This window comes from Melozone crissalis, unplaced genomic scaffold (assembly GCF_028551555.1).
Source record: "Melozone crissalis strain CALT ecotype California unplaced genomic scaffold, PUWL_Pcris_2 ptg000007l_1, whole genome shotgun sequence".
Taxonomy (NCBI): domain Eukaryota; kingdom Metazoa; phylum Chordata; class Aves; order Passeriformes; family Passerellidae; genus Melozone; species Melozone crissalis.
Genome location: NW_026535785.1, coordinates 3,123,594 through 3,194,803, shown reverse-complemented (window position 1 = coordinate 3,194,803; position 71,210 = coordinate 3,123,594). Strand labels below are relative to the sequence as shown.

Here is a 71,210-nt window from a genome sequence, read left to right as displayed (position 1 = left end):
TGCTCAGGGTAACTACCTGAGCCACCTCACCAAGCCAAAGAGCCCTAGGAGGCTTCCAGAAAAGCCAATATTAAATCCAGAGACATCAACATTAGTGAAGTAGGACTAAATTATCTCCAGCTGGTGCTGGCTCTTGCCTGAGGCTCTGAAATAAGTAGCTCCCTGGAAAAGGAGGAGAGATGAAGTCTGAGCTAACAAGGAGCAGAACCAGGCTTGGAGCTCGGGTCACGTTCTGTTTCCAGCCCTATCAAGTCCAGTCAGTGGCAATTTTTCACCTCCCATCACTTGTGCACCATCCACTCCATCAAAGTAAAATTCCTCTGGCAGTGAGAAGGATCCAGCTCCACTCTTGGAGCACTGGAGATTGGGCTGCCCCTGCTTCCAAGGTGAGAAGCAGAGATCCCTTGAAACTTCTGTTTTTCTTCATTCAATAACTTTTTGTAACTGTTAATTGCATGTTAAACATGATCAGAACTCATTACCAAGGGCTTCTCTCCTTACTGAGCACCACCTTTGAGTGCAAGCCTTGAAATATTTGAGGAAAATGATGGGTGAACATCAACCATTGCTCTGTGCTGAACATGACTCAGAATAACAATGTGAGCAACTTAAAAATCAGCACAAACATCACCTGGATATTCAGGAGCCTTCACTGTGTGTTCCTGATCATTTCCTATGATAAAAGGGGTCTTAGAGGAAACAGGGATTTCAGACATGAATTATTTACTGCTGTGATTGGTTGGGAAGCTCTGCTCTCACATGTACCATACTGTTATTTTTAATTAACATCTCCTGATTATCTGGAAAACCCTGCTTGCCATGTGATTCTCTATATCTAAGCAAAACCGAAAATACTAATTTAAAGTACTCTAGCTCTGTACCTAGACCTGCAGAATCATGGAATGGTTTGGGCTGGAAGGGACCTTGAGAATGCTCTTATTCCAATCCACCCTCCACTATCCCAGGGTGCTTTAAGCCCCAATGTCCAACCTGGCCTTGGGCACTTCCAGGGATCCAGGGGCAGCCCCAGCTGCTCTGGGCAAGAAGGAGAGGGGTATTTGTGTGAGTGTGGCACTTGTGCAGCACTTTGGGCCATGTTGTTGGGCAGAGATGGATATAATGAGGCATGGAAAACATAAATTCAGCCGGCTGGGAGCACGGGGGTGGGTAATTATCCCTGTGGGAGCACAGCAGGTGGATTAGTTACTGGGCTGCCTCTGCAATAAGCAATTAAGGGAAAACATCTGTTTCACATCTCCCATTCCTCCTTTTCCAGGATACTCCTCCAGTTTGTCTCTCCCTGATGCTGCAGCCTGGAGACAAGTGATTTCTGCAAGGAGGCTGTGCAAACACCCTGTGTGGAAAGCAGGGCAGGAGGTGGCCAGGAGCAACAGGAACATCCAGAACCCACTCCTGACTCCCTCGTTTGTGCTTTCTGTTGGGTTCTGCCCTGTTCCATTCCAGGGGGAAGCTGTTCCCAGGCTCTGGAGGTGCAGAAAATAAATGCAGGAGCAGCTCTGCTGGGTGAGTCAGCATCTCTGCTGCCATCTGCAGTAAGAGGAAAGCCTGAGCATCTCCCTCACTGCTTGACCAAGGTGTTTTTAAAGTGGGTTTGGTTCAATCAACCAAGCCAAGCTGATATCTGGTGCTCAAAGTTTTGGGAAAGCTCTGTTTGCACCAGGAAAGATTTCCATGCTCACCAGGGTGTCCATGGCTGATGTTTATTGCTTATTGTGCTGCTGAAAATTGGGAACAAGTGAAGCAAAAAGGTTTTTGTGTCACCAGCAGGATTTCTTGATGCTCTGGGTGGGTTTAATTGGGAGAGGTTCTGTTCAGAATGATGGTAAATCCAGAATAACCCTGCTTTAGGTCAGCTGGTTTCAATGCTGCTGCTGTAGCATAGAAGAAAGAGAAGGGATTTCTCCATAAATTGTGGGTATTTCTTACTGGGACAAGTTATCCAGTAATTAAATCTAGTTATCTACAGATTATCACAATGTCTATGGATCTGCTCATGAAGGTAACACAGAAGAATAATTTTTGAAGAATTTTTGTGGATTTCATTATTTATCCATAATAATTTCTTAATAATAATAATATTTATTTAATAATAACAATTCAATAATAATTTATTAATAATAAATGATCCATAATTTATCCATCTTGCCTAAACAAGCAGTGCTTTCTCTGAAAGCCCCATATCCTTATTGCTCTTGTCTGGGATTTATTTTTCAGGCCAGGATTAGATTAGATTTCTGCAAAAATATTTAATGCACTTGATCAGCAGTGTGGGGTTTAGCAGTGCATTGGTGTGTCACCTGCTGTGCACACAGCAAATGTTGGTTGTTTTCTTAATATCTGGGTCTAAACTCATGAATATGCGACTGGAATATACATTTGGGGAAGAAATGTATGAATTTAGAATGACGTGAAAACACATGTTTAATTTAAAGTACAATGGAATTGTTTCTCGGCTTGAAGTGCTTAAGCAATATTAGGAACTTTTGCCTAATCTCTGTTTTACACATTAGAATGCAAATATTTCCAGTGCAACCAGAATTTATTGAAGCGGGCTATTGCCTAGGGAAATGTGCCTTTGGATGTGTTTCTATCAACTCTCCTGGAAAAAAAAAAAAATGTAATTAGTATTGCATAATCTTCTAGAGAGAAAAATGGGCCAAAACCTAAGTGCATAAAGAGAATATTGCAACTGTGGAGTGTAAATTGCTTGTGGCTGCCAGGCTGGTTGTGATTCCTGGGGGCCAATGCCAGTTAGAAAGTCCTGACTGGAAGAAAGCAGCAAGGCTGGAGATGGCCAGGAGAAAGATGAGATGAGCAGTTGTAAAAAATTGAGAAAACAGAGTTCCAGGGTGACAGGCAATTTGTTTTATGTATGCCTTGTATACCCATCAATGAAATTCAGGCCAAAAAGGAATTGTTCCAGTCCTTGGTGTTTCTGAGTTCATGGAGGCTCCATTGGCTCATGAGATGTTGCTGAATAATTTTCAATGGTTGTTCCATTCTTTCTTGTTTTCATGCTGAAATCAGTTCTGTGATCAGTTCAGCTCCTTGTTAATTAAAACAATTAGCTGGTTAAACTCAATTAATGAGTGAGGCCAGATTTGGGTGATTCTCACAATGCAGTGACTTTATTTGGTGAGGAAGATGAGATGTGCACGTGGGACTGAGCTGATCTGGTTTCCCTCTTCCTTCTCCTCCTCACCTCTTGTCTGCTGCAGTTGTTATCAGAAATGATGTTTCTTTTTTCTGGGCAGCACCTGGGCTGGGAGCTCCCATCCCCTAAGTGCTGCTGATGTATAAATAAGCTCAATGAAAAAGAATTCCATGGTGAAATTGTTCTAGTCCTTGGTGAGTTCATAAAGGCTCCATTGGCTCATGAGATGTTGCTGAATAATTTTCAGTGGTTGTTCCATTCATTCTCATTATCATGGTGAAATCAGTTCTGTGGATCAGCTCCTTTTTAATTAAAACATTTAGCTGGTTAAACTCCATGCAGTGAGGTCAGATCTGGGTGATTCTCACGATGCAGTGACTTTATTTGGTGGGGAAGACGTGCACGTGGGACTGAGCTGATCCGGTCTCCCTTCTCCTCCTCACCTCTTGTCACTGCAGTTGTTATCAGCAGGGATGTTTCTTTATTCTGAGCAGCTCCTGGGCTGGGAGCTCCCATCCCCTAAGTGCTGCTGAAGTATAAATAAGAGCAATAAAGAGCCTTTTCTCTCTGCTAGTAATTCATTGGTGTTTTTATGCAGAATTTTGGCCTGGAGCAAAATGTAATTGGCAGGCAGGGGAGGCCACAGTGACCTGTTCCACCAAGGGACCATGGAATAACAACCCCATGTAATGCTCTAAACATCACTGAAATCAGAAATGAAGCTTGGCTTGGAGAGCTCCCCCACAATTTAAGACTCTTTTTCCTGAAATATCTAGGGGAGAAAACCCCAATCCAGACAGAGATTAGGTTATTCCATGTGGAATAATAGCTGTTGTAAATAGGTTTATAGTGTAAAAATGCAGGTCTGACCTGTCCCCCCTGTGCCTGTGATGTTTACCATACATTTGGGCTCACCAGATTTGCTAAAAACTCTGCCCTGAGGGAATCTTGACACTGGCAATTCATGAATGAAAAAAAACCACAGAGGAGTGTATAATTTGTTGGTTAACTCCAATTTCTAAATGATTCATTTGATGGCACATATTCCTGAAGATATGAAATGGTCCTAATATGAAATTAAAGGCAGATGTGCAAAATATAGCCTATAGGATGGATATAGGGAAAGCATACTTTTCCATGTGAGTGGCAAAGCCCACAAAGCCACAAATACCTCTCCCCTATGGCAGCCTCAAAAATGCATCCACAAATATTATTCATCTCAGTGGTCTGCAAAGATTTATCGGGGGTTACAGCTTCCTGAAAATATCTGTGAGGCTCAGGGGTTTGGAGATGTGTGTTTGGCACTTGGCAAACAGTCACTTGCTTTTGCTGCACCCACTAAGAGGGCAGCAATTATGAGTAAGACAGTCTGGGAGAGACTGAAGTGTTCAAAAATGGATGTTATGGGGAAAATATAGCTGGGTGTTTACAGTAATTTTCTTCAATTTGAAGTCATGAAAAGCATCTTTCCACACGTCAGTATGTCTGTGCACTGCCTTTTTTGCAGAGGAGAATCTTTTAGAAAGGAAAATCTGTCTGAATTTGCCCCAGATACTTTAAAAATAACTTGTCATTTTGGATTATGAAGGATGGTTTGGGTTGGAAGGGATTTTATGGATGATCCCATTCCCTTCCCAGCCATGGCAGGGACACTTTCCATTGTCCCAGGGTGCTCCAAGCCCTGTCCAGCCTGGCCTTGGACACTGCCAGGGATCCAGGGGCAGCCTCAGCTGCTCTGGGCACCCACTCTGGGCTTCTCCACCTTCACAAGGAAGAATTTTTTCCTAAGATCCCATCTAAACCTAAATTATTGCAGTTTAAAGCCATCACTCCCTTGTTCTATCACCAAATTCCCTCTCCAACAGATGAACACGTAATCCTGAAACTCCAGAGATAAAATGAGGATTGGTCCTGTGCCTCAGTTCTTCAGAACAAGCTACTGGACTTGATGGAGTTGAATTCAATGATCCTTGTCCCTTCCAACTCAGGATATTCTATAATTCCGTGATCTTTTCTGGCAGATTTTCTCATTTTTCTTCTTGACTTTTCCCCCTTTGATGCTATTATAACTCAGAGATATTTACTCCAAAGCCCCCTCAATTTAAACACAATAAACATTTCAGGTAATCCATAATTTAAAAAATAAAATCAATATTTATTTCGGTTTGTGCCTGTTTCAGCTTTCCAGTTCCCTGCAGAAATGGAAAGTTTTTCTCCAGAACACTTGAAATGTTGGTTGAGGACTCCTCCTTTTTACCCTGGTGCTGAGCTCCAACAAAATGTTTGTGTGTGTGAATGAGCTGCAAAGTCAGATGTGCAAATATAAAATGGATTGTTGCAGATAAAATGGACTTAACCTTTGGGTTTTGTTTTGGCTTTTTTAGAGTGGTCTATCTTCTCTCTGAAATTTTTATATTTGCACTTAGTTCACTTAGCAGGCAACACTGAAAGGAGTATTTTGGAGGAATTCCATCTTTGTCCTGAATTATTACCTTGTCTGAAGAATGGCAAAAATAGGAAATCTGGGGGACAGAAACAGAAATCAAAACTACACCCAGAAATCAAAACCACCCAAGAAATGCTGCCTCATTTCCCTGGAAGGAACATTGTTCAGTTTACTGTAAATCTGCTGATGATTCTGTGATCACAGACAAAGGTCAACCCACTCTTGGTGATTCTCTGAAATACAATCTCTTGGTTCATCTCATAAAACAAAAACACAGCGTGAAGACACTGAGGGAATGGTTTACAAAAAAAAAAAAACCAAACAACCTTACAACCGGAAAAGGTGAATTTTGGTGACATTTGCATCTTCACTGTGAGCAAACTGGATCCAGATTCCAGCACAGAAATCTTAAAATGCAAAAGAAAAACAAGGGACAAGGTAAATGCTTTTAAACCCAAAACTAGGAATTTGTAAGATACAAGTCAAAACCCAAGTTAATTTTTGGGAATGTGGGATATTACAGATCAGAATAAATGAATATAGCTGTGGGAGAAGAACCCCTTAAAAAAGGTGCTTTATGTGCTAGGAAAGGGCTTGTAACCTAACAAAGGCATTCCCTAAAACAGAAAGCACAGCACCAACATAAAACACTCATCATGTTTTCAGTGCAAGGCAAGAATTTGCCTCCTAACCTCCCACGTTGGGGCTTGAATGGCATTTCTGTTCTCTCCTCAGCTGAGCTAATGACAGAGCTGAAGAAGTGTCAACACCGAAATCGCTCGGGGTGGCAGCAATGGTGTTCACAGGGACATGGGAGTCACAGCAAATATTCTCCTCAAGGCTGCTCACTCCTGACTAAACTGTGTTTGCAGCAGGAAAAGCCAAAACCTTGCCCAGAGGCAGTGCAGCGCTCCAGAGTAGTCCCATGCCTACTCCAGCTACACCGGTGAGGTAATGCTCTCCCTGGCTCCTCTGTCCTCTCCTGCTGCCAGCCCTGTCTCAGGCTGGCATATTTGCTATTTATTTGTTATTTTTTATTTATTTTATTTATTAGCTGTTTGCCATTTCCTCCTTATTTATTTATTTGCAGTTTGCTATTTTCTTAAATCAAGGGCCGACCTCACCTGTGGTGGAGGAATCCAACCCAGTTCCTGATGGCTCCATGTGTCATTTTCATTCTTGGCAGGGGGAGTTTATCTTCTGTGACTTCACCTTCCATAAAGTTTGAGTGGAGTTCACCTAAAATGCCCGTGAGCTCCGTGGAGGGAGGTTGGCAGTGCTGAGCAGTTCCTCTGAGGTCCCTTGGACACCTGAGTTTGGGATGAATCACCCTCTGGAGAGGAAACGGCCTCGAGCTGAGCCAGGGGAGGCTGAGATTGGATAGTAGGAAAAATTTCTTCATGGAAAGGGTTATCAAGTGTTGGGACTGGCTGCCCAGAGAATGGTGAAGTCACCATCCCTGCAGAGATTTAAAAAGTGTATGGATGTGGCACGTGGGGATGTGGGGTAGGGGTGGGCTTGGCACTGCTGGGGAATGGGTGGTCTTGGAGGTCCTTTCCAATCTTAATAATTCTATGGCATGCCAATTTTTCTTCAGGGCTTGCAGAGATACTGATTTTTTCCAGTCCATGTGTGAAATGTTAGTTTGGGATGGTGAAAATCAGGGAGACTGAGTGATGGGCTCTCTGATGCAACCTCGTGGTTCTCTGACTGATAAAATCCCAATGAACACATGGAAACCACTCATCCCGAGGGCAGTGAGGGGGAAAAAATGGAAGTTTGATTATTTTATGATTTCTTCCCCATGTTTTGGTTCTCTGGACAGCATATTCCAAAGCTATATTTTCCAGTTTCTGTTCAGTGTTGGATATATCAACAATTTGGAGGAATTTGGGATGGATTGTTCCAAGATGGAGCAGCGCTCAGCCCAAACACTTGCAGTTATTTGAGTTTGGATTTTCCCATGTAAACCCAGCCTAGGAAAAACTTGCTTCCTTTGTAGGAAATAATTGGAAAAAGACTGTTTCCCTGCCTTAGAGTGAAACACTGCAAAAATCTCACCTGTGGAACGTGATATAAATTCATTAAATTAAGTCCTGTCTTAATTTTGGTGAGTGAAGTGGAGCTTCACAAACAAGTTGATGTTTTCATGAGTTGATTGGGGCAGATATGATCTCTATTGAAACTCTTAAATTTTCAGACAGAGGGTGATGATCCCACAAATTTGCCAGTTTTTTTACCTGGGACATAACTTTAATTTTAGTTTTAAAATGTTGCCAAGGGTCCCAAACTTGAGTCAGAAACTGGTACCGTGTTTAACATTTGCAAACAAATATAGGAACCAAAATATTTTGTTTCTGCCCTTTTTGTACTTTTAATTTTGTTCATTATTAAATATTTTAATTGCCTTCCCTTTGGTGAACTTCAAAGTTCAATTACAAATGAAACCAACAATTTTTTTTCCACAAAAAAAAAGCATTAAATGAAACTTGTTCCTATTTTTCCATAATTTCAAGTGTTGATCAGCCGATCTCTTTCCAGAAAGGAAAAGAGACAAGAAGTCCTCTGAAATATCCACAAGGAATACCCACTGACAGAAGTATTTGTTAATGTGAGGAAAAATATTATTATTTTTTTTTTCAAAATTATTGCAGGCATTTCTTATTTCTGAGAATTTACCTCTGCCTATGGAAAACAAAGAAGAGAAATTCCAACTGGTGCATGAAGGCATCAGGTGTTGGCTATGAAGCTTTTGCCAGGCAGGGACGGGTTTTTAAAACATCTTGGATCCCATGTAAGAGAAATGAGATTTTAATCAGATTTCACTCAGGTGTCCAAAAAATGGGATTTATTTCTAAATCACCAGTGACCTGTGGCTACTTCTTTGCAAATCCAGTTGTAATTCCCAGTGGGAGCTCCTGTTTCTCAACACAGCTGAAATTCAGGCTCTTCCCATTTGGAAATCAAAGGGAGCCCTTTGTGCTTCTGAAATTCCGGCCCTGGCCAAGCGCTCTGCAGCCAAGAACAAAAGTTAAGTGAACTCAGAAAGAACAAGTCATCAGCCTGACCTTTGGTCATCAGAAAAATGTAAAACATCTTGGAGTTATTCCCCAAATCCAAGTCAGGTTTCATCTGTGCTGAACATTCGGTGCAATAAGTGGGAATTTCACCAATTTCACCAATCAGCCAGCCTGAAGTCACTGCTGGCAAGGGGGTCTCTGGGTGATTTGTACTTGACAGTGTGTAAAGACCAGAATCCATCACTCCAACCTGGTGGGAAGAGATTTTAAGGGTTTTTTAACTTGGTTTGGGTTTGTTCTTTTGTTGTTGTGGGGTTTTTTGGAAGGGTGTCATGGTTTGGAGTTTTTATTTTTTCTTGGTTTGATTTGTTCTTTTTCTTGTTTGTTTAAATTGTTGTAAAGGATTTTTTCCAGCATAGTGACTGGAGCTTGCAAAAGTTTCTATTTACTCCAAAGGGTTGTTATGTAAGAGCTAACCTCATTGTTCTAAAGCAAAATGAGTAAATGATAAATGAACGTCTTTGGCAGCAGTAAAGCCAAATAAGTTTGTCTGGAGAGAAAGGAGGTGAAGGCCCTGATATTTTTTTGGGTTTTTTTCCTCTCCATCCTCCTGCATGATGGGTGATGCTCTCCAATGTCCATCAGGTCATTGTCCATCATTGGACTTCAGAAATTTCTTGAATTATTTATATTTATGAATAATCGTTACACAGACAGAATCTTTTTGGGAGGTAACAGCTGGAAGAACAAGGAGACCCTCCCAGTGGAGGTCACAACTTGTAGAAATGTAATGTTCATTGTAAAAAGAAATACCTGAAAATTGAAAGAAGCTTTTTGCTGTTTAGTGCATCACAAATATCAATCTGCACCCAGGAAAGGAGGGGACTGATTTAATAACATCTGCTCTAGATAACTTTGAAATGTCTGCCATGGTAATTGCTTGTTAAGGATATGATTTCACACTGCTTATAATGTCAGAAGCACGCTGTTTCTAATTATACATTACCCAGAAAAGGGCCTTGCTGCCTTCTGTCTTTAAATTATTGTTTTTATCCTGACACCACCTGTCCAGGTAGGTAATATGATGTCGAATGTTGCTTCTGAGAACCACCTGATCAGTGATGGATTTGTGCTCACTGCATAAAAACCCTTTTCCTGAACCCTGCAAGTTCACAGAAATATAATTATTGCTGCATTTCAGACAGAGGAAATTTCACAACAGTGGTAGGGGATTTTCAGTGGCTTTCTATGAATAAAAGAAGAAAACTTCTGTTCCAAAAATCCATTTAGTGACTTCTGCCTCACCATTTTGCATACCTACAAGTCTTTCATTAAGTTTCAGTCTCTCAGACACCTCTCCCCATATGCAGCACTGAGTTCCTTTCCATTAAAATCAGCCTCCAGAGATGGATGTGCAGCTTCCATGGCCTGCAAACATCTTCCCCCATCACTTACCTCGCCAAAGAAATGTTATTTCTGACACCCTGCCCACAGTACTTTGTGTTCTCTCTTAATCAATCAAAGTGTCCTTATCTTTGCTGCACTTCATCTTGTCTAACAAGCGTTCCCAAGAGCACCTGAGTTTTATTTCTAGGAATAAATGTGTCTTATTGGTTCCATGTGTTCTTCAGAGCCTGCCCTGTGCCCTCACATGGGAGAATCCACATTGATTCATTCCCAGAGCTTGAACTTTGAACGCTCATATTATTTTTATTAAACTTAACTCTGGTTCTTTCTCCCTTCTCCCCTTTCCCCTGCACCCTCCAGCTATATCCAGCCTCAAAGCAGGAATCAATGGAAAACACATTGAAAAGAGGATTATGTCCATGTGGAGGAGGATTGGCATCCATTTCCAAACTGGGAAGATTGAGTTATACCAGTTTTGCCCTTGGTTATCCACCTAAGATGCCTGTGCAGGTGAGTCAAGGAAGGCACCCTGGGAGGTGTCTCAGCACAAAGTGCTGGCCAGCCTCACAAATCCCTACTCAAATCCATCTTTCTGGGAAAGATCTGAGTTCTCTTCCCATCTCCCTGGCTGCTCTCTCAGCTTGGATCATGGTAAGGCAATAAGGAACCAGCTGGAGATTCCTGGCTATTGGCTGGGCCACTGTCACTTCATTGTCACTTCACAATGACCTGAAGAGATGTGAGGCCACCTCTGGGTGAGTTTGGTTTCTCCTGATTTTGATAAAACTCAGCCCCAGCCTTGACCGTGTCCCGGCTGGATTGCAGCTGTGGCTCAGAAAGTGATGTAAGAAAGCAGGGAGAGGAAAAAGAAGAAACTGCCCAAACCTCAGCAAGGGTTTGTCCATCTTCAGGGCTGCTTTTGTGCTGGAGTGGTTTGGAGCAGGGTGCTGACATCTGTTTGGAACAAATGCCATGTTCTGTCCCTCCAGCTCCCCCCTGCACAAGTCAGTCCTGATTATCAGCCTGGATGTGGTGCTGAAATCTGGTCCTGAGCTATGAAATTTGCTCTGTAACCTTTTGTCATTCCCAAAATGAAAATTGTCCAAGCACATCCTCATCCCACAACTTTCCTTGGAAATTATCCTTGACCCTCACATCATTCTGAGGGATGGAAAACTGAGAGATCTCTAAAGCCAACAAGATCAGGGCAGGAGCCCAGATTTCTCCTCTCTGAGCCACTGCTGCCCAAAATCTTGATAAATACCAAAATGGTTATTTTAATGGTGAGAAATACATTTAAAAAAATCCAAAAACATCCCCCAAAAAACAAAACCAAAACCCTAGAATTGTAGAAATGTGAAAAACCTTGCTGTAATAGTAGCAGAGTGCTGAGAATCAGGCAAGATGGTGCCCACAGCTCAGTTTAAAAAAATAACCAACCGGATTAATGGGCATAATCAAGCCTGACATTGAGTAAGAGGCAAGAACAAGTAATCAGATCCCAACTTAGCTGATGCTGGCATTACTGGGTGCCTGGGGCACAGTCCAAGGATAAAAACATAATGTCTTATCTAAGCAAGGAGTCATTTGTGCACCACTGGTTACAACACGTCCTTAAAAAGGGAAAGAAGGAAAAGGAAAATATGGCACATGAAATTATTTTATTTCCCAGAAACGATAAGAAAGTAAAGCTGAAAGTTTCTACACCCAATCTTTATAGAGGAAAAGCCTATCTGGAGTTAACCCCTTGCAATGTCCACTGTAAAGCCCTAGGATATGGAAAAAGATATTAAAAAAGTGAAATGGGGGCTAAATCAAATTAGTATAATGAAAACAGTTAAAAACCTCAGATTTTTGAGTATTTCTTGCTGTTTGGAGATTGCTGGGATCCTTGGGGCCAGCCTGCTCTTCGGTTCAGTGAGAGTTCAGGCAGTCTGGCAATCCCATCCTTTTGGCCAAGACTCCTTTTCTGGCAACACGTCTCCCTGTTTCTCAAGAACGCTTCTTTTCCTCCCAGTTCAACAGGATGTTGACCTGGATCTCTCAGAACAGCTCATGGAGAGGAAAGACCCTCTGACACAAAAACCACGTCACTGGAGAGGGAACTGTAATGTCAGGGAGGGCATCTGGAAGATCAAAGTGGGAATAAACCAATCACTCCAAGCTGTATGGCTATGCATGGCTGAGTTTTGTTTCCAGCCTTTTGAAGCACAGCTCATGTTCTTTCCTTAACAAGGAAAGAACTTTCGTGTAAAATTCAGGAAATCAAAAAAGCTGGTTCGTGTAAAATTCAGTAAATTACAAAAAAATCCAGACCAAACATCATGGGCCTGTGGGGGAAAAACTGGAATTTAATTTCTGTAATACAGGCCTTTCCCAGAAAAGCCAGGCATGGGCCAGCATGGAATGCGACTCCACACATCTGTGGGGTACTCTGCCCAGTCCTCCCAGCCTTTTCCATTTCCACCATTTGCCATGTTTGGAACCTTCCATGAAGACAACTCATCAGCAGAGCCCAGCTCTGCCCCAGAGGGAGCTCTGGGACACTGGAGCTGCCTGGAGTGGGGAGGAAGACACAGGTGAGAGGGATGGAGGGTGGTGGGTGGAAGTCACCTCCTCCAACTCGCCTCTGCCTATGGAGCAGGGTGAGACCATGTGTAGGGTGTGAATGAAGCATCATTTCCCCCTTCCAGCAGCAACTCAAGGTGTGAGCACTGTGTGTCTCATGGAAATAACTCAGGTTCTCCATGCTGACCTGCCTTGATGGTCCTCTTTCGGTGGGACATTGATTTATTGTCCTCACCACCCTCAAGTGACACCGTTTGCTCTTCCCCCAAGGGCTGGTAGGCCAGCAAGGTGACAATTGGTGATTGGATGTGACCACTCTGCCCTGGGAGAGTGACACATGTGTGTGTCGGCCTCTCCCCAGCCCTTCTCAAAATGTTTGTGCAGGAGCAGCCATAAATGCTGCTGTATTGACCCGAAGATGCAATCCAAGGCGTTTGAGCCTGGGCCTTATCTGCATCACCTTATCAGGAGCCAGAGAGCGAGATGCACCCCGGGAAGGGAGGGGACTGTGCCAGAGGGTTTGGCCTCGTCCCTTCTCTTCTGGCACGGGGAGGGACTGCGGGCAGAGCTGGGTAATGATTTGTCACCGCCAGGAGCGGGGTGTCTCTCTCTGCAGAGGAAACCTTGGCCGTGATTGACAGCGGGGCTGTTTCTGCCACTTCCCTCGCTGTTGTCAAGTAATAATGAAGCTTTGTCAGTCCATCATGGACATGGATATGCCAGATTATGTTGACTCCTTGGACTCCTCTTATACCATGCTGGAATTCGACAACCTCCGCGTGCTCCCCAACAACACCGGTGAGATTTTTATTCGTTTTCTCTTGAATAAGCTCCGCTACTTTTGCTGTAAAGCTGGACACAGAGGAAAGGCTGGTGGGAGGTATGGGGCAAAGGGTGGAAGGGGTAATATTTAAGCAGCTGACCTGTCAACCTCTGTTGCATCCATGGTGATGTTTGGGCTGAAACGCGACCCCTTTGCTTGCCGGTCCCATTTTGGCTTATTCTTTTGGGTTATTCTTTTCATTGGCGGGCTGATTGTCATGCCCTGAAGAGCCCACCAAGTTTTGCCGGTGTTGATAGAGGTCTTCATGGCATTCCCTGGGTTTGTCCTGCTGTATAGCTTAGGAAAGGAGTTATTACCAATATTTCTCGTTCAAATGTGTGGTTCATTCCCGTATACGGCCTCCGTTGTTGTTTAATCCTCGGGAAAACATGTCGTCCCAAACAGCATTTGTCCATGACCGTGTGCCTTGTTTAAGTTGGTCCTGGGAACTTGAATTGAGAAACAATATCCAAACCATTGCTAGATTTGTATTCCTTTTCTGGCTACCAAGATGGTCCAAGAGTTTTTAGGGCACAAAGGACTTGGCTGGGAGGCGGGAGTGTTTATACGCCGACACTTCCGCTCAGTTCGCAGGAATAAAGCACTTTGTTTGGGTTTTAATTTTTCTGCAGTCAAAATTACTCTGGCATAAAGGGAACTCCATCCTCTGAAATCAACTGCTCGCTGTGTAAAAATAAAGGGCATTTTGGTCGTCTTGTATGAAACCAATCGTGCAGCTGAATGAGATTCTGGCGTTAGCGATCCCTTTGGAGAGTTTTGGCAGGCTTTTAATTTGCTAAGAAGCTTAGTGAAATTAAGATGGGATTTTCACATTTGCTCATTAACTGGCTCATCAAAAGAAATCAGAGTTTCAGTAGGGATATCATCTACAATATAAAATGATTAGACTTATTAATGTAGGGCCTGGAGGGAGGTCAGGAGACAAGTAAAGTTAAAAGGCCCAAAGGAACCTGAATTTTAAATTGCCTGCTGTAAAGCTCTGGCTGTCTCCAAATCAAGGTTTCTCAATATATATAATTTTTGTAAGCTCCAGCTAAACTGGATCATATTTTTGCAGAAAGCTTTCCACCTCCCATCCTACTCCAAAAATGGAATTTAACACAGATGTTTTTCTTCGTCACTTCCCGTTGAACAAGAAGATATTTTCCACTTTTTGAAGCAGCACAAATTTCCCTGAAATTCAATATAATTTTGTAAACGAACGACCAGTGTCTGTTTGGGCTCTCTGTTGATTCATGCAGTAGAACTGACAGGTTGAGTTTTTTTCTGAACTTTATCAAACTCGGTATTGTGTTATTTGTTTAGCTGTTAATGACTAACCAGCTCTCTCGGGAAGTAGCTGCTTTGAAATTAGCTTGTTTGTCTTGGGTAAGTGTCCTTCTCTACCATTTGTAAAAATAACTTCAAAAAATACATTAAATGGCCATGCATGGAAATCTATTGCTGTCCAGCTGAGTTCAGTCCCCTAAGGTAATTCCAAATTACAGTTTCCTTGTGGCTTCAGAAATATTTTAAAAATTCTTAGAATCAAAAAACAAGCTCGTTTTAGGTACTTTTTATAACTATATTGGATTTTTTAAAGATTGCTTATATCTCTCCTAAGGTTCATCTGTATTTTCCTTACTAGATGATGACAGCTTTGCCCTCTATAAACATGAACAGGAAAGGATGAAATATTTATTTTGGTGAACTCAGTGCAGTTCCTTATTGTCGGGACAATTCCAAAAGTGAAAATTGGAATATTTTCAAATAAGGTCATGCTTTCTTGAAACCAACTCTTTCCTTCTTCAGTACATTATTTCATCAAAATTTTGGGTAGAAAAATTTTGTGGAGCACTTCCTGTGCTCAGATGTTTCTTCTTCATGAAGCTACTATCATTCTGAGATTTGCCCAGATATGTATTTTGGATTTTCCACCTTCAAATAGCTCATAATTTGGCAAATGTTTTAAGATTAATTCAAAATAAAGAATAGAACACTTTATGGGAGTGATATAAGAAATATGCAAGGTTTAAATAGAATGACAAAAGGAAAGGAGCAAAAAATCACTGCTAATTCTGTCATTCCTATGTGAAATATGTGTTGTAGCAGCAGAAATTTTCCCATTCTGTACAAATTTGTTTCCTTCACCTTGACTGGCACTAAACCCATATTCTCAGTTTTTATGTGTGGTTAATGGCCATTCCCTCACACTCCTGTCAGAGCTGTCTCATTTCGGTGATGATGTGAATCACTGCTGCAATGCAGCCCCAATTCTTCATTGGAAATTTGCGGAGCGCTTTCTGCCAGGGTGGTGCTCATTGTCCTCAGCCCCACACCCCACACTGATCCTTGGGGCCCTGGCACAAGGTTGGTGACATCTTTCCCAGTCTGACCCAGTTCAGAGCATGCAAAAGCCACCAGAGATGTTTTGGCAGTGATTTCCCATCCCTTGAGCCTGGAACAGCACCTTCATCATTGCTCCTCTAGGATGTGGGGTCACTAAATCACAGCTAAGTTTTATATCTCAAAAACTCCTCTGTTTGCTAAAAGCTGATGTGGAAAGAGGCTGCCCTGCACGTGGCCAGGATTTAAACCCCCTCCTGCCCTACATTTGTGTGTACAGGTTTCACAATGCTGGCTTTGGCACCGAGTTTCCTTGTGTGTGTTCAAGCCCTAAACCCACATTTGTGATCTCTTCACATTCTAGCTCAGTGCATGTAATCAGGGGATTTGTTAACTGCAAATTATGTGCACCAAAACTTGGATTTCCTGGTAGATAAAGGCCACCCTGGAAAGTATTGCAAGACAATTCTCTTTTACAATGTGCATCTAGAAGACCTGCAGCCAGTAAAGGAACTGAAAGGAAAAGCAGTGCAGGAGTCAGGTATGATGAGAACATCCTCAGTGTCATTTCTTATCACTGTAAAACTGGCATTATCATAGACAATGATTAACATACAGAGGCAGTAGGTACCAAAAAATTTGTGCATTTCAGTTGTGAACTTGGCTGATCCCAAATCTGGGGAAGACACTGGGTGATTTTCTAAGCCTAAGGGAGCTCCCAGTCTGCACACTGATTATATATAACTCAAAAAATATATATAATATAATATAATATAATATAATATAATATAATATAATAATTTATTCTATTAATAATATATATTGATATATTATATTATATTATATTATATTATATTATATTATATTATATTAATTTCACATACATTTTAATTATATATAACTCCAAAAATTATAACACTATTTATTTTTATATATTTTATTATATATTAGATTTTAATGTATTTTTAAATTATATATAACTCAAAAAAATATATATAACTCAAAAACCAGCTTCAGATATTTCTGCGAGTGAAATCAAGCGCAGCCCCAGTGAGGGGTCTGGCCACAAGCAGAGCCTCAGCTCAGCCTGGGAGCCACACAAAGTCAGGATGAGCTGTGGTCTCTTCTTGGAGAACAGAACCAAGTGCATCTCTGCAGTGGGGATTTCAAAGGCACCGTAGCACAGCACAGGAGCTGTTCAGGTTATCTCCCTGTGGCAGGCAGGGATGGAGCACAAAAAGCAGATTTTACAGGCAGGCAGGGGAATCTGCTGCCAGGGATCCTGGTCTTTCCTCACAGAAAAACCCAAATATTGGGGAGGTTTGAAAGCTGTGTTAAAGAGTCTCCTGGTGCCTGTGATTTCAGCTGTGCTTTGCTCTTCTCTGAGCTAATTCTCATTTGGAGCCCATCATTAGCTGGTGGCCGGATTTTGTAATTAAAAATTGTGATCCTAATTAACGTACGTTCTGGATTAGGGCTTTCCTTTTATTTGTAAAAATTTGTGTCCACATTCAGCCAATTCAGCTGGAAAGCACACGTGGCTCCCTCCCAGGGTTTGAGTTTTTAGCTGTGGAGCTGCCCTAACCCAGAGCCACCCAGCTCACTGGTGATTTGTTTGTGCTTCCATGGATACAAGTGAGGGCACAATTTGGTTTGCTAATTTCCAAGGGCCCTCACACACACAGTGCTGATGGTTCCCCTCCAGTAACACCTGGTTTAAGGCCAGATAATTAATTTATTCCTTATAACAGCAAGCAGATTCTCACATCCTATATAAAAGGAAATCAAGTCTTTTCTGGTGAGTAAATACTTCCCAGCATCAGGAATATTTTGCAATCTGGTCCTGGATGAAGAGTCTGTTGGAGATCTAAACTATTTGATCTTGGCTTGATTCCTCTGAAGTCTAGAGAAAGCATGAGGGGAGTGAAGAGGAAATTGGCTGCCTTATCTTTATTTCGGTTGTGCGAATTTTTAAAATGGAATCCAACACAGTGTCTTTGTTTATGTCATGTGCTCCTCCAAAAAATGGATGGAACAACAGATGCCCAAATGTTCTGCAGTTATCCTCAAAGGAATATTCTATACTGTTCATTTAATACTAAGTTATTAAGTAATATAAAGTAAAAAATAATTGAAAAAACCCCTTAAAAATCAACCTAAATTGCCATTAAACATCTCTGACATAGGCAATGTTCCCAAAGGACCCAAGTGTCACTTCCTGACAAATGTCAGGGCTGGGAGAATCTTACACAGAATTTGGGAAGAAGCAAATCTCAATTCCTGTCATTGTGACCTAGGAATGATTTTGGTGCTGTCATTCTTTCTTGTCATGTTGCTCCCATCTTGCTATAACCCACTTATTTACTCATCCACACACCAGAAGGTGAATATGCACCAAAAGGGTTATTTTAGGAGGTGACAGGATGTCTGAAGTTTGCATTAGTGAAATCTTGGCTAAGAATGTCTTAGTCTCAGCCTTAGTTAAGAAACTATCCAGTTTTCAAAAAACTAAAGCTTTGTTGGCTTTGCTATTTATTTTTTTATGGGGGGTTTGATTACAATTTTATTGCACAGCAGATACTTTCACTATTTTAGGTTTGCACCTTTATTTTTTATTATATATATATATATATATAAATAATATATATATAATAAATATAAAATATATATTTATTATAAAACAGAAAAAAATCTGTTTGCACCAAGGGCGGGGAGAGCAAAGGGACAACACTTTATTTTAGGTCCCTAATTTAGAAATCTGATCTTCCTGCACACCTCTGTTGCTTTCTAGTGGAAAGCAGTGAGTCTCTTCAGAGAGAATTTCAGAGGAGGGACCAGACTTAGAGCTGAAGTGATCCCTGTGGGAGCTGCTGTCTCTGCCTTCCAGCTGCAGAGGAGCTATCAAGAGCAGTCTTTGATCTTCAGCACCTCTGTCATGGACATGAAGCAGTTCATCCTTTCTGCCTCTCCTGTTTCTTCTCTGCATTCTATTTATTCAAGTTAATGAGCTTTTTTTTCCCATTTTCTTCTGTGGAGACCAGCTTTGAACCATGTTCTCCAGGTATCTCATTGAAGAGGTGGCTCCATATCCCTCAAAAGCAAAAAACTCACATGCAAATGGTGTTTCTTTATATCTCTCCAGGAAAGCAGTGATAATTGATAAATTCTCAAGAGCAGTTTGGGCTATGCAGCTTGAAATCTCTCTGATCAATTAAGTGCAGAAAAACACCAATACCAGAAAGGAGCTGATCTTGGGAAGAACATGACCATAAATTCAGAGATTTCTGTGGTGGTGTTTGAGGGTCCTCAGGATGACAATCTTGACTTTATGTTTCAGAAGGCTGATATATGATATCATATGATATGATATGATATTATGCTTTATATTATGCTTTATATTACATTACATTACATTACATTACTTATTATATATGCTATACTAAAACTATACTAAAAGAATAGAAGAAGGAGACACGAGAAAATTAGAAAGGAATGAATAATATAATCTCGTGGCACACTCAGCGAGTCTGACACAGCTGGCTGTGATTGGTATTAATTAAAAACAATTCACATGCTGGGTAAACAACTCTTTAAATCACATTTCAAAGCAGAAAACCATGGAGAAAAGATTTTGGCAAAGAGATTTTTCCTAAAATATCCCAGTGGCAGGTTTCCATGGCAGGGAGCTCTGACTGTCCCCATTCTGTGCCCGCAGAGGCCATCGCGGCCGAGTCAGCAAACCCCAACCTGCTCTCCAATGGTGTCAGCTCCCTGTGCTCCATCTGTGGGGACAGAGCCACTGGCAAGCACTACGGGGCCTCCAGCTGTGATGGCTGCAAAGGCTTCTTCAGGAGGAGCGTCCGCAAGAACCACGTCTACTCCTGCAGGTACCAAATCTCAGCAATTAACAAAAAATGCGATTAACGTGGGAAATCATTTGGGGTTGGAATCAAGGGATTGTATGTCAAATGTCAAGTTGCCATGCTGTGAAGGCCACCAGTAGCACTGCAGTTTGGTTTATAAGGAGTAAACTCAGTCCTATCTCTAAATTCAGTCCTATCTCTAAACGCCGCCCTATCTCATTTGGACCCTGGGACCATCTGTGGTGCATTGAGCGAATGCGCCATCACTGCTTTCCCTACGGGGTAAAATGAGGGAAAATCATAGACCTGAGAATGGAGGGAAACTCATAGTCCACAGAATGGATAAGGTTGGAAAAGATCTTTGAGACCCTCCGGTCCAACCTAAAACCTGAGGTTTGACTGATGTGTAAAATGCCTAAATACAGACACTGGGTGTGGAGTGGCACCATGACCCCGTCACAGCACAGCAAGGGGAGGCCAAGGTGGCAAAGGACCAAAGCTCCAGAGATTTCATCTTTCTTGTTTTTCCTGGTGAAAAACAACAGGCATCCAGGAATCTGTCACCTCCAAAGCCCTCTCACAGCTTCTTCATTCTTGTTTTGAAATACAATAAATTATGTACACTCACTTATCAGTGATGATTTTATGAATATTCTGAGAAATATGTGTGGACCAGAGATGATTCACATCCACTTTGGCACACAGGTATACATTTGAAAGGGGTTTTTTGCCAGGAGGAGGCTATAAATTATAAAGCTGCTATCTTGATTTGACCTTAGGAAAAATTATATTTATTTTAGCACAGGAGAAAGTGGAAAGAAATCCCAACCTCAATACACTTAAGCCCTTCATCTCTAGTTAAAACCTGGAAGTTTTCTTTCTGTTCCAAAGCTTTTCCTCCTCTAAGGGCATTCCAAATTTTTCCAATGCGAGTCACCCTACTTGTTTAAAATATTCCTGGTGCCCTTATCACTCCAGGACATGGAAGACATCTGCGGTGACAGCAGTGTCCATCTGCACAATGCCCATCCCATGAGCTGTGGGAATTCTGCAGGAGGAGATGAGCTCTGTAAGGGTTTATTTGAAATTTCAGCTGTCGGTCTCCTGGGAGCAGAGTAGTTGCCTCTCCCCAGGAATCCATGAATCTCTGTGATATTTGGCAGCTCAGGGAAGATCCACAGCATTGAAGCCAAGCTTGTGTGCAAGCCCTTATTTGGTGAGCTCAGCCCAGCTCAGAGCTCTGCTTATGGCAGACGTGAATTCCTCTGAAAGTCTTTGGGCTTTTGTACCTTTGGCTTTTTCCCAGTCTGGGAAAGTGCCTCAGCTTTTACAGCCTGATGGTCCCACATCATCTCCTCTCTGCATGAAAGATTCCCCCTCCATTGTTTCACCCTCCATGGGGAGAGCTGGCAAGGCTGTGTGGGCCACCCCTGGAACAGCGCAAGGGTTCCTAAATCCCCATGGAAAGGGGGAGGGATTGGGAGGCCATGGGCCCCAGAACAAGGCCGCAGGCCCAAAGGCCTTGTGACCCTTAACGCGTTTTTTTCTACGCAGATCGTAGCATAGTTAACAAGTGAAACCAGACAAACCCCAACGCCAAACACCCAAAAACTGTCTGGACGTGGGAGATGGAGCTCCTACAAAAGCACAACTGGAGTCACAGTCGTGTTTTCATGGCCAAACCCATCCCAATCCCTGCAGGGTGGGTGGTCTGAAGCTCCCAGCTGGAAGGAGCTGCGGTGGGGAAAAGGGGAGGTGGGCCAAGCCAACACTGATTCAATCCATCTCTGGCAAACCTTTGACTCTTCTCTAGGATCATGCAGAGAGGAGCTCAGGGAGCTCTGGGGCTGTATTTGGGGCTGCTCAGGGTGAGGAGGTTGCTCCAAGTTGTATTTCCCATCTCCTCCCAGGTTCAACCGACAGTGTGTGATAGACAAAGACAAGAGGAACCAGTGCAGGTACTGCAGGCTGAAGAAATGCTTCAGAGCTGGCATGAAGAAAGAAGGTGGGTGCAAAGAGACATTTCCAGCCTTCCTGCTGCTGTCTTAGGCCCTGTTCCACTGCAGAGCATGGTGGGGAGCAGCAGCAGCACTGGTTGGAGGGATGATCATTGTGGGTCACAGGGAGATATTTTTTGTTGCAGCTGTTTGCCCTTTTATTTCAATTTCAATGAGAGCCCAGTGAAGTTATTCACCCATCCTGTGAGGCTGGCTTTTTAGTCCTGGGAAAGGGATGGGCCTTATTAGGTCTCTAAGTGCTTTACAATGGCAATTTCCTCTCTCCATACCCACTGGTGTGACCCCTAATCCCACCTGTGCCAATCTCAGCAAGGATCTGCCACCTCCAATCTCATAAATGCCATCAGTTTGCTGCTTCAGGTGGTGTGGTTGGCTCAGCTGATGCTCACGTAGCTGCATGCAAGGGCAAGGTACAGCCTGAAGGAGTGGGAGCCTCTCCTGCATGGCACAGGGCATGGGCAGAGCTCCAGGAGCAGGGTGACCCATGTGTCCCCCTCAGCTGACTCATGTACCCCAGCAGGGAACATGACTCAGAACAGAACACTTTGGTCGTGCTGCTGGTGACAGGGTGACTGTGGAGCCACCACCAGCACCAGCACTGAAGGACCAATCCCATACTGGCCAAGACTCTGTGTTTCATTTCCCATCATTTGTACTGAGGCAGAGCAGAGTTGTAGGTTTGGGTGCCAGTGACCAGCAGGATGTGCCTTTTCTAAATGAAATATTGTCATAGTGCCTAATGCTCTGCAAGAAAAAAAACATTTCTGTCAACCTGGGCCTACATGTAGCTTCCCTGGGGAAGTCTGGGATCTACCTCAGCTCTTGTCCAGTTCTGCATACTGGGAGAGCATGGATGATCCTGTTTTATTGTGATTGTCCTTGTCCACTGAGTGCTTGACAAACTGAGGGCCCAACTTACTCAAGGTGCAGGTTCTTGGGTGATGGTTTCACACTCTTTATTCACACTCTTTACCCTTTGTGCTATTTCACACTCCTCACCCTTCATTTGTGCTGTTTCCCAGCCCACTGGCAGCTAAAAGATGAGGGAGGTAGAAAAGAGCTTGGAAGTTTCTTTCCATGCCACCAATTTCACCCAAGGGGTGGAATTGTGGCCCCACTGAACCCAAGGGGAAATGTGCTGTCGATTTCTGGTAATTCATAAGATTTTACTGGTGATTAAATGATCTTTCCCATGTTCTGACCATATGTTTTCCTGGAGAAAAAGGGTGTTTTGAAACCTGACATAAATCATGGATGAAGCAAAAATGCCGACTGGTTTAATTTAGGAGAAATGGAGTAAATACAGCAGATGGAAAAACAAATAGTACTCAAATTAATAAAGACAAAATTGAAGCTCATTTGGTCAGTTCTAGATGGGATCAAGCCAACTGCCAATGCAGCAAACTGCACTGCTTGGAAAGGCTGAAATCTCCTTATCAGATCTATTCTTTGAGCTGAAGCATGATTTTTATTGGTTTTTATGGTAAAAGTTATAAAACCTTGGCTCATGCCTCCGTCACTGAGTGCAGCTTGATGGGAGATGACTCATTTCAAGTTCCACATCGTCACATTCCTTGAAACTTTTTTATGAGTGCAGTCAGGTTGTGCGCTTGGAAAACGCTCCTGTGTTTGGCAAGGAAGATTTTTAGAGCACCTTGAGCAACTGCTGTGCAGAAATTCGCTTAGCTGACCAGAGCTCTGTCCCGAGCACATGTGCAGGACTGGGAAAGAAGAGTTCTTGCACAATTGTGTGCACAAAAAGAACACAGCTATTTGCTTTTGGGTGGTTCTAGATTAATATTAAACAGCATTGCGAAGCCTTAGGGAGAAGGAGAAGCCGTGTCTTGGATGGGGCGCTATTGGAGTGGCCAAATATTTGTACAAAATCTTTTGGAGCGTGCAGGGGTTGGTCTGGGGAGGTGGCAGTGATGATATCAATGCTGTGTCCCAGCACTGGCACAACCCTCTTTCCCTGGCACATTCCTTTGGGGCCAGCCCCAATAACGGCAGTCAGAGTTTCCAGGGTGTGGCAGTGGCATTGTTTATCCAGGCAGAGGGGAAGGAGCAGGAAAGGATCCTTTTCCCAGGCTGGCTGTGACAATACACCCAGGGTGGGGTCACCCTCGCCGTGCCCCACTGACCCACTGCTCTGTGCTGTGTGCTCAGCCTGGAGAACTTGCTGTTCCCTGGCAGAACTAACTGATAAATGGGAATTTTGGATCCAGAAGGATTGTTTTTATTTTTTCTTTCCCCAATCTTCATGTGTTGTAAGATGTGATGTGACACGTTTGGATATTTCTTTTTCTCTCTCTTTTTTTTCCCCTTTTGGAAACTTTTCTAGTGGATAAGGAATTACAAGGAACTGTGTTGCCTGGTAGAAGGCAAATTTCTCCCCTAATATATAATACAAATACCTGAGCTACATGGTGACCAGATCTGCCTGGGGCACAGGATTTAAACTGTACTGGGGAAGTTTAGGTTAAATATTAGGAAAAGGTTCTTCCCCTAGAGGGTGATAGGGCACTGAACAGGCTCCCCAGGGAATGGTTGAGAAAATTACCTGTAGGATCTTTATATTGTCTTGTCTGTACAGCCTGAATTTGATCCTATTTTCAGGAAGGACCAAGATGCCCTCCACAAGAGGCTTGTGAATTGACATGGGATCCAGGTTCCATCAGCACTAATGAGAGCAGGGAAGGGACAAAATTTGAGTCTTATGGAAAGTCCAGTTCCCAGATTTCCTAGAAAACAGCTCACTCAGAATCACTCCTCTCCCAGTTGCATTTCTGGTATCAATAATTCACTTTAATAACAACCATTTAATTTAGGATGAGGAGGGAGGGAAAGCCTTGCCTGAACAAAAACCTCTCTTATGTCCTAACAGCTCTGTGATCAGAATCTAAGATTTTTACAGGAGATTCACTCCTTTATTCTTGTGTTGGGGCTGTGCCAGGGGGTGGTCTGGATGTTTTGGGGAGTTACTGGCTGTTCCCCCTGAGTTCTTCTGTTGGCTCAGAAGCTTTGATTTCTATTGTCTTGCACAATGCCACCAGACAGGGTTTTGGGTCACTGCAGCATCAGTGGCTGAGCAGAACACCAGGTACTCAAACACCCAAAGAAAACAGCAGGATTCTATTTTTAGCATCTCCCTGAGATCATGTTTAACCTGGACTAAATCAGCAGGGTGTGATTCCTCAAGTGAGCCAGGTCACCTCCTCACATGGAGCTGAGTGCCTGAAAACCTGGAAACCTTTTAAAAGGGCAGCATTGCACTGTCAGGATTCAGCTTGCTGGTGGGGGGGAAAAAAATGAGGGGTTAATATTTAACCTCTCATCCCCTTCAAAGTAATTTATGAATGTGAATGAACTTCTTTAGTTTTATACAGAAGAGAAAAAAAGTTATATCACTTATTGCTGCAACAGTAAGAAGGAGAGAGTGTTTGAGGGAGGGTTTGAGGCTGTTCTTTATTATTGTGAAATTGGACAGGTTTATAGGACAGTTTTATTTGTGCTTCACAAGGCCTCTATCTTGTTTCATACCTTTTGTTTGCACATTTCTTTTGCCAGCTTTCAGAATGCTGGGACTGCAGTTTATTGCAAAGAAGGATGGAAAAGATAAAGGATCTTCTCTACCTTCAGTAGTCATAAATCAGCCCACAAGCCCATGAAAGGATTAAATGTACATGTACCATTGGGATTTGTTTGCAAATAAAACACACCACACCTACAAAATCCGAGGTAGCTCAGGAAAAAAAAAAAAAGATTATTTGTGGATATAAATTAATCAGGCAGCAGGAGGAGTAAATCTGTTGGTGAAGACAGGAACACTGGTGAGTGCAGTACGCAGGCACTGCCCTCCTCCTGCTCCCTCTGTGCTATTTATCACTGCATTTCCAACCCCAGCAGCATTAACTGAGGCTGGTTTTAGTGGAATAATGATGGAAACAGTAATTCCTGTGTAGGCAAAGCTGGAACCCCTGTATTTGCTGTGGAAAGTTACTGGTTTGCTGCTCTCCCAGCCAGTGCCTGTGACCGTGTCCACAGGGGTTTTTGGTTGAGGGAAGAGACGAGGATCTGAGTCCATATTTCAGAAGGCTAGATTTATTATTTTATGATATATATTACATTAAAACTACACTAAAAGAATAGAAGAAAAGGTTTCATCAGAAGGCTAGCTAAGCTAAGAATAGAAAGGAATTATAACAAAGGCAGCTGTCCCAGACTCTCTGTCTGAGCCAGCTGGGCTGTGATTGGCCATTAATTAGAAACAACCACATGAGACCAATCCCAGATGCACCTGTTGCATTCCACAGCAGCAGATAATCAATTTTTACATTTGTTCCTGAGGCCTCTCAGCTTCTCAGGAGGAAAAATCCTAAGGAAAGGATTTTTCATAAAAGATGTCTGCAACAAGTGCCATTTACTGCACTCCCTGGAGGTTCCTCATGCCAGGCAAGGCAGTGAGCACAAGCAGTTTGGGAAGCAGGGGCTTGCTGCAATCCCACAGCCCCTGTGTGCTTGCCCAGAGCTGCAGGCAGAGTGTCCAGCCTTGCTCAGAGTGACAGAAAACCCTTCCGAGGGCTCTCCTGCGTCACAGGGAGCATTTGTTTGTGTTCCCATCCCCTTCCCACTGCCAGGACATGCTGCAGCCAGGGACAAGTCCCTGGAGGGGGACACCAGCATCATTCTGCCCTCTCTCCTCTCTCCCTGAGGGAAAGCCCAGCTTGGGGACAGGCTGTCCCTGCCCAGCACCATCCTGGGGATCTGGGGATCAGGGCTGGGTGGATCTTTGTGATGATTTTTGGCTTTGGGAATGTGCAGAGAAGGGAAAAAACCCAAAAAACAGGGAGCGAAGATTTTGTCAAGCACTTCTGGAAATAGCAGCCCCTGGGAAGCAGAAGGATCCAGCACTGGGTTTTTAGTAATTCCTGCAGGTTTGTTGGGTTTTATTGACAGCAAAGGCAAAATCACAGCTGAGCCCAGCACACCCAGGGCTCTCCCATCTCCCTGAGGGAAAGCCCAGCTAAGGGACACACCTTCCCTGCCCAGCACCATCCTAGGGACTCTTTGTAGGGATGGGTGGATCTTTGTGGTGTTTTCTGCCTTTGGGAATGTGCAGAGAAGAGAAAAAACCCAAAAAACAGAGAGCAAAGATTTTGCCAGGCACTTCAGGAAATAGCAGCCCCTAGGAGACAGAGGGATCCAGCACTGGGTTTTTAGTAATTCCTGCAGGTTTGTTGGGTTTTATTGACAGCAAAGGCAAAATCCCAGCTGAGCTCAGCACCCCCAGGTCCCTGGAGCACTCCCACTGCCTCACCAGGAGTGACCTGTCCCTTCCCTTTCACAAACACAATAAATACAGCAATATAATCACTGCACAGTAATAGATTAATTTTTGTGGCAGGTGAAACATTAACTCCCCTTTGTATCTAATTCCATCACATCTTGGGTGCTTTCAGAGATAACACCCCAATCACCTTGAGAAAGTCACTCTGTACCATCCACTTGCACTGGAAGATTGAGCTTATCAGAGCATGAGGGAAGCACTGAAATATGTACCGTAAAAAGACTGGGGGGAAAAACAGGCTGAGGCTTCTTAAAGGAGTCTGTCATGGGGATCAGGTCTGCCTGGCACTGTAGGATTTACAGAAAATCAGATGTGTAGCTTGATTGGAATGGCAAAATTTGTCCTTTTTCTTGGCAGAGGGGCTCACCCTGAGAGCATGTGGGGGAGCATCTGATATAAATCCAGGTGTTTGGGGATTTTACAAAACAGTGATGACACAGATGGGGTCAAGCTTATTTCTCCTGAGATGCTGCCCCTGACCTTTCTGGTGGTCCAGTAAAACCCATGAAGTGCCAAGATTGTGGTTCCTATAACCACCTTCACCTTCAGGCTGAGCCCTCAAGCACAGAGCAACTTGTGCTGCTGTCTGAGCAGGGTTAGCAGAGCCTCCCAAAAGCTGTTTGTTCTCTAAATTGGTGACAAATTGCCTCTCTGTAGTGCCCACAGGCTGAAAATGCTCCAGGGATGTGTTTGTGCGTGGCATCTTTCAGAAATGGATGCAGGTACAAAGTCAGGCTGATCCTGACTGACAGCAAGGCTGAGCCCCAGATCTTGGAAAATAAACCCTGTTGATAAGGGGAAGCATTGATTTTTGTCACTGCTGCTTGTTTTGTGCCCTTTTGCTTTGTTGGCCCCTCATCAGAGGCTGGTTAGGAAAACAGAGCAGTGGTTGGACATGAGCTGGCAGAAAGAAACACCTTCCCTCAAACTGTGCAAAGCAGTGCCCACCTTTTTTCCTTTGTATGGATTCCCAGGGATGAGTCCTGATGCTCTAAAACAAGACCCAGCAGTGAGGCAAAGACTCAGAAGAATGGTGGCAAAATGACTCTGCTGATTCTGCCAAAAGGGAAAAAAATTGCTGGAAAAATCTTCTCAAAAGTGGCCAGTTTTGTAGCAGTGTTTCTGTACCCAAGGGGTTAAAGCACAGAGTGAGTCGTGCTTTGGCAGCTCCGTTTGAGTCATTTTACCCCAAACAAAGTGAAATCTGTCTGGGATTGCTGCATGGAGGAGGAGGAGGGATGTGCTGCCCTATCACCACATGCTGGATCCTGCTCCCTCTGCTTCAGGGATGTGACAAATGCCTCTCTGAGCTGTTGTAGCCAAGATCTGGGAGCTGCCAGGAGAACACTGAGTGTGTTCAGGCTCCTTCCCCAGCCCTGAGCTGCTGGACAGAGGCAGGAGGGCTTGGGGGAGAAACCAGCACTGAAACCAGCTTGGGTTCAATTGAAATTCTCTTTTATTTTTTTTCTCTGCTGCTGTTTCACTTGATGGCTGCAGTGGAGGTGAGTCAGCTCTCAGAGGCTGCTGCAAAAATAAATGCTGAAGTGCAATCCCTGCCTTCTGTTCCCTGTGCAGGGCTGATGGAGCATGATGGATGTGGCTGGTGCTTCAGGGGGAAGGATGGCTTAAAGGGTGGAATGGGCCTCAAAAATCAGGTTTTTTTCCCAATTCACCATGGCATGTCCAGCAAAGGCTCTGGGTTAATCTTCATTTTGCTGTGGTCCCTGCAGTGTGTCCAGGGTCTGTGGTGTTGCTGTTTCAGGACTCTGAGCTGGTTTCCAGCAGGGATTTGCAGCAGCAGGGCTGGTGACAAACCCTGGCTTGGTGCTGTCTTCATGTGTCACAGGCTGGCTGAAATCGGCTGTGTGATGGGCAACACTGAGGAAATGGTTTTAAGAGGGATTTAAACTTCCTTTTCTCTGAGCTTCCTCCATGCAGTGACTCTTTCTGTGCCTCAGGAGTGGAGATGTCCCCTGGGGTCACACCTCAGGGGCAGGGGACACTCCAAGGCTGCTCTGCTCTGAGGTGGCATCAGGGGATGCTTTCCCAGCCCTGCCATGAGGTGAGGTGCAGCCCCAGGAGCTCCCTGCTGCATCAGGAGCTCAGCACAGAGCCCTCAGTGCAGCCATGGCACAAAGGGGCACAAAGGGGCACAAAGGCCAGGGCTCCAGCACTGCCAGGTGGAGAGAGGTGACCCCAAACCCCCAAATTCCCCCTGAGCTGCATCAAATCCAGCAGGACCAGCAAACCCCCCATGGGTGCTGCTCTGAACCCCAAATGGCCTCATCCCCCTCTGGTGCTTGATTTTCTCCCTCTGGAATGGCCTTTTCCCCTCTCCAGAGCCTGTTTATTTCAAATCCAGCCACACTGGAGGGTCTTGCAGGAGCAAAGCCCCATCCACTCCTTTGAGGGACCACAGGGAGCAGCAGCCACTGCTTGGGGCAGAGTTCTTACTGCCACAGCCATTGGGATTTTCTTTCTCACACAATCATTGTGATTTTCTCACTGCCACAATCACTGGGAATTTCTCACTCACACAGCCATTGGGATTTTCTCATTGCCACAAGCACTGGGATTTTCTCACACAGCCACTGGCAGTTTCTCACTGGCACAATCATTGGGATTTTCTCACACAGCCATTGGGATTTTCTCACACAAGCACTGGCAGTTTCTCCTGACACAAGCACCTCTGTCTCTCCTTCCAGCCGTGCAGAACGAGCGTGACAGGATCAGCATCCGCAGGAGCAGCTATGAGGACAATGGCTCCCTCTCCATCAACATCCTCACCCAGGCTGAGGCCATGGCACAGCAGGTAGGACACGTGGGGACAGCCCCTCCAAATGGGTCCATGGCCCTCAGCAATCCCAGCCCACTATACCAGGGTTTTTTCTGCCCTTGGATGGCTCCTGCACAAACCCACAGGGAAGAAAATGTAAAATAACCCAAAGCAGACAGGAAAAAAATCCATTACCAAGACCATACATCCTGCAGGAAGCAGATGATCCTTTGGTGGGAGATAGAAAGCTGAAATTCCAAGGGCTGAGGGATGTTGCAGAGCCCAGGTCCCCTCTTCCCCCAGCCTAAATTGTTGCTGCACCCGTAAAATCTCACTGCATTCACACAGAATTTTATCCTTCCTCACTGCACTCTGTCCTGCTCTGAACACAATACTCCACTCGTGGTTGTTTGTATCTTTGCACATAACTTCTTTATCAGGGCAGAAAAATAATGTGAGTAAATCCACTGGGCTTCAGCTGACGCTGATTGCTTTTTTATTTCACGCCCCACCATTAATTTCACCCTGAGCCTCCTTTAAATTCTTATGCAAATACCCTTTCCCCACTGAAACACAGGGTCCAGATGTTGCACATTACATGCAGCAATGAGCCCACTTCCTTTTCAAAAATTATTGGTTTTAACCCTCTCCCTGCCACGGAGTTTTGTGTCGCTGAGAGCAACTTGGGGGAGAAAAGCTGGATGCATTTAATGCACTTGGCTGGCTGGAGGGATTGGTGGGAAGCTGAGACACGGTGCTGCTGAGATGGGAATGTTGATTTTTGTCCTGGAGAGCGGGGAAGGAGGCTGAGGAGGGCTGGGTGTGTGTTGGGACTGAGCACCACCTCGTGGAAGCTGCTCCATGGGCTGCGAGTCGCACACAGCTGAGCACGAAGTGCCCAACCACAGCGGGAGCATCTCCCCAGGGATGAGCCCTTGCTGTGGAGGGGGATAAAACAGCATTGTACTGGTGCAGACACAGCCAAAACTGGTTTCTCTTTCAGTATTTACCCCTGAGCCCCGTGCACAGCGCAGACATTGCCATGAAGAAGATTGCCACCATCAACGACGTGTGTGAATCCATGAAACAGCAGCTCCTGGTGCTGGTGGAATGGGCAAAATACATCCCAGCCTTCTGTGAGCTCCCCCTCGATGACCAGGTAAAAAGCAATGGCCCTTCCCAGTAAATCCAGTGCCTTTGAAAGGAATTCCCAGCTGGGCTCTCACCGGAGAATCTGGCATTAACATGCAGATCACCCTCTGCAGAAAGCAAACAGGAGAGAAAGAGGGACCAGTTAAAAATAACTTCAGGAGCCAAAGTCCCTCAAAAATATAGATTTGGTTAGTCCAACCTGCAAAAGACCCAGTCAAAAAATTCTGATTGTGTCAGGCAGCTGCAGTTCTGAATTACAAGGCAGTTCTGATTTTGCCTTTACTGGTACCTAATAACTGAATATTATTGATTATTGATTGATATTATATTGATTATTTCCAAAGAACTCAAATTTCTCAGCAGTTCTGAACTACAGGGCAGTTCTGATTTTGCCTTTAGTGGTATCTAATAATTGAATATAGAATCTGATTATTTCCTAAGAACTCAAATTAATTAAAGCCCCTCTTTGCTCTTTTAGTTGAAAACATCTTCTCCTTTGGTTTGCCATGAATGCAGCACTTCTTAAAATGAACATACACTGGTATTTTCTAGCCCTGAACAGAACTTTATCTGTAGATCTGCCAGACCTAAGCAAACACCAAATTGAACAGCACCAGCTCAGCACTCCATCCTCTGCTTTTCCAATGGAATCTCATTTCTGTCTCCTCCAGGTTGCCTTGCTCAGAGCCCACGCAGGGGAACATCTGCTCCTCGGGGTGGCCAAGAGGTCCATACCATACACTGACTTCCTGCTGTTAGGTAAGGTAGTGAAACACACTCCTGATTGTATAATTCACCCTCCCAGGTAATTCCCAAGCATTCTGCACCCCTGAAACCCCCTCTGCACTCCTGGGCTGCACATCTGGGTGGAGACTCAGTGCTGGAGTAAAAAGGAGCCAGTAAATTCACTGGGATTTTTGTAAATGTTCCCTCACTGCTTTGAAATTGTGGATGAGAAATCCCCAGGATTTAAATGGCATCTCAAACTGGGTTGTTTTGGTTGTGCACCTGAAATTGCCAAAGCCCAGGCAATGAGGTATTTGGGTATAGATACTTGGAAACTTAGCAGAAATGTCTATTAAAAATTACAGTGCAAATAGGTGTTTCCTTTTATAGGAAAAAGAAAATTATTTATTTATTATTTATTATTTATTATTTATTGGAAAATAGGTGTTTTCCATCACAGGTGGGATTGTTCTCAGAAAAATGAGAATACTGACCCTAAAAGCTTCACAATAAGGAAAAGAGTGAGGGATAACATTGTGTGAGAAAAGAAAACCAAAAATTAAGCAGTGCAGCACTGCTTACAAACAGATGCTCGATGTAACACAGGGCAAAGCAGAGCAGAACACGGAGCAGGCTGTGTGCACAGTGTGGGTGAGACAAATGAGCACCAGGGGATGAGATCTGGGCCTTGCTTCTCTCTCAGATCAGATTATAAAGCTGCAGGCTGGAAACTGCTGCAAACAGCACTGGGACTATCAGGGAACTGCTGGATGAGAGCAGAGCTGGAGCCAAAACCTGATGGGGAATTCCTCTTGTGTTCCCAGGGAATGATTTCATCATCCCAATGCACTGCCCAGAGCTGGAAATCGCTCGTGTGGCCACCAGAATCTTGGACGAGTTGGTGAAGCCCCTGCGGGACATCCAGATCGATGACAACGAGTACGCCTGCCTGAAAGCCATCATCTTCTTTGACCCAGGTGAGATTCCCTCTCAGGGCTTGCACAGCAGCTGGGGGCTCTCCAAAATCCTGGAAAACCCCTTGGAAGCTGCTCTACATCCCAGCCTGCCCGTGCTGTAATGGGCAGTGCTCAGGAGTGCAGGTTTAAGGCAGAAGTGAGCAATTCCTGAGTGTGAATTCCAGCCAGGCTGATGTACATGGCCCTGGAGGAGTTTGGCTGCTGCAGGAGCTTGGTTTTGGAAAAGCCCACCAGCCTGAAATGCAGGAGATGATCATTAAGGACATACATGCCTGCATTAATTATGTATAATAAGCAGAGAGAGGCAAACAAGCAGCATTGTGGAGAGTCCAGAGAGCACCATCAGAAACCACAGAGAGCTGGGCTGCTCAGAGTGCCCAGAAATATCAGGGATGTGCTAATGGATCTTGCTGGAAGCCAGCAGCAGCCCAGGGCAGGGCTGATCCACAGAATGGAGTACAGGGAAATACAGAGAAAAAGCAGTTTGTTTTGAAGCTTTGCTGTGTTTATTCCAGAAGCACAGGGGGTTCTACCTTGGCCCAGGTTCCAGTGGGTATCTCCCTGGAGCTCAGGGAGATGGTGGGAGAACAATCCCAAGTCCAGACAATGCCCTTTTGTGTTTTAGCATGGAGAAATCAGAGTATCATCCATTAATTATTGGGTTTTTTGCTGTATTCACTGATTCAAAATCAAGATCCAGGAGTTTCAGGAACATCATGAGCTTTGGCTCACCAAAGCCTGCTGTGAACAGAGGAGGGATCAAACTGATTTTGACAAATTACCTTTCATCAAAGCGATTTTGACAAATTACCTTCTCAGCTGATCAGTGTGCAGCTTTAGATCAATGTGACAACGAGGTGCTGAGGTTTCAGCTGGAAGGAGGGAGTGTGAAGCTCATCTGTGCTAACGAGCAGGAATGTCCTCAGAGCTTGGTGCTGACACACAATCATTTGTTAACCACTTTATCTAATCTCTTGGCACTGCATTCCCCAAAATGTGGTGCCTGTGGATTCCTTGCAGACAGTGAAGGAAATGGGGCAGTGATCCAGAAATCTCAGGTTTAGATAGCAGCAGAGGCAGGAGTGGGAGGCTGCAAATGCCAGCACTTGACCCGACCCAGGGATAAATTTATTTGCTTAAGATGGACAAGTGGTCCTTGAAAAAAAGGACTGACCACAGGTCAAAGGCAGGAGAGCAAGACAAGAACCTGATGCTGCAGTGAGTGTAATCACAACATGCAGGCACTAAAACTCCTTGCATTTAGTGGTGGCAGTTGTGACTCAAAGTTTTCAGGGGAAAATTCCAGGCTGTTTCCTTGGAAGGAAAAATATTTTAACTTCTAAATTTTTCCCCTTCGCTAATGGCTGTAGGCAGATACATCCATGTGAAGCAAGCTCCTATTTTCTTACATTTTCCCTTCAAAGTCTCCTCAAATTAGTGTTTCTCCTCCAATTACTGTTTTCCCTCCAATTCCCCTCACTTTTTCCCCGTTCCATGTGAGATGTGAAGCAATGGCAGCCCAACCTGCCAGCTGATCTTGGACACCCTCTCAGACCATCACTGCCATCTCATCCTCTTCCCTGCAAACAGCCTGCCTGTGAGAAATGCTACTCACTTCCAAACATTTAGAAAGGTTTATTAAAACCTTATCAAAAATACAACAGAAGACAGATAGACTTTTCTCTATTCAATTGAATAGAGAAAATATGCTGCCAGGAACAGAGGATCTTTCCCACCATGTGCTCACCCACACAATGGAAGCTTCACCTTTTAACCTTTTAGTCCCTCCCAAAATTCTGTCCATCAAATCCTTCATGTCCAGTGGTGGACATGACTTCCTTAAATTCTGAATGGAGGTCAGCTGTTGCCATAGTAACGAGCCAACCCTCCCAAATGTCCCAAACCCAGGCCACCCCCTGATAACAACACAAGGCGGTAAAACAGGGCTATAAATCTATAAAACTTCTCTTAACATATATATATGATATTTCCCTTTTTAATTGTGATAGTCAACCATCCCATTACTCACTATCCCCAACATCTGCCTGCACAGGTGTCCTAGGGTGACTTTATGATGCTTGGATCCCCATTTGTGTGTTCTGTATATGCTGGATAATATGTTCTGTGCCTTCAAGACTGGCTCTGAAGAGTGAATGTTTTGTTTTGGGTTCTGTTATCAGCTGCTTTCCCACAGCTGGCGGGACACAGAGACAGGGCAGTACATGGTGTTGCTTTTGCTTTTTGCTTGGCTCCTGCCTTTTGCTTCTGCTCATTAGTTAGTTTAGCTAAGCAGTCCAAATTTTTCCCTGGACTGTTTTTCCTTTCCCTTTTTTGGAACCACTCGAGCCTGCTCTGGACTGGGACCCGGGAAACACCGAGAGTTTGCACCTTGTGGCTGATAACAGAGCGACCACCCCTAAGAGAGACTTTCTGAATTTGTCATCTTTTTCAGAGCAGTGACAGAGTGAAAGAGTGTGAAAGGGTGAAAGAGTGTTGTCATCTGGCATTGTTCATTTTGTGTGCTAGGGGGTGCTTTGCCTGTTAAATAAACAGGTTATTTCCACTTCTCTCCAAGGAATCTTTACCAAACTGGCTGTGGGGAGGGGCCGTGCGGGTTTGCTTTCTGGAGGTTTTCCCCCAAATTTGCCCTAAACCAGAACACACGAATGAGGATACAAGCATCATACCCTCACCCTAGAACAACAGGGCAGCAATTGTAACTGCATTTCCCCCTGTCCCAGACTGCAGAGGGCTGAGCGAGCCGGGCAAGGTGAAGAACATGCGCTTCCAGGTGCAGGTGAACCTGGAGGATTACATCAACGACCGCCAGTACGACTCGCGGGGCCGCTTCAGCGACATCCTGCTGCTGCTGCCGCCCCTGCAGAGCATCACCTGGCAGATGATCGAGCAGGTGCAGTTTGTGAAGCTCTTCGGAGTGGCCAGGATCGACAGCTTGCTGCAGGAGATGCTGCTGGGAGGTAGGGATGGGGGATTTTCTGGGGTGGTTGGAAGGAAATGATTGAAGCTGATTCCATGTTCTTAAAAGGCTAAATTATTATGATATGATATGATATGATATGACATGATATGATATTACAATACATTACATTATATTGCATTATTTTATATTGCATTATATTGCATTATATATATATTATATTATATATATATTATATTATATTATATTATATATCATATAATCATATTAATATAATTATTCATGATACATATTTATTTTTATGAATATACTATAATTATTCATGTGTAATTAATATTAATATTAACTATATTGATATAATTATATTAATTATATTATGTTACATTACATTATTATATATTATGTTACATTACATTACATTACTTTATTATATATTGTGCTATACTTAAACTGTACTAAAGAATAGAGAAAGGATGCAGAAGGCTACAAAAAATGATGATGAAAATTCGTGACTCTCTCCAGAGTCCTGACATAGCCTGACGATGATTGATCATTAAGGCAAAACAATTCACGTGTTGGATAAACTATCTCCAGCTACATTCCAAAGCAGCAAAATGCGGGAGAAGCAAATCAGATAATTATTGTTTTCATTTTTATCTGAGGCTTCTCAGCTTCCCAGTAGAAGAAATCCTGAGTCCTGGGTTGGACTCAGTCTTGAAGGTCTCTTCCAGCCTGGTGATTCTGTGAATTCTGTGAGGATGGAGGGAAAGGGTTTTAAGCTGAAAGAGAAAAGGTTTAGGTGGGACGTTGGGAAAAAATTCTTCCCTGTATCCAGAGAAGCTGTGGCTGCCCCTGGATCTGTGGCTGCCCCTGGATCCTTGAAAGAGTCCAAGGCCAGGCTGGACAGGGCTTGGAGAAACCTGGGACAGTGGGTGACATCCCTGCCCACGGCATGGGGTTGAAATGAGATGAGCTTTGAGATCCCTTCCAACCGAAACCATTCGATGAATTGCAGCTTGAAGGATCCTTCTCACTCCAGTCCAACCCCAGAGCCTTTCTTTCCAGCCTAGCTCTGGCAATTAGGTGAGATTCACAGCAAAGGATGCTCTCTGTGGTGTGGGACTCAACGCAGGCCTCCAACCTGAGGCAGTTTAAGGAAGACAACACATCTTTTGTTGGAAATGTGTAAAAGTTATAACTTTAGGGGAAATCCAGATATGAGCAGCACTTGGGACACAGCCCAGGCAGCTGGAGAGCAGCTGAAAGCCCAGACATCCCAGGGGGCTGCTCCTACACAGCCAGAGGCTGAGAGCAGGGGAAGGAAGCAAGGATGAGCCATTAACCTTCACCCACAGAGGTCTCCCACATCCTCTGCATGAAAAAGATTTTGCCCAGAGCATCTTGTCAGGAACTATGCAAGGAATGATGTCTCTTCCCAATCCCACCTGCAGGAACCTCTGCTGATCTCCAGTACCAGTCAGCACCTCCCAACCTCAACCTGGAACCACTGCCAGGACATGTCCTGCAAAGCAACATGACCTCTGTGATCCACACTGCTCCGGACCGTATGTCCCTCTTTTTATGTTATTTACAGCCATTTTAACATTATTTACAGCCCATTTTTACAATATTTACATTATTAGTGTCAGCATAGCCAAGGAACTGGGCAGCAGACACAGCTCATATTTATTTATTTATTTATTTATTTATTTAAAATTTTATTTATTTTAAAAAAGTTTATTATTTTAAAAGTTTATTTATTGATTGATTTTAAAATTTTATTTCTTTTTTAAACAGTTTATTTATTTAAAAAGTTTGTTTATTTATTTAAAAATAAATTTAATTTAAGTTCTTTAAGTTTATTAAAGTAAATGTAAGTTTAGTTTAGTTCTTTAAGTTTATTTATATGTGTTTAAATCTTACACTGCAATCAGAGCTCACAATTCCCCTGGCTGAGTCCTTTCCATATTCCAAAGAGAAGTTAGGATTTTTAATGGTAGCATGACCCAGGGGGGTTTTGAGATGTTGCTGAAACAAAACAAGACTGAAAAAAAGGGCTAGAAATCAAGATTGAGTGTTTCTATGGATTTGGCAGCGCTGGGAGATGCCACAATAGAGGACAGATGGTTCTTTATGGCAGGAGTTCCCTGTGGCTGCTGCCAAAAAACAGGACCTGAATGCAAGCCCATCCTCAATCACCCTGGGCACTGCTGGGGGTGGGTTAAGGCATTTATCCCCTGCAGGACCAGGCTGTGGAAAAAGGAAAGTAGAACAGGAGGTGGAATTTAACAACCGCAATGTCCTGTACTCACAGTCTCCCTCCCTCTGCCAGTCACAATCATTTACCTCCTGTGGTGTATTTGTGTAGTCAGTGTATTTTGCTGTTTCTCAGCTATACAAATGTTGGCATCATGAATTTTAAGTGGCTTTTATTTAGTTTTTAAGCCCCTTTCCAGCAAAAGAGATTAGAGGAGGTACAGTGGGGCTGCAGGCTCCTCTCTGACAAGGAGATGAAGGATTGAAGAGCACTTGGGGGTATTCCTCAAGTGCAAAACCCTGAGGAGAACTGGCCCATGCCTGCCAGTCCACCCTGTGCCTCCTCACAAACCAGGAAAGAAGGACGTGCCAGGATCCCCCAAGCTCCTGCTCCTGGCTTTGTAGGATGGTTTGCTGCTTTCCATTGAACAGCATCCACGTTAATTCTGTTTGTTTGTTTTCTCTCCCACAGCCTCTCCTGAGACATCCCTTCCATCTCCCTCTGCCAGCACAGGCAGTGAAGACTATAAGCTAGGCTCTAGCGCAGGGCCCAGCACCGTGGTGCAGCTGCTGCCTCACACAGCCATGCCCAAGCAGGAGATTTGATAGGGAGAGGAGGAAGGAGGAGCTGGGAGCTCGGTGGGGTCCGTGCTGACAGTGAACAGGGCCCTTTCTCTTTGCAGAGCCCAAGCACAGCTCGCCCCTGCCCGCAGCCGCCGCTCCCGCCCTTCCCTGCCCGTGACCCGGCACAGGCACGGCCTGCAGAGGAGCCCCAGCACGGAATTCCCACCAGGAACACCCCCATGGCACAAGGATTGGGGTGGTGCCCTCCTCAGCAGGGCCAGGACTGGCAGCTCTTTGGGTTTGCAGGGGTTGTGGCCATGGCTCGTGACCCTTCACTGTCTCCGTCAGTCCCAGCGCCTTGCATAGCTCCCGATAACCTTGTGTGCACAAAGCAGGGCCTCAATTGATGTTAAAAGGTCTATTCCAGCATAAATTTAATTAATTGCACTCTCATTTCCCCTGTTAAACTGTAGGAAAAATATCATCACAATCATTTGAAGGCCAAAGCTTATTCCACCCAGAGAGGCCTTGTCCCAGTAGGGCAGCCCCTTAATGCTGTCCAGTTCTTTTTATGATCAGGAATGCCAACACTTTGCTATTTTCCCTAATTTCCAGTATATCCGGAGTCCATTTGTGAGCCAGTGGATGGATTGGCTCTCAGATGCACGGCTAAGGAGTGGGGAGGTGCCTTCCTCAGCAGGGCCAGGACTGGCAGCTCTTTGGATTTGCAGGGGTTGTGGTCATGGCTCGTGACCCTTCGCTGTCCCCATCTGTCCCACTGCCTTGCACAGCTCCTGTGTGCACACAGCAGGGCCTCAATTGGGATTAAAAGGTCTATTCCAGCATAAATTTAATTAATTGCACTCCCATTTCTCCTGTTAAACTGTAGGAAAAATATCATCACAATCATTTGAAGGCCAAAGCTTATTCCACCCAGAGAGGCCTTGTCCCAGTAGGGCAGCCCCTTAATGCTGTCCAGTTCTTTTTATGATCAGGAATTTTGCTATTTTCCCTAATTTCCAGTATGTCCAGAGTCCATTTGTGAGTCAGTGGATGGGCCCTACCTTGTGAGCACATCTAACACCAGACAGCAGCAAGGATCTCTGCCTCTCACCATGGCTGGTGCTTTGGTAAACCCTAAATCAAGGCTGACTTGTCCCAAACCCTGCTTGTTATCTCCTGCAAACATTTCTGGAAGAAGCAAGTGCCCCAAAATACCTTTTCCCAGTACACAGATGTGATTTTTCTGTAGTTTTGTGTTTCTTTCTAATGTCTGCAGTGTGGCTCTTAATTAGCCAAGAAAAGGAACAGGCAAGTCTGTGAGCCACTTTTAAAAAAAAGGGTTTGTATTTAAAACAAGGTGCTTCTTCCTTAATGTAAAATTTAATCAGCAGTTCCACAACAAATTAAATAAGCCCAGTGGTGACTACACACCTCCAGAGTTCCCAAAGTGCTGCCATTGTGCTATGGAGTTGATTTGAATGAATGGGACCTTATTACAAAGCAAATGATCAGATTTCCACAAAGCCTAAGCTCATTTGTGCACCAACCTGTGCCAAACAGCCACTGAGGGATCAGGAGTGGCCATCCTGAGCCCTGGGACATGATGGAGAATTCCTGGTCCAACCCTCTGCACAAATTCCTGTTCCATCCCTCCCTGCTGATGGCAAATCGTGCTGGTAGAGCCCAGAGGGGCTTTGGGGAGCCCCTGGAGCTGCTTAGGAAGCACCTGGAGCTGCAGGAAACACAATCCCAGCCCTGAAAGGGAACCTGGGAGGAGCAGCAGGACTTCCAGCAGCAGGGGAATTTCAGCATTGCCATTCTGCAGCACCAGAGAGAGCTGGGAGCCATCAGAGAGCAGCTCGAGTTTCACCTGGATCAGAATGTTTTGTTTTTCTCCTGCCTCTGATGAATTTGAGCTGACATTTTATGCTGATAGGCCTGATTTGAAACAGCTCTATCTGGAGAGCAGGTTCCACTGCAGGCATTCCTGCTGCATGACAGATGCAACTGTTGTGAGCCAGCTCTGCTTCCAGTGCCTCCAGCAGCTCCATCCCATTCCTCTTCCAGGCATTAAATGTACATTTATACTCATTAATGGTAAGAAAATAAATCTATGGGGGAAATAAATTCCATATTCTCGTATTTCATCCGGACAGTTTGCCTTTTTTCCTTGAATTCAAAACCAAGTTTCCAAGGTTCTCCACTGATTTCTCCAATACAGGTATCTATTTTTCATATTTTTCATTAAAAAGAATCACCTCTGGCTGCAAAGCCTGGCTTTCTCTGGATACTGATGGAATTCACAAACTAAGAAGAAAATAAAGTTGTCAGTGCACCTGTGGGTATCAGACTCAGCCCTCAGTGTTCAGCTGGTCTGGAGAAGATTTGCAGCAACAATAATTCACTGTATGAAGGCCCAAAATAGAGAGTTTTGCTGTGACTCTTTCTGTCTTCCCTATCTCAAGCTCCACTCTAATTAAACCAATATTTTTATGCAAATGCACCTTGCAAGTGACTATTTTATCACAATCATGGTTTGTTAACAAAAAAGGTTCAAAGTCATCATTTAATATATTTCCCTTGTCAGGTGCCAGCTACTTATGAATGGGGCACCTCAGGCAATAAAATATTGAAATATTTCTGAGTTATCCCTTTCCTTGCCAATTCCAACATTTAGTATCTTTAACACTGAACGTGGGTCCAATATTAACTTTATGCTGCACTATAATACAAGGAGAAATTGCAGAAATATTTTGGAGGTGCAGAGTTTTGTTTGTGTTATTAAAAAGCAGCCTGTGCTTGCTTTGATGCCTGCTGGATAATTTCCAGGGCTCTGGTTGGGGATGACAAGAGTGAAGTGCAGGACAGGAGCAGATGTGCTACTGGAACACAGGCAGGAAAAAAAAATTAAAATATATTCAGAACATAAAAAACCATGACTAAGTGAAAGAAGGAGAATAAAAAATTAACAAATCTCATCAATGAAGAAGCACCAACCACATTAAAATTAAAATTGACCTGTAACCCTGTTCAGAAGAAAAAAATAATAAATATACAGAACTAATGCTGGTGCACTTCATTTTAGTGTTATTAACAGATTCCAGAATCATTTTACAGCCCAATTTCTGTATTTCAAAACCCCTTAAGCCATTTTCTTTCTTTCTCTTGGGCCTGAAGCCAACAGAGAGAAGCAGAACAATTATAGAAATTCATCATTTCTGCAAGGACAGGCATAAAGAAATCCATAAATGAATTCTTGCTAAGTCCAAGACTTCAGAAAGGATTTCTGGAACAATACTGACATTACTACTAGAAATTAAACAAGAAAATAAAAAGGAGATAAATTGGCAGGATCCATCTGCTGGGATGTCTGTTCCCTTCAGAGAATAAACAAACTGTTCCTTAAAATACACATAAACACAACCAAATCATTAACCTGCTCCAAAATATCAGCAGCACTGGCACAAAGCCTGTGTCCATGGATTTGGAGCTCTTTTCTCCATAAAAACATTAGACTAGAGTGTGATACAGACCCAGAAAACATCTCCAAGTGTCTTTTGGAATTATTGCAAAGGGGAAGTGAACAGCTTTGAGTCTCCCCATCCTTTCCTGCCATTTGTTCCTCCTCCCCCTTGTTTGGGTGGACGCTCCCAACCTGCTGCTCTCCAGGCTCGGAAATCTCTTTGCTCCAGAAGCTGCAAAAACAGAGGAAAAATCCAACATTTGCACAGAAAATCTGGAGACTCAAACCAGTATTTATCCCAAATTCCCCGAAGTGCAGAGGCTGGAATACTGAGGTGAGTTTTCACACTGAAAATGTTTTCCCACTCACCTCAGACAACCTGGGTGGGAACAAGATGAGCTTAAAGGTCCCTTCCCAAGTAAATCTTTCCATGGTTCTATAATTAAATAAGCAACTACACCAGAGGATGAAGAAAAGGGAATGATCAAGAAGGGCTAAAAGAGTATAGCTTAAAATTCTTAATAAGCAGAGGAATCTCTTTAATTTGGAGCAGTTAATTAATATAAATACAAATTAATTACCAAAGGATTCAAGACTATTTCCCTGAAGCTGCTTCAATCTAAATATATATGAAAAAAAAAAAACCCTGACATGTAGAGAAGTTAATCAACTAAGACTTCAATTCATTAGTTTATTCTTTTTTACATAAAAAAAAGAATTACAAGATAAGGATTTGAAAAGCCGAGTAAACCGGATTTCACACGCACACATTTGCCAAGTCACAGGGTCCAACCACCTGGAGTGCTATTTTGCTATTTTCTGATTTTCCCATTGAACAATTTACACAGTAAGAGCCTCAGGACAAAGCCAGACACCTTTTTTTCCTCCCCAGTCTTTAAGATGTGCAACTCAACCTGCACAGAATCCTGTGGTATTTCCAGCTTCCCCCTCAGTTTTGTTCACAGGACTGCAATTCCAGTGGATTTCCACCTAGGAAGGCTCCAGCATTCCACAGCACCACCCTCCCCCAAAAGCAAAGTGAAAACACCCCAAAGTATTGCACAGTTTTGTTCACAGGGCACAGGCAAGAAATGGATCCCTCAGTGCCTTCAGCCACGCCATGGAACAGAAACTGATGGAGCTGGGATCAGGATGCACGAGGAGACGGAGCAGCAGGGCACTGAGAAAGGAAACAGCTCCTGCAGGGCACAAGGGGTGGAATGCAGAGCTCTGAGCTGCTGCAGGTGGGACAGGTCACCAGTGCCACTGGCTGAGCAAAAGCAAGAACAGGACAATTTTAAGGCAAGTCCCAAAACAGGGAGCTATTGACTTCCTAGGCACGATTTCAAGCTATGCATCAAGGCTCCTGCTTTATCCTTTATATGGTCAGTCATTTATAGGTTAACAATAATACAAAAAATAGTCTAAATGTCATTTTTAAAGAATCAACTTTTAGCTGGATTTTTATTACTTGCAGCTTGCATTTCATTACTTGCAGATTTATGAACATTTTTTAGCACTACTGTTGTTTGTCAGGCCCACATAAAGCAGTTCTAGATCTATATTGCTCTCGTTTCTTCAAAGTAGTTTTGGTTGGAAATGGTTAAATTCAAAAGAATATTGCAGATGTTTCTACATTTAAGATGTGCTGTACTTGAGAAAGGAGGGAAGTTGCCTCTTTCTCTGCTGTCTTTGTCCAAGGGATCATGAACAGCTTTCCCTCTATGAAGGGTCTGTACAGCAAAAAAGGGGCAGAGCCAGACCCTACAAGGACAAAGTGTTTGCAGTGAATGACCCCCAGTTTGTCACTCAGTGTCACCTCACACTGCAGGACACTGGTCCCACTCATCCCTGCACAGTGCACACCTGAGCTCCTCTGCAATCAAAGCAGGTGGAACTGGAAATGAACATCCCAGGGCAGGATTTGGCCCCCAGGCAGTGAAAATCCAGCCTTTCCCTAAGTGCCAGATGGGATGGGCACTGCCAAACACAGGCCATGCTTTAGGGAGCCTGGGCAGGGTGTGACAGTGCTGGGCACCAGTCCTGGGCAGCACCTGCACCTGAGGAATGTGTGGGACACACAGGGACAGCTCTGCTTATCAGGACAAGCTGAAAGAGAAAGGAGAACTGAACAAAGCACAATTCCCTGAAGTCTGGACTGACAAGGAAGGCTGTGTCTCATTGGAGATCAACTTCCACCACAAGGCTCCTCCTAATGATTGACAACTGCATCCAAGGACTTAGACAGACTCATTATAAAAACACACAGGTAATTAATTCCCCAGACATTTATCAAATAAAAAGGGTTTAAAACAAAAAAATGGGGAAGTAATCTCAGAAAATAAATTACAGTAGCATGACAACATTTGGCTTCTTTAGTGTGACCACGTGCTTATCCTGCTGTGAAGATCATGGCAGGTCCAGTTCCTGTCTCAGAATTAATGAGATGTCTGTGACAATAAACGTAGAAAACTCTGCTTGCTACAAGCAAATGTCTGATATCAGTTTCACCTGGTCACAGATTATATGTAGACAGCCTTCTCTGGCCCCAAAATAAATACTATATAGGATTCTTGCAAGTTCCAGCATCTTTAGGCTCAAACAGAAAACTCAGGTCCTCCTTTCTTCCCTCGCAGGAGAAGCCTCCTGATGCGAAATCCTGCGAAGGGGTTGATCCACAGCAGAGAGGGCTGGCCCCCAAACACAGATTTCATCCCTTCCCAGCGCAGCCTGCGCTCCCACGTTGGCTTTTCACTCTTCAGTCTCTCAATCTCCTGCAAATAAACACAGGCAGGCATGTCCAAGGTTTAGTTTAATCTAATATAAAACCTGGTCGTAAAAACCGGGCTTGCATTTTTATTGTGCTGTTTCATTGTGTTGTGCCTCAGCTGATTAGCTTCTTACTGTTATTTATTAATTATTAAGGGAGAAGTTAGAAAGTGTTTTAGCCCTGTGGGTAAAGGGCAGAAGATTTAGAACATAAAAAATATACAAGAAGGTTGATAGCTCTACCTCTTTTCCCCAAAACTCCCAGAAAAGCTGATGGATCCACGTGCAATATCCTACACTACAAGTTGTTTACTCAGCTGATGAAAGCAGACAATAAGGCTCCTGCTCCACAATTACTGCAGGCAGGATTACTCTCCCAATGCATTATTTTGATGGTCATTTTTTGTGCTTCCCACTAATGAAGGCTCAATATTTACCAGTTGTTTTGCACTTACTCCTCAGTACATAAATACACTTTTAAACATGAGAAAATATTGAGCAGTCACAGGATTCAATTTCCTTGTGTTTCCAAGCAATTATTCTCTCCAGGTGTGACACTGCAGATCTAAGGACACAGGAGCCAAAGGCCCAAACTGCTTTATCCTCTGATAAAATGTATCACAAAGAGGTGAGAGAGAATGATTTTTCAGTGTAAACCTGAGAAAAGCAGACACTTCCCATGGCACCCAGCAGGAATTTCTACGGGCTGAGAAGGGAAAGTCAAACCTCAACTCAGAAGCTTTGCATTCTTTGTCATTTTAAACCAAATTACAAAATGTCAAAAAAGCAAACAGTGCAAGAACTTCTGTTAGAAAGCAACCCCCAGTAACCCATCCCAGCCTTCCCCCAAGTGCAGAAAATAAAAATGACGAATTCGTGAAGTTTTGCAGCTTTCTCTGAAATAAGAGCCTCTCCTCATGCAAACAAAACCACATCTAATCACATCTTCCCAGAATAAATGTTACAGAATATAAAAAAGTCAAGGTTTTTACCGTTTCATCATTGCATATTGAGTGGATTTGGGTGCCAAACATGACTGCAGTGAAAGTGAGAAACAGAAAACCCTCAAGGCACAAGAAGATCATCAGGATCACAGTTACAGGTGGGGAGAAGTCACTGCACTCTGTGAAAATGAAATATTGTGGTTACAAAAAAAATCCAACAGCAAATTATAGAGCATGTCCTACATGTCTGACACTTGAAATATTATTTCACATTTAAAACAAATTTCTGATTTTGCGGCAGCTTTATTTGCTGATCAAGAAAATAAAGAATTTTATGGAAGAAACACTTCTGGCTTCACATAAAGCACATGGTAACTATTTCTGCAATCCTGCCTCAGGATTTCAAGGCTATCAAATAAATGTTTGCATGTGAGGGGACTGAAGAACTCAGAACTGAAAATAAGAGAGCAGCTTGGAGCTTCCTGCAAGACAGAGGCTGTAAAACCATCCCCTGTCAGCCCTGACTGCTAATACAGATGTTCCACTTGGCTGTCATTGCTTTATTACTCTTTTTATTTTAATTCTCCACACAAAGTAATCAAATTCTGCCTCACACATCTCTGGAGAGGCCTCTGATCACCTGATTAACTCAATTATATTTAAACAGGGATAGTGTACAGAAGGTGAATGTTTCAAGTAAAACAAAGTTCTAAGATTCCATTCATTTAATGAAATACTCAGAAAAAAAATAAAAATCACATGGATTTCCCTGTTGCTTCACATACCAAAAGCACAAGAGCAGAATGAGCTCTGGCAGACTGGAACAGTAAGAAATACAAGCTAGAAGCCTAAATAAAAAAAAATAACTGGGATAGTTTAGGGAACTTCTGTTCTGCAGAAGCCCCACAGCTGAGTTCTAGTAATGGAATGAGGGAGAAATCTGTTTAAATTTCAGGTGCCATTCCCAGAACTGAGGTGGGGCACACAAAACCCAGATTTAGATGATTTTGTGCTGAAGTGGCTGAGGACCAGCTCAGTTTCCTTCCTCCTACAGAGGTAGTAAATTACTACTGTGAGTAAAGGCAGTGAGAATGCCCCTGACAGCCACAGCTTACAGAAAATGACTGAATGAAAGGGAGAGAAAAAACCAGAAAGGAAAAGGAGAGTGATGGATAAACAGATCTGAAATGTTTTACTGAAAGATGGGGCTAAAACAGGAATGCTATGACTTTTCCCTAATATCTACTAGACAATGGTAATTAAAATTAAGTATTTATTTGCTCACCAGTCCACTGCCCTCGGACACAGGAGAAGAACTGAAATCCACAGAGTACAAGAGCATGAGCTGAAATTAGGGCTATGTACATCTGCAAACAAGAGACAGCATCATTCCACTCACTGCCACTGCATAAAACACAGCAAAACTTTGAGGAAGAAACTTTGAAACAACAGCACTAAATTAAAATGAATGTGGGTAGAAATCCCTTTCACAGAAAGAACAAACCCACCCAATTTAACAACACAATCATGTCCTAAAGCCATTACTCACCAAGCACAACCTAAATTGTTATAACCAAGGGAAATGCAGACTAAAATCAAACTGCTGCTGCTCACTTACCGTAAACAGAACAAAAAATCTCTGATTTTTCTCCCCCACACAATTGTTCACCCAGGGGCAGTGGTGATCCATCTTTCGGATGCATCGCTTGCAAATACTGGAAAAAAGGACAAGAGGCTTCTGCTGAGAAATTGTATTTGAAATTGTAGAAATTGTATTTGAAATTGTAGAAATTGTATTTGAAATTGTAGAACCAAGGGCAGCCAGTGGTCACAGCATGATGTGCTGAAATATTTCTTGACAAACTGCACACAGGGATTTTATTTGCATTTCTTTAAAGAAACTGCTTGTTCATTCTCACAACTCAGATTTTGGGTGCTCCAAAATGGACTGTGTACATAAAATACTCCTCAGAATAAAACAAATCCAGAACTTCAGACACCTGCAGCTCAGGTGTCTGAATTCAGTATTAATAAGACTCTCTCATTCAGACCCTTCCCTTCTGGAGAAGTTTTTGAGATAAAATAAATATTTCACTTTTACAGGCTTTCAAGTTGTAAATTTTGTTTGTGGATAAGAAGAAACCCAAGAAATTCACATCTTCAAGGGAGAAACTGTCACTCTTTGAGACCTCAACTGGCCATAAAATTCTAAACTTATGCAATCAAAATCTCAACTAAAGCCAGCTTAGAGTATCAAAACTCACTTCCTTAAGAGAAAATACAAGTATTGAAATTATATTAATTGAACCAGCACTTATCAAGTAGCTACTTGTCCATGAGTTCTTGAACACTCCTCTTCTCTGCTGGTTCTCTTGCTCCTGCCCAGTTTGGAGTCAAGGGTATGTCCACAGAAGTCTAATAAATGCTCCAATAACTCCAAATAAATACTCCAATAACTCCATTTTACATCTGCCACACAGCAGCAGAGGGCTCAGTTCTGCAGCCAAATGTGAAGAATTACACACCAAAAATGAAACAGTTGCAACATCTGTTGTAGCTCTTCATAAATCAATAGCTTGAGCAATGCTGATATTCCATTTTCCCAGCTTTGTACTTAAGACAGCCACACACTCAGTGTTCCAGATTTTCCCACAGAATATGCAGAATATTAAACATTTTCACTTCAGCAGTCACCAAGCCAAATAAGCCTAAAAAATGCAGGCACTGTTATTGAAATCTTTTTTTTTTGACAGAGGCTGATTTAGGTGTGGTATCTACAAGTGCTGCAGTGACAAAGCACAAAGCAAAGCTGGGTTATTGTCACTGGAGGGACAAAAGAGGGAGGTGTGGGAGGAAATCAGTGCTCTGAGGCAGAAAATAGAATCATACAAATGTGACAACTTAACAACTAAAGTGATTCAGCACGAGGCAGAACACACCATGTGCAGGTTATGGGGCAGAATCCCAAACGAAGCTGCCTTTGCTCTGGGCTATCAAACCCCAGCCCCACATTCCCTCTGCTTTTTGTTTTGTGGATATTAAAGAGGATTCATCCTCTGCTACAAATTATTTTTTAAATACAAGTGTAAATCCCAACAGCAGATAAACACTACAAGCACTCCCTGGTGCAGGAAAAGGGGGTATCACACAGGAGGAGACATTCAGGAGGCTCCTCCAAAGTCTTTCCTTGCTGCCTGCAAGTTCAGCCTCTCATTTCCCTGAGTGTCACAACCAGACAAGGCTCCTGATGTGCCACAGAATCCATGCCAGCACTGTAAAAAGCAATATTAATGAGAAGTGCTGAGTAAAACCTACCCAGGCTCAATCAAGCTGAAGGCTGGAGGATGTGAGGCGGGCAGGACTCCATTCTGCTCACTCAGAATTCCTCACAAGCCCGCACAGAGCTCTCACAAGAGCTCAGATATCTGGAACCCCGCCTTCATTCCTGCTCTCCCACCAACAATCTCACAGCAATGCTTCCAGCAGTGCCTCTGCCTTCTTCCTACCCCATCCCTTGTATTTTATTCCTTTTTATGCAGCAGGAGTTTGGGGAAATCCCTCCTCCAGCTGCACCCAGGGCTGTTCACAAGAGAGAAGCAAACAGAACAAGCAGCTGTGCATGGAGGAAAGTCTCTCCATGAACTCAGGCAGGTGCAATTACAGCTCTGAATGGCAAAGATAACATTCAGAAAGACACAGCTAAAGACTCAGGAGAAATGGGTGTGGGTAACAGATATTCCCTGGGAGCCTGGTGGAAACATCTCAGTGACTTTATTCAGAGTCCCCCACACACAAACACTCAGAACAGGCAGAAATGATGACAGCTGTGCTCCTTCAGTGAAAATGAAATCCCATTCACTCAGGATAGGGCTGAAAATGTTAACTGCTCACTAAAACATCACTTCAATTGCATCACTTGATTTCAGAGATGCTTAGCTGTAAATAAAAGGTTCTTGCTCTTTTCCCCATCACTAATGTGTATTATGAAACTATTTTTCTGCCTTAAAAGAACTTCTGTTGCAGTGTTGCACAACAATTTTCGTAACTACATCCTAAGAGTCTCTTCTGTTAATAATTTACTACTGAAAACATGCACTGTGGCTCTCTGAGTGTAAGTATTTCCCAACAGCAACCAACTTCAATTTCCATTTTCAAGCCTCTTCTATCAGCAAATTGCCACTTTAAATACTTGGGACTAGATCATCCTTTTAATGGGATTTGCAAACCAATACAAAAATTGGCAGCATAATCAAACAAACCCTTTTTCTGTTGGGCAGACTCCTGCAGTGATAAATTGAAGGCAAAGAATCAAATTAACAGAAACAAAGACAATTAAACCAGAAATGCAACTGCTGAGAAAAACATGACAGCAACATCACAACACCTTCAGGCTCTGGCTTTCTCTTTCAGATATTGTGTGGAGCCAGGGATGCACTGAGCAAGCCCCAAAATCACTCCTTTATCCTTAGGTAAAATATTTGATCAAGGATTAAAGGATTAAAACAATGCCTAAGACAGACAAAGCTGGATTCCCAAACAGGTGCTTGGGGAAAAAAAACCCCAAACTTTATAAAAATATAAATATCAGGTATTTCCTTTATCACAGACATTATCCATTCTTGCTCTGCTTTAAAAATAAATGCTGCTCAAATTCTTGCTCTGAAGGAGGCATTTGAGCTCCAGGATCTCTGGTACATAAGACAGAAAAAGAGCTGGAGTATTTCAACAGATGATGATGTCTTCACTTAGGACTCCTTCCAAATTAGCTCTGGCTTTCTCTTTCAGATATTGTGTGGAGCCAGAGATGCACTGAGCAAGCCCCAAAATGCCTCCTTTGCCCTCAAGTAAAATATTTGATCAAGGATTAAAACAATGCCTAAGGCAGACAAAGCTGGAACCCCAAACAGGTGCTTGGGGGAAAAAAAAACCCTTGAAAATATCAGCTTTATCACAGACATTATCAATTCTTGCTCTTCTTTAAAAAATAAATGCTGCTCAAATTCTTGCTCTAAAGGAGGCATTTGAGCTCCAGGATCTCTGGTACATAAGACAGAAAAAGAGCTGGAGTATTTCAACAGATGTCTTCACTTAGGGCTCCTTCTAAATGAGCAAATCCGACCAGGACCAAAATGTGGGAAATATTTTCCACAGATACCTGCAAGGTCTCTGTAGGAATCAACCTGAATATGGGATGAGGAAATGAGATGCAGGCCATGTTTGCAGGCTCCCAGCTGTCCCTCACGGACACAGAGGCAGGCCATGTGAGCTCTCCTGGATCCCCAGGGAGTTTCTGGGAGCAGCTGTGCTGCCTCCACCCCCAGCCATCCTCCAGTGAGCCCTCCTGAGCCGACAAAGCAGCAGCAGCAGCATCCCTGCACAGCCAGGGACGTGCACCTGAGCAAAGCCAGCCTAAAGCACACACAGAGCAACTGGAGAGCATTCCATCCTCCCCTGTTTATCCATGGAACTTCTCCCTTCACACTCCAGATCCAAAATCCCACTCAGAGCTGAGAGAGGAACAGGAGCTCCATGCCAAGGCCGAGGATTTATAAATGGCAGCAGCTCCTCAGCCGTAGCACTGAGCACTGACACACACATGAGGCTTTTAATTTAGAACCCACAAAGCTCCAGAATCATCTCAGAGTCCTGACAAGACTCTGCTCTGTTCTTTTGACAGGCACCAAGGCAGAGATTTCGATTTCGTACTTCTCACAATTCAAACACATCACTCCCCACACCTAGAGAGCCACCAGAAGCATTTGCATCTTTATGTAAGCCCTGATTATGCAGGCACAGCTATTTTCTACTGGCACACAATAAACACTACAAAAGCATTTCCACAGTGCCTAAACACTCCAAGGATTGAGAATTAAAAATATACATTTACTATCTCCTCCATAGCGTGTTTAGTTCAAATGATCATTATTTCTGTCCTTATTCAAATGGATTTTCAGTAAGTGGAAGTGCATTTAACCCATTATTCATGCAACTTTGGGAAAATAATCTGCCAATTCACAAATAACTTCAAATGCACTGCAAAGAAGAGATAACACAAAGTAATAATTTTAAACTACTCTAATTTTGTTAAGACTGCAGGAGTCACTTCTTAAATCAGCTCCCTCAGAAATTTGAGATTCTTTTCTTTGCCCTGCATTACCCACAGCAGAGCACAATAACTGGAATGATGCACAGGAAAAGATATTCACTGATCTAAATTATTTAAGACACCAGAGCACAGTTATTGTAATAAAATCTTAGAGTTTCTTACTTCTCTCCCCTCATCCACAGTCATTTTTTGTACATTACACTTACAAAATACTCTGCAATGCAGGAATTTGAAAGTTTAGTGGATACCAAAAGAAATTTGTGGGGGAAAAAACAAACAAATATCAGGATTGTTATTCCAGGCCTCCAAAAGCAGAACTCTGGAAGGAACTCTGGCATACCTGCAGTGGTGTGCACGCTCAGGTTTGATACTACAGCACTTGGGACATTTGTAGATCACTTCTCCTGGTTTCAGCTGCAAATTATCCATGTATTCTTTAGTGGCATTTCCTTTGGGCACAGCCCCCTGAAATCATTTCAATTAGAGGAGAAAAAGCTTCTTAAATGGCATGAGAGCATTTAAAAATACATTTCATAGACTTCATAGCAGTAACCTCAGGATAATTGCTGAAATAAGTTCATTTATTCAAAGCCAGTCTGCTATAAGCCAGAATCAATTCCAAATGAATAAATTACCTCTGCTTGACCTCAAATTCAGCTTTATTCCAGCAAGACTCATCTCTGGCCAAGTATTAGCTTAATTCTCATAGAATATCCTGTCACCAGCCCACAGAAATGAAGAGGGAGACACATCTTACCCTGCAGACAAGCACTGCCCATCATTTCTGAGGAGTTACACTGAATATCTCTTGTGGAATTTGATTAATGGGTGAAGCCATCCACAAAAATCAGCAGCTACTTGAAAGATGTTATTTCAACTGTCTGAAGCCAGGGTTTAACCACCTGCCCCAAGTTTTTGAGAAATGTAATTTTCTTTCCTAAAATCTTTAGCTTGACCACTGTTAGCAGGACCAGCAATGGCTCCTTTACTCTTCTTTATTGTGCAGCTTCGTGGTAAAGAGTTGATTCAAAAGAAAAATAATTGATTGGGAAAAGAAATTAACTTTTAGTGATTAGTTCTCTGATGTGATTATCACAGAGCTGCATCCTGAGATCAGGATCTAAATTTGGATTAGTAAGGAGAAAATAATTCAGCATCATCGTCACCCTGCTCATTGATGGAGATAAAGCCTTATCTGTGAGGGGAAGTGATTGTGAAACAAACTGGGATGTGGCAGCCAAGTGGATTTTCTGTACCACTGCTCCAGGTCAGCACTTCCTTCACACAGGGAGAGCCTTCTGCAGGTCAGCCTGAGCCAACTGCAACATTCTAGAATTAATTCTCATTCAGAAAAGCCCCCTGGCAACATCAGCACTTGACACAGACACCTTAAGAACATCTGGGACAGAATAAAGAACCCAGCAGGAACTCAGATTCCACTGCCAAACACCTCTCTGCTCAGGGGAGTTTTGGTTACCTACAGCCTGGAATAATAAATTTGTGTTTGTGTTGGCCAAGACAAGCCCAGGTCCTGTCCCAGGTGAGCTCTGTGGCTGAGTGGTGCTCCAAACCTGACCAGGTGCTCACAGGGACTTCCTTCAACACTCATGTTCTACTCCTGAGCTGAATTTTGCAATCTGAACATTCTCACCCAGTTAATATTTGGTGTAAACATCTCACATTTCCCTATTCACCTGCCACAAGGATCAGAACCTCAGACCATGCTTTCAAGCATTTTGCTGACAAAAATACACTCTATTTCAAAACCATCTTTCACAGTCACAGCCAGCCAGCAAAAAAATCTATTTTTTATAGTTACAAGTGTAAATTTAATTCACTTGAGTTTTGAGGCAGTTCATTCCTTTCATCTTAGTTCCTATCACACAGTTGTGCCTTCCATTCTGGGAGTCAGCACGAAAGGAAAAAAGCAGTGACTCGTCTCAGTTTGCATCATAAAAAACACCACAGGTCTAGAAAGACACCCAGCTTTACCAGCTCATCTTTATAAGCAATAAATCCTTAAACCATTAACTCTCTGAGCTGTCACAGTTTGTACAAGTTGTGATATTTCATCACTGGGTGTGGACAGAAGTAAATCAAAGAGCTAGAAAATCATTAACTACAACACCCTGCTGGGTTTTTGAATGTTTCTCTATACACTGGTGCTGGAGAAAAATCTCCATTTTTCTCCAAATATCTGGAGAAAATAGATGTTTTTCCCAAATTTATTCCTTAAAAATAGTAATAGATTTTAGTACAAAATCAACCATTTAATCACTTGAAATCTTGAGGAGTAAAAGTTCTAAGAAATGAGCACTTTCAAGACCTCTTACACCTACAATGCTTCACTGTGTGTTCAGCTTAAATCTCCCTTCCCTTTCCAAATATTCAAGGACAAAAATGCAGGAATCACATGAGACAGTGGTTTTTCCACTATGCCAAGTGTGCCTGAGGTTTTGCAGCACATCCACCTCTGAATGTTTTTCCATGGGAAGCATGGGAGCATTTCAAGAGATGCAGAAGGATGAAGGTACAAATTTTGAAAATAAATCTGATGAAAAAAAAGTAAGCAAAATGAGGACAAGGAAGACTAAACTTTACTAGCTACTTCAGGACCTGGAGTAATATTTTACTGGGTTTTTTTGAGTCTAACACTTTTATAAATTTTATATTGACTGTTCTATGGTTTCATTAATAGAGTAACAGGAGAAGTAGAGGTACAATCCTGATGATAAGCACAGGTGTCATCCAAACCTTGAGGGTTTTGAATCTGACATGAGGATTTTGAATCTAACATAAATATTTTGACTCTAACACAAATATTTTGAATCTAGCCCAAGGATTTGAATCTAACATGAGGATTTTGAATCTAACATGAGGATTTTGACTCTAGCATGAGAATTTTGACTCTAGCATGAGAATTTTGAACCTAACACGAGGATTTTGAATCTAACACGAGGATTTTGAATCTAACACGAGGATTTTGCCTCTAACACTACTTTTCCCAGAAGACTTCTCCAAACTTCTGTGCAGATGGATGGGACAATCCAATGCCAAAGAAGTCTTGGATACTTACTGGATCAGTCAGCATAGTCCTCAGGTGTGACGACAGAGCCAGCACTGCCAAGCAGTTAAAGAGAACCCCGTTGATCACGGAGTACCAAAAGTCTTTGGAAGGCAGCAACATGACAAAAGTCACTACAAAGTCTGCATAGACCACCAGGAGCCAGGTCATGATGGCACAGACCATGCCACAGCCATCCCTGATGAACCAGACCCTGTCAGCCATGTCAGCCTCCGAGGAGGAGGAGGAGGAGGAGTCGTAGCTGTCATTGTCGGCCAGGAGCGGGTGGTGCTCGACATCGCGGAATCGGTGCCCTGATGACTGCATGGTTTGCTGGCCTCGCCCTGCAGGGACAAACACAGCACCACCACCACCATCATCATCATCGTTATTCATTATTAATGAGGAGACAGAGCACAGCTGGCTCTGGGGTTTTGTTTCTGGGAGATAAAGCATGGTCAAGTTCAAAACAGAGCTGGGATTCTTTCTGATCGACACCTGAGCGATTCTGGGAGTGCAGAAAGATGAATATGAAAGAAAGGGGGACAGGTTTTAAGGTTTTGATTTTCTTTGTTTGTTTTTAGTTTTGTTTGTTTGTTTCTTACTTTGCTTTTATTTCTTATTATTCTACTCTAATGTCATTGGTAATAAATTAACCTGATTTCCCCAGGTCAAGCCTGTGATGGTAATTGCTGACTGATCTCTCCTGCTCTTACCTTGACCCACAAGGCTTTTTTTAATATTTTTCTCTCCCCTCTCTGAGAGAGCAGCTTTGGTGGATGTCCAGCCAAGGTTAACCCACCAATAACATCCAACTTCAATGCCTGACAAAGGGATTTTAGACTGGTTTCACTTCCATCGTGCTGTGCTCATACACCACTCCTCCTCTTCTGTCAAAAACTCAACTTCTCTCTTTTATCTCAGACTAAAATGGCAAAGTCTTCATTAAATTACAGCTCATGTCTCTTTTAAAACAGCAGATTATGGCACCAGCCTGTTGACTTTTCATTCTGCTCCAGCAAGTGAGGAAGAGTAGAAAGAAACCAGGATGGAAATAAAGCTGTTCTAATACACTGCTCACAACAAACAACGCAGCAAGTCAGAAAGCAGCTAAATTTGTTGATAAAAAATGTTATTGTTTAGGAAAAACCACAAGATCTATTGGATAACTTATCAAATGGTCTCAGATCAGCCCAACCTTAAGGGAAACAAATGGTTCTGGTTAAATGAACATGGCAACAGATTACATGAATCAGATTTTCAAAGAACACATTAATTAATTTAATTTCATGAAACTCTTTTAAGGCTTTGTTGTCCTTCCAACATGGAGCCAAAACCAGACATGAAGCCTTAACAGTTCTCATGAAAACAGAATTATTTCCCAGACATCTCCCCCAAAGAAAGATATGGAATGAAACTGAAGTGCTACCAACAAACATGAGACAAATTAAAACTTCAACATTAGGCCTCAAGAATATCCTGCTGCTTTAAAGGTATACTGTGTTCTAAAAATCCAATTGATTCCTGCTATTAAAGGCCTTGTCTGAGAGAAACCTGAAAGCATTTCTATTGATTTATCACAGGCACACAGAGGTCTCCCTTTTCCCCCCTTATTAATGGCAGCCTGTACATGACTGTAGGGATTATGGCACAGCAATTTCAATTTCCATCCCAAGATATTGAATATGGGATCACTTTGTTCCTCTAGAATGGCCCAAGTTGCCATTACCAGGTGAAGACACTGGCACTGAGATGGTGTTTGATAAAGCTGTGTTGGTCTAAATCCTTTAAAAATTCTTTATCAGGAATCAGAAAAACACATAACACAAGAAATCCTTCTGATCCTTAAGCCTTGATGTCAGAACCAGGCAGGAGCAATCCAAGAAACCAGAAATGAAAATAAATCCATGCAAATGCAGCAGAGAGATGTGAGAGCAACTGCAAAAACAGCTGGGAAGCTCCCAGGACACTGTGAGGTGTCTGAAGGACATATTCTCTGCTTGAGGAACAGAACAAACTGAAATCCAGCTCTGCTGCTTGGATCTAGTACAATTTCTTGGAGCTAAATTGTATTTTCTGTTCACACATTGGGGTTTTTTTGGACAAAATTCCTCTCTCTCACCAGAATGCAGCTGCTAAGCCAAGGATGAAGATGTCACACACAAGAAAATTACCTTAGGAAAGAATGAACTTTATCTCCTTCAAAAGTAATTTAAGCTTAACTTAACCTAAATATGGCCCTCTTTTCACCCAGTTCAAATTATCCTGATTTTTCTTAATGTTCAGAATTAAAACCACAATCTGTTCCAATTAAGTCAAATAGCACTTTGGGACATCACCAGCCCTTGTGGTCAAGAAAATTTAAGTGTCATAAGAATACATAATTAGCAGTTGAAACATGAAGATAACCATGCAAATCAGTTATTACTTCAAAAAAAAAAGGGTTTCTAAAATTTTAAAGCATGTTTTAAGTATGGAATTGCACAGAATTACTGCATTCACTTTGCTTAAATATCTTAAAGACAACCAAAAATTTTTAGCACAATAAAGAAATCCAAAACAAAACAAATACCTCAAAAATGTTTTGTATGTTATTCTGACATCCTGTCCTGCCTTTGGCTTATCCCTGGTTATTCACATAGTCATGTCTGATGTGATCTGCAAAGACATCACCAACAAACTGATTAGCAAAGCTGCACCAGGAAAATATTGTTAAATACAAATAATAGTAGACATTAATAATAGAACAGAAAAATATACAGAATAATAATAGAATAATAGACATCAGTAGTAGCACTCTGAAACTTGCTGCATGTAGCTACAATGAAAAAGTCTGTGTTTTATTTAGAAACCAGGTACTTGAAACCTTGACATTTTTGGCTGTTAACTTTTGGAATCACCACCTGGCACTTGGAGCAGGATTGCAGCACAGAACCTTGCCTTTCATTTCTATTTGGGGAAGAGAACAGAAGAGCTGTGGGCCTGAATTGCTGTCTGGTTAAAGTGCTTAAAGAAGCACCTAAGGTTTTCTTCTTCATTGGTTTTATTTTCTATTTATTTGAAGTAAATTTTGAGACATTGAAATCACTCTTATTTGCAAGGTTAACTTAATATATTTTGAAAGTAACATAAGGATTGTGACATTTCAGAGCCACGGCAAATACAAAGTCACTTTCTTGAAAAGCTTCTGAAAGCAGCTGGTTAGAAATAGATACTCCAAACACAACATTACTGTGGAGTTCTTCAGTACCCATTTTCAAAAGTGTCCAGCTCAAGGGGAATTGAAAAAGAAGTCTCTTACCTTATTTAAACAAACCAAAACATTCTACTGCAAGACTAGGCAGTAATGCAAATGTTTGTTATGAACATATCAGAATCATTGAATAGATTGGGTTGGAAGGGACCTTTAAATGTCACCTAGTGCCACCATCTACCATGGGCAGGGACATCTCCCACTATCCCAGGCTGCTCCAAACCCCCAAAACCTGAGTTTGGACATCCCTGACAGAGCTTCACCACCCTCACTGTGAAAAACTTCTGCTACCAAACCCAACTGACTCTCTTTTAGTTTAAAACCACCCCCTTATCTCCTGTACCACTGCAGGAAGCTGTGACTGCTTTGTGCTTTGCTGTACAAACAAGCTTTTAGACTTCCCTTAAACTTCACAATATTGTGAAATGCACAGCCATTAAGTTGTCACCGAGGTGGCATCTGGTGGCAGCTGAGCAGAGAGAGGAGCAGACAGGCTGAGTGTTGCCATTAATGTGCAGTGCCACCCACCCGTGGGGAGCTGGGGATGGCAGTGACACACTCAGCCCTGCAGGTGACACATTCAGCTCCCAGCCATCGGCTGCTCCTGGAGAGCTCACTGCTGAGACAGGGACGTGATTTGTTCCCTCAGCCCCGAATCACAACTGCAATCCTGTGCAAATCTGTGTTTGTCACAGCCTCACCAGCTCCTGGAGAGCTCACTGCTGAGACAGGGATGTGATTTGTTCACTCAGCCCCGAATCACAACTGCAATCCTGTGCAAATCTGTGTTTGTCACAGCCTCACCAGCTCCTGGAGAGCTCACTGCTGAGACAGGGATGTGATTTGTTCACTCAGCCCCGAATCACAACTGCAATCCTGTGTAAATCTGTGTTTGTCACAGCCTCACCAGCTCCTGGAGAGCTCATTGCTGAGACAGGGATGTGATTTGTTCAGTTGTTCAGTCAGCCCCAAATCCCAACTGCAGTCCTGGGCAAATCTGTGTTTGTCACAGCCTCACCAGCTCCTGGAGAGCTCACTGCTGAGGCAGGGATGTGATTTGTTCACTCAGCCCCTAACCCCAACTGCAATCCTGTGCAAATCTGTGTTTGTCACAGCCTCACCAGCTCCTGGAGAGCTCACTGCTGAGGCAGGGATGTGATTTGTTCACTCAGCCCCGAATCACAACTGCAATCCTGTGCAAATCTGTGTTTGTCACAGCCTCACCAGCTCCTGGTTTGTGTGCAAGTGTCCCCTCAGCTCAGCTTTGCAGGGATAATGGATTCAGGCATTCCCATGGGATCTGCCCACACCTGGGTCCCTGCAAGGGAAGGGGATCAATGTTTGAAAGCTCTCCCTTCATGAAGAGCTCAGCCTCCCCACTGACATGCTCACAGCTTCCCTCTACTCTCCATTTATTTGCTTCAATGCCTGTCCTAACCAAATTTACTCTTGGAGTACAAAAGGGCAAAGCATTACACTTCAACCTCTAACGCATCAAGCAACAGTTTTTCATTTGACCTTGTACAAATCTTTATTTAGCATGAGAAGATAACACCAAATTATTCAAAGCTTCATGCCCAATGTTGTTTGCACACGTGGTTATATCAAACCTGACCCAACCCTGTTCCACTCTTAGGTGTTATTTGAAATTCTCATCTGACCTGCACCTCACTGGTACTGAAACTCAGGTCTAAAATGCAGATGTACTCATGGAATAAAAAACCACACACAACTTTTGAAGAAGTTATGCTATAAACTCATGATCACCAAGATGGCCTTGTAAAACCATTGGGTTTAGTGGGAGAAGGTTGCAAAGGGCACTAGGAAGATAAACGACACAACACAACTAATTGTATCATAAGGCCCCTGGACTGGTAATTAAATCAAAAAAACAGGCACTTCAGGGTTAGGAACAGTCCTTTTCTCTGCTATTTTTTTGATGAACAGAAAAACATTGTAGGAAGAAAGAAAAGCTTACTTCTCTGTAATTTTTTTGAACAAGTAAGAATTTATACACAGGCTAAAAATCCATCAGCTGTCAAAGCAGAAATTTTTTTGGTTGCCTTTTCCTTCAAGCTACACAATGGACAGCTCCTAAGATTCCTCCCATTTCAGTGGTAACAGAATAAAGAAAAAGCCTTTATTTCAACATTTCTGATTTCTCTCCATAGTTGCAGAGACACCAACACATTAGAATAATAATCCTGCAGCACTTACATACAGTGGGTTTAAATCCCACCTGGAAGCAAACCAAAATTACAGCCCTGTGATCACCCTAAGAGGTTACAGCACAAACATTAACTCCAGGAACTTGGGAGTTTGAAGCAAACCAAGCAGGCAAAGCTCCTCCTGCACCCATGGGCAATTTGGAGAGATAAATATCTATCAGATAATGTCTGCACAGAGCCAGGTCTCATTCAGAAGAATCACCTCCTTTCATTACAGATCCAGGCAAACCAAGCTGCAAAGGCATTTAAAAAGTCAGCTGTGGCTGTTTTGATTCTTTTCCAGGGACCGTCTCAGCAATTTGGGAACCTGGGATGTCCTAAACACAGCACACACAGCTCTGGAGAGAGCAGCTGGAATAACTTGTGATGGAGATCCACGACACAACCCTGCAGTGTTACCATCACCTTATCCCAAATCCATGCTCAGGGGCACAGCTCACCATCCCTCCAAAACCCTGCTGTTGTTGTTCTTACAATAAATTAAGTGTTTATCTCTTGGATTTCCCATTTATGCCTTGCAGCCCTTTCCTTATGCTGGTCCATCTCTGCTCTCCTGCAGGCACACATTAATTCTGAACACAGAATTAATGGGAGATTATTTGTGTGCACGCATTGAAGAGAATATTCACCAAGCACATATTTAACACAGTCAAGTTTCAAGCTGTTGTTACAATTCTCCTTAAGCCAGCCCATCATGAAACACTGGAATTGCTCCTTTCCAGTTGTGGAAAGGGGATGTGCTGCTTCTGAATCTCCTCAGTATACAGAAATACTTCAGCATAACTATGAAGGTTTAATTGGGAAGTTGATAATCTAATTACTGATGTCTTTTTTTAAACTGAAAGAGAGAAATTTAGTTCAGATTTACAGAATGAATTGCTGCCTGTGAGGGTGGGCAGCCCTGGCACAGGTGCCCAGAGAAGCTGTGGGTGCCCCTGGACCCCTGGAATTGTTCAAGGCCAGGCTGGATGGAGCTCTGAGCAATCCCATCTGGTTGAGCACGTTCCCAGAGGGGCTGGGAACAAGGTGATCTTTAAGGTTCCTTCCAACCCAAACCATTTCTATGATTTATGGCAGTAGCATCTCTATAAACATCCTCAAAACCCAGAAATGAGAATCCACAGCAAAAGAAGTTATTAAAAATGCAAGAAAACAGCCTGATGCATGTACTCTGAACATGTGTTTATATGAAGTATTACAAAGCTTTGCTATCAGACATGGAATAGATTTATGCTACCAAAACACTTTAATAAAAGCACAAAGTAATACCAGAGATGTTCAACAGGATATCTATTCAATAACAGATCTTTCACTCTGAAATGTGAAAGTCAAAGAAAATAAATTACACCTGACTTTGCTGCCCAGCAAAGAACATTATCTGATCCAGCAAGAGCTCACTGGGCACAGCAGCAAGGACAAAAGGCTCCTGGATGAAACAACCTTCACCTGAGAAGGACACGAACACAATCTGTGGCTGGGCTTTGATTTCTGCCTCTTCTGGATCAGGGCCACAGCCTCAAATTCAGATTAGAGCCCATAGGCTGCAGGCTCACACCAATGTCAACATTGGTATGTGAAAGCTGAAAGTTTTACCTCTTTGCCAACAGCAATGGATCACATCCTACTTGAGAGAGCAATTTTTTATTTCTAATTTTTGCATTCATCAGGGCATGCTCTGCCCTCACACTCCACTGAAGAGAGCTCAGGTATCACACACAGTGATTGCTCAACCTGGCAAGCACATTTTTATCTTAGCTATTATATCCACATCCATGTCCACGTCCATGTGATTCTTCTTCCCAGGTTCAAAAAATAATGTTATTGGTCAAGCTATTCTCACTAGCAACTTCCAGTATTCATTAGAGGAGTGCTCAAGCCTTTGTTTCAATTGTTCCTCATGTTGAATTGCTCCTCATTTCATATTTCCACTATATTCTTCATGTTCAGCCATTCAACCACTGCAAAATTCCATCTATTCACTTTCTTTAAAAGCTCTCCACCCTCATAAAAGGCACAAAAAAGAAATCTTCAGATCTGTATGATACAAAATATCCCATGCTAAAGGAAAACCAAGAAGGGAGATAGAGTATTTAGAGAGATAAAAGTATTACCAATTCCTTTCAGCCACAAAGAGATCTCAGCTATTTAACTCTAATCTCAAACCACTAAAATTTCACATCAGTTCCATCGCCTAATGAACCAGTACGGCTCCTTTTTATCTGCAAATTTTCAAAGCCAGAGAGCATTCACTTCAAAAGAGCTAATTTAGGTCTGTTAATGTGAACAGTCACGGCGACTTCAACCTAATTATGTCTCCAGCAAAGCAAACAGTTACATCACTGTAATTCTGCATCCCGATACCATCACACCAGTGGATATTCAGTAAAAAAAGTAGAGACTTTTAATTCATAACGCGTCAATTACCACCTGATTTGGACCAATTTACCGGATTTGTCCAAGGTGGACGGACCACCTTTACTTAACCCGGAAAAGGAACATATATTATTTATATATGTTCGAAAAATAGCCAGTGATTTCCCAATCCCTTTTTTTCCTCGGCACAGATCACACTCACGCCGTGCTGCACGAACCCACCCTCTCGTTTGAGAGCTATTTGCATTCCCACTTCCTACAAGCGCCGGGAAATGAGGAAAAGGAGAAGCACAGAAATGAGGGGAACTCCCGGAGCAGGGGCAGGGCAAGGGAAGGAGCGGGGCAGACACGGGAGGTGCCCGCTGCCCTTCGGCCTCCGCACCGGGCACCGGGGCACGGCCGCGCTCCTGCCCACAGCTGCCGGGGGAGAATTTCTAATTTTTTTGAGGGTGTAAATAACGCGGAAAGCGACATGAGACGCAGAAACACCCCACGAAGGGCGCCCACAGCGCTCAGCCCGGCCTGAGGCACCTCAGCCCCGCTCACCTTCCCCGCTCGCCCTTCCCGGGGCCACCGCGCTCCCTGCTGCGGGGACCCGCCGGGGGACCGCCAGCGGATTTACCTCAGCAGCGGCAGCAGCGGCGGCGGCGGCGGTGGCGGCGCGGCTGCCCTGGCGCGGTGGGGCGCTGGGGCCGGGCCCCGGCCGCTGGAGCTCCGCGCCCGCCGCCACCGCGCCCGCGGCTCCCGAGGCTCCCCAGGAGCCGCAGGATCCCGGAAGCGGCGGGGGCGGCGCTTCCGCGGGAGGCGGAAGGGACGCGCGCGCGGCTCCGCGCAGGCGCGGCGGGCGGGGCGCCCTTGGCGCGGCCCTGAGGGCAGGGCTGGGAATGGGGGTGGAACTGGGTACCCCCGCAGCGCCCTCATGGAGCGGGCACGGAGGGCAGGACATGGGCACAGGCACTGGCACACCCGCAGCGCTCTCATGGAGCAGGCACGGAGGGCAGAGATCCTCCCATCCCGTCCTACCCCTGCCCCCGCAGGGACACCCGCAGCGCCCTCATGGAGCGGGCGCGAAGGGCAGGGCTGGGGCTGGGCTCACCTGCAGCGCCCTCATGGAGCGGGCACGGAGGGCAGCCCAGGGTTAGGCACACCCGCAACGACCTCATGGAGCGGGCTCGGAGGGTGGCGATCCTGCCGTCCCTTCCCACCCCGGCCACCGGCAGGGACACCGCCCGCTGTCCCTGGTTGCGCCGTGGTCCGACCCGGCGTGGGCAATTCCAGGGATGGGGCAGCCGCAGCTAAGCTGGGCGGTCTGTGCCAGGGTGTCCCCGCCCTCACGTGGGAGAATTTCCTCCTAATTCTAATCCAAACGTACTCTGTCAGTTTGAGGCCATTCCCTCTGGTCCTGTCACTCCAGGCTCTTATAAACAGTCCCAATTCCATCTTTCATGTGGGCTCCCTTCAGGTGCTGCCATGAGGTCACCTTGAAGTTTCACTTTTCCAGGTGAAGAATTCCAGCTCTGCCAGTCTTTCCTCCAGCAGAGCTGCTCCATCCTCTGATCAGCCTGGAGCCTCCTCTGGGCTCTCTGCAGCAGCTCCAGGTCCCTGATGTCCCCAGGTGGGGACATCACCCTGCCCCTGCAAGAACCGGGCACAGAGGCAGTGGGTACTCAGTTCTTTCATGAAGAATTTGTGCTTTATGTCAACACGTATTTTTGTGGTCAAATTCCATTACAGTCCCTCATTAATTTGTACTCATCCCTGGCAGTGCCCAAGGCCAGGCTGGATGGGGCTTGGAGCAGCCTGGGACAGTGGGAGCTGTCCCTGCCCATGGCAGGGGGAGGAATGGGATGAGCTTTGAGGTCCCTTCCCACCCAAACCATCTGTGATTCTATGATTTCACTTCTGAGAACATCAGGAATGTGATTTGGCACCTGATTCAAGAGCATGTTCAGCAGTTGTTCACTGTGCTTAAACATCAATAGTTAAATTGTTTGATACGGAAGTATTATATGACACTCATTCAGGATTTCCCACTGTGTATTAATACAGACCCAGTGGCTCAAAAAGTACAGGCAAAACCCTTGCAGTGTGTGAGCTGAGGATATTTTTAAAACAAAAATGGTGAAGGATGACAAACAGAAACGATGACAACTCGGGCACGGTCCTGCATCCTTTTTTTCTTGTAGCATGACCACCATCTAGTGGGACACGGGCAGCCAGTGCACAAGGGTGCTGTGTGCTGATAAGTGAGTAAAATACAGCTGCTCACGTGCCTGTTTGTCTCCTCTTCTGTGCTGAAATATTGGGGGCTTCTGTAAAGCTTGATTTTGCATATTTCTTCTATTTCCCAACAGCTGGTTGCACATACGAAAGGAAATTTGTCTATGCCAATGTCTCTGCTCTTCAAGTGTAATTATGTAAATATTTATAGACACAAAATCATAAGAGCTGATCGTTTTCTAAATCTGCCTTCTCCCTTGGTGTTTTCCTTAATGTAACTAATGTTATTTATGTAGGAATAAAAATGAAAACAAATAATATTCTCTTTTTTTTATTCCATTACAGTGAGTTTAACCCTTGAGAAAACTACCATTCATGTGCTTTTTATCTCAGGCTGGCTGAGGTACCAGAATTATCCAGGAGTTACAAAAAAGCTAGGTAGTGTGACATCTTTTTTCAGCAATATTGCAGATGCTTAAGACCTTATACAGAAGTTTAAATTTATGCTAACCAGAAATTCTTAAATGCAGCTTTTTTTTTCTTTGTGTTTTAGCACCACACATCGGTCACAGATTCCTGATTTCCTCCTGATCTTAAAAACAATCAGTTGAGTCTTTTCCTCCCCATATTTTAGCTGAACATGTGGAGCAACTCTTAGACTTGTTTCAATACACGGAGAGCTGGTGTTACACTAAAAACATCCCCAGGACTTTGGTTCTTCTGCAAGTCCTGATGGTTTGGAACCCATTCCCACCACAATTACATAATATTGCCAAGATAAATTGTTTGCCAGAGATAACTTCAAGCCCTCAAACAAATTACCTAAGAAATGTGGAAACAGGAGGTGGCACGAAACAAATTGTTTCCATGTCCTGTGCTGAGAGGAAGGAAGGAGCTTATCTCTGGTACAGATTCACACAATGCCTTCACCGTGGCCTGGGGAGAATCAGGGGGAGGCTGGGAATGCTTCACACATCAGGCATGAAATATTCACATTGCTCCTCCCCTCAGACATGCAAATATTGAAATTCAAATGGTTTGTGTAAGGATTCCAGCAAAGCTGCTCATGGATTGCATTGGGGAAAAACAAGAGTTTAGAAGAATCTGTCATTTATTGTAGCCCCTTCCACCTCAGGCAGAGGAGGGTTTAATTCTGTGCATGTTTGTAAAGTCCCAAAGGTTTGTCATTTGTGTGGATCTTTCCCCACTGATTACAGCTCTGTGTCAATAATGTGTTCAGATTCTAGCAAAGAAGAAAAGCTGTTTTTCATAATCCATACCCTTTGCAGCCTTTCTGTGGGCTGAGCCACATCTGCCGTGCTGCAGGTGCAGGATGATAACATTGTGACACATCTCTTTCTTTCAGGCTGTTCTCAATCCCTCCACAGCACAACCTGAAATATAAAAACAACCTTATTATTATTATCCCTCTGACTCTCTGGAAAACAACCTTATTGGCTCTCTGCCTGCTCTAGGTGCTTAACTTTAGGATGTGCCCCTTCAATATTGGCTGAAGCAATGGTGATTTACAGAAATTAATTTCTGAACCTCATTGTCTGAATCTCTGGTGCCTTCTGCCCTTCTCCTTTTAATTTATTTGCTGTGGCCCATGGACAGCTATAAATCACCAGAGAACAGCTGTGCCTGGTCTCAGAAAAGGGGAGCTGTGTAAAACCGAGGAACCTTTTTAAGAAGGTAAAAGGAACATCCAAAGTGCTAAAAGGTTTTGAGGGAACAACAGAAACATGACCACTGAGGCAGTGTAAGTGCACATCAGTATCAGGACAAACTGGGAAAAGGGCAAAAAGGAGCAGCAGAGCTCAGGAGGTCATTAAAAACAAGAAGAAAATTGAAAGAACAATAAGCACTGATCCATTAAACACAAACCAGGGCAGAGGTGGTCATAAAACCAAACTGAGGCACAGCTGAAACAAGGCAGAATAATGCACAATAAATGTTTTTGCAAGTAAAGGGGAATCTGCTGAGAAGTTTGGAGAGCTAACAGGGAGTCCAAACACCCAGGAGACAAAGAAAGCCCCAGTTCTGAGAGCCTCAGCTTTCTCCAAAGTGAGATTGGCTGCACTTCAGCCTCTCCTGAGAGGCTGGGTTTGTTTCAGTGCAGGAAAATGAGACTAAATGCTAACTGTAGAAGGAATAAAAAAGATCTCTTGCACAGCCAGCCAAAAGCCTTCAAAAATATGACTTCTAGAAATGGTACCTACAATGGTACCTGAGGAGATGCTGAGCTGCCTGCTGTGGGTGGGGTTTTTTGGTCCTTGAGTGAAATGGGTTGCTGCCTGTTGGCTGGAGCAGGCAGTGGGAGCAAGAGAAGGACTGGCAAGAGCCCAGTAAAACAAGATCAGAAACCATAGAATTATAGCATCATAGAATAGTTTGATTTGGAAGGATCCTTTTGCAGGTCATCCAGTACATCTCCCCTCTGCCATTGACATCCTTAACTAGACCAGGTTGCTCAAAGCTGCATCCAAATGTTTCCAGGGATGGGGCATCCACCACCTCAGTGTCAGTGTTTCACCACCCTCCTTATCAAACTCTTATTTCATATCTCTAATCTTAAACGGACTGTCCTTCAGCGATCTGCAGCAAAGAGTTGGGGAATAGAGCCTCACACCCGCTTTTCCTGCCGCGCATCACTAGAGGCTTTGCTCTAGTGTCCTTCCAGGAGAACTGCCTGAACTTCCCTTGGAGTGCGCAGTAACTAAACCCAGCAAATCCAACTTCCCCGCTGCGGAAATGACCGCGATCCGAGCCGGGACGGGGAGCGGCCCCGAGGCGGGGTTTGGGGGCGGCCGGAGCCAGCCCCGCACCGCGTCCCGCACCGCGTCCCGCACCGGGTTCCGCTCCCCGGTCCGCTCTCCCCGGTCCGCTCCCCGCGATGCCGGCGCTGCCGGCGCTACTGGCGCTGGTGGCCGCGGCGCTGCTGGCGCTGCTCGGGGCCGGACGAGCGGCCGCCCCCGGCTCCTGGGCTCCGCTGAAGCGCTGGGCCCTGGGCTGCCTCCTGCTCTGCCTCGGCGCCTGCCGGCAGCGAGCGGCCGCGGGCACCGCCGAGCCCCGCCGGCCGCGCCCGCTCCGCGCCGACCCCCACGTGAGTGAGCCGGGACCCCCGGTGCTGGGACCCCTTCCCTGGGACCCCCTTCCCCCGCATTCCTGGGACCCCCTTCCCTGGGACCCCCTTCCCTAGGGCTCGCTTCTGCGACAACTTATTCTCACAGCCTGGCATCCCTGTGTCCCACATCCCCGGCACTCCCATCTCCCTGTTCCCCTGGCACTCCATCTCCTGCATCCCTACGTTTCCCCAGTCTTGGAACTGCCATCCCCAGCCTTTCCATGTTCTCTCAGTCTTGGAACTGACATCCCTGGCATCCCCACGTTCCCTCAGAACACCTTTTCCCCTTTGGACTTCCCTGGCCCTACACCACCTCTACCCTACTGCATCCTCTGCATTCCAGCCCTTGCATCCCCCTGGCAATCCCTCAGGTGCTCCCGTTCCCTGCATCCCGGTGCCTGGCACCCCTCAGTGCCCAACCCCATTTTTTTGAGCTCTCTTTTCTTTTGGCTAAGCTTTCACTGCTGCTTTTAAAGCTGCCTGTTTGTTCTCGGGGTGCCTGCTATGAAATGCAAAAAGTGAAAGCAAAATTTGATCCCTGAGCAGAAGCCTATGGAAACCAAAGGATTGCTGACATTCTCCCCTCCCTTTCCTGCCCCCAGCTGGAGCTGAAATGCATTTCCCTTTCCCCAGGCTCTGGATTCCCTGTACTTCACCGGCTTTGCAGAGACCAACAGGAGCTTTGTGATCGCTCGCCTCGCCCGCCGTCCCGCTGGTCTCTGTGAGATGTGGCTCTTCCTCAGGCTGGATGGGATAGGCGAGTTTGAAGTGAGTGCTGGATGTGGGGTGATGTTCAGGAGCAGTGTTTAACTCCTTTCTTGAACCTCTGATGGAATCCCAAGCCAAAAAATTATGTTCTCTGCATCTTCACACCAGTAAGGCACCAGGGCTGTGTCCAAAGGCAGTGGTGGAACTGGTCAGACAATAAATCAGAACTGATCAGAGAAATGGGTATGTCCCTTTTCTGTAGCATCTGACACTCATTCCTCCTTCCCATAATCTGCACAAAACACAACAGTTTCTAAGTGCCTTATTAAATCCCCCAGGAGGAATTTGAGCATCCAGCCTTTCCAATCAGGTGCAGCACATGGTTGATGAGTTCCATTTTCTGCTGATGGTTGGTTTTCCCCCCTTTTTAATTTTCATGCTATAAAAACCATTTGGAATTGCCTCTTTAAAACAGAGGGAAAAGCTTTTAGGGAGTTTTATTCACATCTGCTTCATTCTTGCTGAAAAGAAAGCTTAATCAGATATCATTAATCAGATTTTTGCCTGAGGATTTTCTTTTTTTATTAAGAGCTGGCTACATAGTAAAGGAGAGAAGACCTGACATAAATCCCTTCGCACTCAACTCTCTTTATATTCACAAATCTCTTTCACTAAGTAGCCATGACCAGGAAAAGCAGGAAAAATCCTATTTGGAGAATATAGGAATAAAAAAAAAAAGAGAAAGATTGATGTGCATTATTTTGGGGTTTTAGTCATATTTAGTATAACAAGACTGCTTTGTGGCATCCTCACAATTGAATTAGGCAAATGTTTTCCTACAATATTTCCTTTTTTTAGCACCCACAGCACCCAAACATGATGGTGAGAGATGAATCCAAAGAGATCTGGAGTGGAGGAGGACTCACTATGGAATACTTGGAGTCCCAAATGTGCTGGAAGATAAATTTTGATGGATTACTCAGGTACTGCAGCACTCCCTAATTTCATTTATCTACACATAAACCCAAGACTTTTTCAGCACTATCTGGAAATATATTTCATTTATTTTAAATTTAACCAGCATGAACCAAAAGCTGTTTGGTAACTGAGACACTTTGGTTTTTAAGGAATGAAAATAAGTCTGGTGGTATAGAGTATTATGAATTCTTCTGTTCCAATTCCAAACATGCAAGAAACATTTTGTTGTTTGTTTAGGATATAAACAAAATTATAATATAATATAAAATTATAGTGATATAAAATGATAGTGCTTTGCCTTGCAGGAAAGGATCCTACAGACAGCAGTGGAGTGAGGAGGAAGGAGAACTTGTACCAGTTAAATTCTCTTTGCAGTAAGTTTTTCATCTTTGCTTTGGGATGTACAGTAAGCTCATAGCTCATTTAAAATGCCAAAAATCAGAATTTTCCAATAAAACACAAAGATTGCCTCTGTCAAAGTAGCAAGTGCACAACTTGGCCTTGCATGAGCTGAATGCTAATAATGTCTTTTTTTTCCCCTCTCTCTTTTTCTAGGTGGGAGAATTCCACAGATGTTTTTAACTTTAATGTTGACAGTAGCCCCAGCACGTTTGCTCGTGCTTTAGCCCAGGAGCCCTGGACCATCGAGCTCTTCCAGAGGGTCAAAAAGTGAGGGGCAAGATTAATTTTTTCTGGGGATAATTTTTTCAAGGTCTGATGTGTGTTATAGCTGAATTTAGAAGGTAGGTTTAATTTGAAGTGCTCCAACAAAGGACATGGCTCTTGGTTTCAATGCCACCCCACACCTGGGGGATCCTGCACACAGATATCTGAGTGAAGCCCTCAGCATCAGAAATATTTCTTATTCGTTCTGTTTTCATTGATTTAGGCAGCTCCCAAAGTCAATGGTCCAGGTATAACTAAGAAAAGGAATATAATCCTATGAGAAAGGAGCTGAACTGGGTGTTTAAAATACTATAGAAACTCTGGAGAGCTAAAAATATGAGAATCAATGGTGTGAAATTATGTCTATCAGTAATGTGTGTGTTTTGGTGATACCTGCTGAGTTCTAAGCAGCAGCTGTTTGGCAGCCCAGCATTTCTTCAAACAAAGGGTGATTTTCTGTTCTGTCAGGGTGAGAATTTGCTGCTGTTTCATTCTCAGGTGTCTCATTATGTAACAGTAACTGGAAAATGTAGAAGTGATGTGTAAAATCTGGGATAGCCATAGTCGAGGTGCTCTGAAATTTCCTTCATTTTGGGAGATAAATCCATCAGATTGGCATTGAGGAGATTCCTGAGGAAAGCTGAGCTCTTTTCTGTGCTGACCCATTCCTTTCTTTCTTTCTTCCAGACAAAGGGAGCAGCATTTCCGACACGAGCAGTGGGGCCGGTCTGTGGGAGAGATTGAAATAGAAAATGCTGGGAAAATTCAACTTTCCCTCCAAGGCATTCGGAGCCACTCCTATGGTAAGAGCCCTGGAAAGAATTCCCTGCCTTGGGAATGCCCTCAGTGTAGCTGGCACTGGCAGGGCAGTGAGATGGAGGATTAGCTGTTAAAATAACCAGGTCC

General features: G+C 43.9%; 3 protein-coding genes across 3 annotated transcripts in view; 2 read left to right on the top strand and 1 right to left on the bottom strand.

Moving 5' to 3' along the window:
* The first annotated feature begins 13,299 nt into the window (after positions 1-13,299).
* LOC128951003 (hepatocyte nuclear factor 4-beta-like) lies at positions 13,300-38,444 on the top strand. The gene is made up of 11 exons (XM_054296130.1): positions 13,300-13,414; positions 17,201-17,203; positions 19,501-19,672; positions 21,559-21,653; positions 29,719-29,825; positions 30,793-30,948; positions 31,613-31,700; positions 32,492-32,644; positions 35,386-35,622; positions 37,034-37,147; positions 38,311-38,444. Exons 1-11 carry the CDS (start codon positions 13,300-13,302, stop codon positions 38,442-38,444), a joined length of 1,374 nt encoding a protein of 457 aa, XP_054152105.1.
* Positions 38,445-43,980: 5,536 nt separating this feature from the next.
* Positions 43,981-57,409, bottom strand: ZDHHC7 (zinc finger DHHC-type palmitoyltransferase 7). The gene is made up of 7 exons (XM_054296131.1): positions 57,324-57,409; positions 54,764-55,095; positions 52,028-52,152; positions 47,200-47,296; positions 46,867-46,948; positions 45,630-45,760; positions 43,981-44,642 (listed from the first exon to the last, which is right to left on the bottom strand). Exons 2-7 carry the CDS (start codon positions 55,076-55,078, stop codon positions 44,466-44,468), a joined length of 927 nt encoding a protein of 308 aa, XP_054152106.1. The 5' UTR covers positions 55,079-55,095; positions 57,324-57,409; the 3' UTR covers positions 43,981-44,465.
* A 10,312-nt stretch (positions 57,410-67,721) lies between these two features.
* LOC128932857 (uncharacterized) overlaps positions 67,722-71,210 on the top strand; it is an 8,212-nt gene continuing 4,723 nt past the window's right edge. The window contains exons 1-6 of the mRNA XM_054269595.1: positions 67,722-67,931; positions 68,586-68,720; positions 69,519-69,643; positions 69,944-70,012; positions 70,194-70,307; positions 70,992-71,107. Of these exons, the coding sequence (XP_054125570.1) occupies positions 67,722-67,931; positions 68,586-68,720; positions 69,519-69,643; positions 69,944-70,012; positions 70,194-70,307; positions 70,992-71,107 (769 nt within the window). The remainder of the gene's footprint in view (positions 67,932-68,585; positions 68,721-69,518; positions 69,644-69,943; positions 70,013-70,193; positions 70,308-70,991; positions 71,108-71,210) is intronic.

Excerpts from the sequence above, each read along its gene's own strand:
- LOC128951003 (XM_054296130.1), top strand. The coding sequence starts at position 13,300 with ATGAAGCTTTGTCAGTCCATCATGGACATGGATATGCCAGATTATGTT. Across the intron at positions 29,826-30,792 it reads CTGAGGCCATGGCACAGCAG|TATTTACCCCTGAGCCCCGT; the intron begins GTAGGACACGTG and ends TTTCTCTTTCAG. Across the intron at positions 35,623-37,033 it reads GCAGGAGATGCTGCTGGGAG|GAACCTCTGCTGATCTCCAG; the intron begins GTAGGGATGGGG and ends TCCCACCTGCAG.
- ZDHHC7 (XM_054296131.1), bottom strand. The coding sequence starts at position 55,078 with ATGCAGTCATCAGGGCACCGATTCCGCGATGTCGAGCACCACCCGCTC. Across the intron at positions 46,949-47,199 it reads GATTTTTTGTTCTGTTTACG|ATGTACATAGCCCTAATTTC; the intron begins GTAAGTGAGCAG and ends TCTTGTTTGCAG. Across the intron at positions 45,761-46,866 it reads TGTCCGAGGGCAGTGGACTG|AGTGCAGTGACTTCTCCCCA; the intron begins GTGAGCAAATAA and ends TCATTTTCACAG.